We start from the raw sequence: 61,021 nt of genomic DNA, 5'->3' as shown, positions 1-61,021 counted from the left end.
TGGAGAAGTGTCTGTTCATATCTTCTACCTTCACACTTTTTAACAACTGCTTCCAGACAAGCCGTTGTCTCACAACTCCTTAGTGTTCCACCTTGGAACTTTGGAATCATCAGAATAATTGTCCCTCTGGGTTTCTGTTTCTCTCCAAATGCTGCAGAAATAAGCGGAATCCAAATGGGGTTACTGAGAAGACAGAGGTAATGGTTTCAAAGATCTCAGAAGGGTTAGACTGAAATCAGCTTTAGTATTATCATCTTAAGAGATCCTCATCATTATTCTAAACCAGGTGCAGAGCAGAATCATGCAAGATCTTTCAATTCCCCTTGTCTTCATATTGCATTTCTCAGGCAAACTTTTCCAGGTCTGAGTGGACTTATCAGGTAGGTAGAGCTCTCAGGCAGGGCAAGGATCCCGTCTCCTTCCAGAGAGGGTGAACAGCTGGAGTCCTGGTCGCCAGTCTCTTGTGAGCTGGTTGGTGTGACTCCTCTCATCTCTCCTCAGAGCCGAGTACATGTGGATTGAACGAAAGGAAAATGAGGTGGCTCCTCTTGTAGAGCTGAGGGCCTCATGGGGACTCAGGAGTTGGTCTTGTGGGATCCTCTAGCCGAGGCAGCCACATTCCTGACTTGCAATAACTCAGTACAGTCTTCATTTCCCTCGTCTGCCGGAGCTGCTCGTCCCCAGTGTTGCTGCGTCAAATTTGGCTGACGTGCACTCTGCCATTTTCTCAGCAGACAGGACACTCTTTCATTTTTGTCACGTTAGACTTAACAGTTGTCTTCCCCCCTCCCCCACACAGCTGCCATGTTTTGCTTTCGAGGAGAGTTAACATGAGAAACAGAAAAACTGATGTCTTAAAAATGAAAGAGAAACCCGGGGCAGCCCCTTGGCCCTCCTCTTCCTTCCCTCTGTGTGATCCTCATGATGACCTAGAAACTGATCAGGACCAGCAAGTCAGAGTATGTCTAGTAAAGCATGTGGAAATATTAAGTTTTTCAAATTCTCTTTGTTGTTGTTACTTAATTTGAAGATGCAACACCGTGAATGAGGAAAGGCAACAAGGAAGTGTGTCCCTGACATCATAGCCTGGGCCTCACCCCCCTGCATTCTGAGCACCAGACAGGTGGCCAGATGAAGCTGCCTACTGTCAACACACAGTCTGAATGAGCTAGTGAAAGTCATCAGTTTCTGTGCTGGAAGTTTCCCAGAGACCCAGTCAGTGAATTCCCTGTGCTCCACTCAGAAATTTTGGACGTAACATGTGTTCCCTAGTTTCAGGAAAATTTGAACCATGGGGAACACTGGGTGGCTCAACTTGTTGAGGATCTGATTCTTACTCTACCTTCAGATCTTGATGTCAGACTGTGAGTTCAAGACCCAAGTTAGGGTCCACCCTGTGTGAGGAGCTTACTTAAATAAATGAAAAACCGGAAAATTAAGCACTGTGGTGGTACAATAAATGTATTCCCTTATTCAAGGTGAAAGGATTATAACTGGTTTTTCCTCTACTTGGAGAATAGAATCATTCACCTCAGCATCTGAGGGATGTTGACACCTTTGTTACCTGGTCAGGTGAGGAGGAGGTCAGCAAGAGAGAGGGTCCCCAACACAAACACGCCAGGGGCAAGGGCAAGGATCTAGGGGCAGAAACTGCTTTGCTAACAAGGAAACCAGCCCCTGCACAGTAGGGGAATCTAGAGTCCTCCGGACATGGTGAGCCTGTCCTCAGGAGTGAGCCCAGGAGAACCTGGGTGGAGGACACTCAGTCACTCTAGAAGAAATATGTTAGTAGAGGTGATAACTACCTTGTCAGTGAGGTGCTGCTGGGAAAATCCAGTCATGTGGAAATAGAACCTCGACACCTCCTCTTCCCAGACAAGAACCAGGCTTCCTGCTGGGGGCACTTGCAATGACTTGGAGCGTTCTAACAAAACCTTGGTATTTATTGTCGTTCATTGGGTATTCTTGGATATTACATAAGAAACAATGGCACAGAATTCTTGGAGGACACAAACTGTCAGCAAGGTCAGTGTGACAAATCCAGGAATAACAGGAATCCCTAAGGATTGGAGGAGTTTCTCTCCATCATTTCCTGGATCTCAGAGTCTAACTGGACAGGTGATCTTTCTTACTGGTGAGCTGCCAGTGGTGTCTTGTGGCCATTGCTGATGTTTGAGGCCTGTTGTGATGCAGGCTTTGGAAATGAAAACACAAACACATTAAATTTTATGATTTAGCTCTACAAAATTCATTCAACACCTCAGTAATTATCTAGTGTAAGCAGAATAAATATTTTGATAATACCTTCCAGAGTACAGTAGTAGCAGGGGAAGTTAAAGATGATGTTGTCGTGGTGCCTGGGTGGTTCAGTCAGTTGGGTGGCTGCTTTCAGCTCAGGTCATGATCCCAGGGTCCTGGCATGGAGCCTTGCATCAGGCTCCCTGCTCCGTGGGAGCCTGCTTCTCCCTCACTGTCTGCCTGCTGCTCTGTCTACTTGTACTCTCTCTGCATCTATCTCTCTGCCAAATAAATGAATAAAAATCTTCAAAAAATGATTTTGTCCTATGAGGCAACATTCAATTTCAGGACACTAAAAACACATGTTAAGTAAGTAATTCCATTTTTCACTTGCATTTAGCAATCTGGATTGATTTGAAATGTCCAGGTACACTGAAATCATTATGTCCTCTTAGAAATCGTTATTTGCATATGTACTCCCTATACTACACTGTATACATGTAAAGAAAAGTTACTCATCAAATTTACTTATATACATAGGCATCAATAGCTTTAAAATATAACTATTAGCTTAAAATTTTTAGTCATTCTGGACCATGAACTGGTTAAACCTTACACTTTTTTTTATCTTAAAGCACAGACAAAAATACAATATGTAACAATATATACTGTGTCTCCTGTTATTAAGTATTCTTGAAAGTTTGAATTAAAAAACATCCAAAAAGATTCTGGAGGCAAGGATAATACTTAAAGAAAATAATACATGGTTGAGAAACCCATGCTCCAAACCCAAGTAGAAAGTGTAGAAAGGAAAGCAAAAAGAGAAGTAGAAAGTAAGGGAAACGTTCAGAAATCGAAAACTCCTGTGTCCCCTACTTAAGCCTCACGCACAAGAGAAGATGTTCAGAGAAGCTAGAGCCACGGGCCCCAGACGTGCCCACCCCACCCAGGCCAAAAGCATCTGCAGGATAACCTATGGCTCTGCCCTGCTCCTTCTTGGTGGCCCTGGTGGTGCTCAGCTGCCACTCCCTCAGCTCTCTGGCATGTGACCTGCCTCAGGACCATGGCCTGCTGCACTGGAGGGCCTTGATGCTTCTGAGACAAATGAAGAGACTGTCTGCTAGCTCCTGTGACAACTATACAAAGGACTTTGGCTTCCCCCAGGAGGTGTTTGATGGCAAGCAGCTGCAGAAGGCTCAAGCCCTCCCTTTCGTCCATGTGACGAACCAGAAGACCTTCAACCTCTTCTGCACAGAGGCCTCACCTCCTCCTTGGAACACGAACCTCCTGGGGGAATTGTGCTCAGGACTCTCTGAGCTGCTGGGCCACCTGGAAGCCTGTCCCCTGCAGGAGGCAGGTGTGGGAGAGAAGCCCCTTGTGAATGGGGACTCCATCCTGAGGAACTACTTCCAGAGGATCTCCCTCTATCTGCAAGAGAAGCAATACAGCCCTTGTGCCTGGGAGATGGTCCGAGCAGAGATCATGAAACCCTTGTATGCATCAACCGTCTTGCAAGAAAGATTCAGGAGAAAGAAGCGACACCCCTTTCAACATGGAAATGATTCCCTCTGACTGATAACATCACACATTCCGGAGTTCTGCCGTGCCAGAGACTCTCACTTCTCTGTCCCAAAGCCATGAACACAGTCAATTTGTCAAGTGTTTTCAGAACGTGTCAACTCTACAAGCAGTAGTCGCTTACAGATGACCTTGCTTGTGTCTATTTATATATTTAAATATTTATGGAAATATTGATAAGATTCAGTTTTCATATAATATGATTTGCACCTTTACATAACAGAATATAATAAAATATATTTTTAATATGTAATCAGTTTATCATTTTTTCCTTTATGGAACTTTAAGTACAAAAGTGTTTTCAAAGAGACACACCAGGTCTGATTGTGTAACTCCGTTGGAAATCGGACAGCAGAATGCATTGACCATCATTCTGCACTAACATTGGAAATGACAACTGACTTTCTCTAGGACAACTTGCACGTTGACCTCAGGCTATAGGACATAATAAATACAGATCCTGATGTCTACATCTTTGGTTGTAGGGATATATAAATACGGTTGCTATAGGGATGGGAATCTAAAAATAATCCTCCTACCTAGTGTTCTAATGAAGAAGGAAAGGAAGTGACTTCTCTCACCTGCTGCTAGAACGAACAGGTGAAGCACACAGGCAGTGCACACAGAAAAGCTGTGGTCCCCTCGACAGGTCGCTGGCAGACATGGAGGCACGTATGTCCAGTCGGGGGGAGGTGAAAGGGCATTTGACAAGAAATGCCATGACTGAGGTCCACATCTACGAGGCAAAGCCAGAAACAGAGGTGGTCATGCAGGGAGACCGTGTCATGTGAGAAACAGACATACACTTGATTCTGAGGCTCTTCAACCATTGAAGGGAGGGGAGAGAAGAGCCACAGAGGAGACGGTGGACTCTTGGCCATACAGCACAGGGTAAGAGAGGATGCTGGTGAGTGTCTTTAAGGAAGTAAATGTGCTTCGAAGAGCATCAACGGATTCCTGGAAGATGTGGACTGAAACTGCCTGCGATGTCAGAAACACAGATGCCTTTGCTGACCTTCCTGAGAGTCGGTTTTGTGGCATGCATAAGCAGAGACCACCCTGGAATGGATGGAAGCATGAATAAGAGAAGTCAGTGCATCTGACTTGGAGAAAATATTGCATGGGAGGGGTGCCTGGGTGGTTCAGTGGGTTAAAGCCTCTGCTTTCTGCTCAGGTCATGATCCCAGCATCCTGGGGTCGAGCCCCGCATAGGACTCTCTGCTCAGCAGGGATTCTGCTTCCCTTCCTTTCTCTCTGCTTGCCTCTCTGCCTACTTGTGATCTCTCTCTCTCTCTCTCTCTGTCAAATAAATAAATAAATAAATCTTTAAAAAAATGAATTTTGCATGGGATTTAGAAATAATGGAGTTCATTATTCTGGGCATAGTTTGCCCTTTTATGTCATTTCTTTTCCCCTGAGTGATTTCATGGATTCGATGTTCTGCAAATCATATTAATATGTTTAATGTTGTATTTATTTTTCATCATGACTAAATTTCTGACAGTGGTTTATCCTATCTTGGTTCTTATTACCTTGCACATCAGTGTGCTGCTCGGCTTTAAGTATTCACTTGGCAGGAATGGATAACTCATTCAATCCTTCATCAAATTATCATTACTATGGAAAAAATAATGTTTCCCAGAATTATCGGCTTCATTAATTAGGTTCCCTACGTCCTCCTTGTGATACTGTCTCCTATAGCGGCATAATACCCCATTGCTTTTTCTAGAGAGTTTGATGTGGTAAGAATTCTTCTCTTTGCTCACTGCTAGTATTTCCTCATGTTCTGAATACCACAATGTTTGGTGGATATCCACATCACAAGATTCTCATGCACATAAACACTGACAGACTTTCTTCAAAAATAAAGGTGGGAAGCTGAGTCAGGCATTCTCTCTCCTCATATTTACAACAATGAGAACTCATTGGTCAAATCAGCTGAAAATACATGAATCATGGAAATCCATAGAGCAATAGTGAGTTGTGCATAATTCAGGAGTACCAACAGATTTAACAATTAGAACAGCGTGAATATTCACTGAACTATGAAATATGCACTGAAAGGCACCTAGCAGTGCATCTTCCATAGGGAAAGGCATAAATATGGTAGCAGTCGTCTTATCTTAATTCTGACAGCTATATATGAGAATATTGTTTGTCTCCTCCTACACAATTCTTGGGAACAGTGTGTCCTACACGTCAGTACCTGACTTGCAAAGGAGGCAGTCTCCCAAACTGGAATTCTGTTGTGAATTCTAGAAAGGGCTGGCCCATTCATCCCCTATTGCCAAGAAGGGTTTTTATTTTTCACCAGTGATGAGACGGTGGCTTCTACGAACATCTGAGAGTCGAGAATAAATATCTAGGTGGAAGTGCAGAAGAACATGCTATTTCCTTATCCTTCTGCACCCACCCTGCCCTCTACCCTCCCCCAACCCTCACTGCAGAACACATTCCCCTGTCCTAACAGTTACCTTCCTCGCCAAGGCAGAAGTCCCCACAGCACACTTGGCATTCACTCTCTGGACCTCTCAGCCTGTTCACACAACAGCTTTCTGTTCTGCTGTCATCTCAGCTTAAAGGTTTCCGTGAGGAGCAGCACAAGAAAGCAAGTAGAAGACAAAAATGCAATGAAATCTCTAGGTTTTGCAGAACCACCTGCTAGAGAGGCTTTGCTCTCTCTATGTGATGGAAGAGCAGCTGTGGCTGAACGGAAACAGAAAGCAGGATCAGGTTGAAGGATATCCTAGTGAAGCTCCTCTGCAGGAAGACCGCCCCCTGGTGGCCACGTGGGACAAGGGAGGTGACCAAAATGGGACCTCTTCCTGAGGATGTCCCTTCCAGTTACAAAAAGCCACTTGTGGACATCCAGAGATTCTAATGCTGTCATAAACCCCTTTCCTTACTCTGTCTATAACAAAGAGTAAGTCTTGACCTGAAATCACTTTGGCCACAGTCTGTTTCAATCCCAGTGTTATTGATTATTAAATACTGGAAAGTGTTGGAGAACCAAGCAGCAAAGGACAGATGCAGGGGTGAGGGGAGTGAACACCTCTGCCAACTTTTTTTTTTAAGATTTTTGATTATTTATTTGAGAGAGACAGAGCATGAGGGGAGGGAAGGTCAGAAGGAGCAGCTGACTCCCCGCTGAGTAGGTAGACCAAGGAGGGGGGCTCCATCCTAGGACTGTGAGATCATGAACCTAACCCAAGGAAGAAGCTTGAATAACTGAGCCACCCAGGCACCCTGACCCCCACCAAATTTCCGTCCCAGGCATTTCTGGTCAACCTGCTAGGGGACGTAGAGGAGGCAGGGCTCAGGGTCAGGTGCCCATGGTCGGGCTGGGAGACATTACCCTGCACTACTGGCCACAAGCAGCAAAAGTTTGGCAGCTTCAGAAGCCAGAGTGTCCACTTGCCCTCCCTCCACTTCCCCTGTCAGCTGATTGCTGTGCTGTGGAACTCAAGGCCCCCAGACATCCAGTCCCACACAGAAACACGCTAATTCCAGGAACCCTGCTCACATGTCTACAGACAAAGAATCCAAGAGCTCAACTGTGCCTGTGTTGGAACGCTGCTTAAGTTCTCATTACAGCAGGAGTAGGACACTTCTTTGCTCAGAATACCATAGCTTACGTCTGGAAACATGAAAGTGTTGAAAGTCAGCAGCAGTGTGGGAACCTGAAAGGAGAACAGAAATGGGAAAGTGTCCACTGGATTAGTGACTTATCCTTGGCAGGTGGAACAGTAGGACAGTAAGGCATCATCGAGTCAATGTCTCTCTGTGTCCTTCCCCAGACTGAGAAGGTTCAAGTGGATGCTGGGAGCACAGAGTTCTTCTAGGAAGATGTGGCCCATGGTAGTATCCCCACCATGGGACCCTGACAGGACAGCAGCCTGCAATATGTTGGAAGGAGGAGGGTCAGTCTAGTGCCAGCCGCAACATCTATCTCATTGGCAGAAAAATCTAATGTCTCATGAGTCTTTAAAGGGATCTTGCCAACTTGTCCTTGGTTCTTCAAGTTAGTCATGCAGTTGACTCCTCCCACACCCCCTATTGCCATACACAGCTACAGGCAACAAGACTTTGGCATCTACAGTGCGATCTAGAATCCTTGATTCCTCACTCTCTCCACCTGACTGACTTCATGCCATGGCCTCTCCTGGTTCTTGAATTCTCTATTTCTAACCTTCACACCTTTTTTAAAAAATTAATTTATTTATTTTCAGTGTAACAGTACTCATTGTTTTTGTACCACACCCAGTGCTCCATGCAATACGTGCCCTCTCTATTACCCTCCACCTGGTTCCCCAACCTCCCATCCCCCTCCCCTTCAAAACCCTCAGGTTGTTTTTCAGAGTCCATAGTCTCTCATGGTTCATCTCCCCTTCCAATTTCCTACAACTCCCTTCTCCTCTCCATCTCCCCATGTCCTCCATGTTCTTTGTTATGCTCCACAAATAAGTGAGACCATATGATACTTGACTCTCTCTGCTTGACTTATTTCGCTCAGCATAATCTCTTCCAGTCCCGTCCATGTTGCTACAAAAGTTGGGTATTCATCCTTTCTGATGGAGGCATAATACTCCATCATGTATATGGACCACATCTTCCTTATCCATTCGTCCGTTGAAGGGCATCTTGGTTCTTTCCACAGTTTGGCGACTGTGGCCATTGCTGCTATAAACATGGGGGTACAGATGGCTCTTCTTTTCACTACATCTGTATCTTTGGGGTAAATACCCAGCAGTGCAATTGCAGGGTCATAGGGAAGCTCTATTTTTAATTTCTTGAGGAATCTCCACACTGTTCTCCAGAGTGGCTGCACTAACTTGCATTCCCACCAACAGTGTAAGAGGGTTCCCCTTTCTCCACAACCTCTCCAACACACGTTGTTTCCTGTCTTGCTAATTTTGGCCATTCTAACTGGTGTAAGGTGATATCTCAACGTGGTTTTAATTTGAATCTCCCTGACGGCTAGTGATGATGAGCATTTTTTCATGTGTCTGATAGCCATTTGTATGTCCTCATTGGAGAAGTGTCTGTTCATATCTTCTACCTTCACACTTTTTAACAACTGCTTCCAGACAAGCCGTTGTCTCACAACTCCTTAGTGTTCCACCTTGGAACTTTGGAATCATCAGAATAATTGTCCCTCTGGGTTTCTGTTTCTCTCCAAATGCTGCAGAAATAAGCGGAATCCAAATGGGGTTACTGAGAAGACAGAGGTAATGGTTTCAAAGATCTCAGAAGGGTTAGACTGAAATCAGCTTTAGTATTATCATCTTAAGAGATCCTCATCATTATTCTAAACCAGGTGCAGAGCAGAATCATGCAAGATCTTTCAATTCCCCTTGTCTTCATATTGCATTTCTCAGGCAAACTTTTCCAGGTCTGAGTGGACTTATCAGGTAGGTAGAGCTCTCAGGCAGGGCAAGGATCCCGTCTCCTTCCAGAGAGGGTGAACAGCTGGAGTCCTGGTCGCCAGTCTCTTGTGAGCTGGTTGGTGTGACTCCTCTCATCTCTCCTCAGAGCCGAGTACATGTGGATTGAACGAAAGGAAAATGAGGTGGCTCCTCTTGTAGAGCTGAGGGCCTCATGGGGACTCAGGAGTTGGTCTTGTGGGATCCTCTAGCCGAGGCAGCCACATTCCTGACTTGCAATAACTCAGTACAGTCTTCATTTCCCTCGTCTGCCGGAGCTGCTCGTCCCCAGTGTTGCTGCGTCAAATTTGGCTGACGTGCACTCTGCCATTTTCTCAGCAGACAGGACACTCTTTCATTTTTGTCACGTTAGACTTAACAGTTGTCTTCCCCCCTCCCCCACACAGCTGCCATGTTTTGCTTTCGAGGAGAGTTAACATGAGAAACAGAAAAACTGATGTCTTAAAAATGAAAGAGAAACCCGGGGCAGCCCCTTGGCCCTCCTCTTCCTTCCCTCTGTGTGATCCTCATGATGACCTAGAAACTGATCAGGACCAGCAAGTCAGAGTATGTCTAGTAAAGCATGTGGAAATATTAAGTTTTTCAAATTCTCTTTGTTGTTGTTACTTAATTTGAAGATGCAACACCGTGAATGAGGAAAGGCAACAAGGAAGTGTGTCCCTGACATCATAGCCTGGGCCTCACCCCCCTGCATTCTGAGCACCAGACAGGTGGCCAGATGAAGCTGCCTACTGTCAACACACAGTCTGAATGAGCTAGTGAAAGTCATCAGTTTCTGTGCTGGAAGTTTCCCAGAGACCCAGTCAGTGAATTCCCTGTGCTCCACTCAGAAATTTTGGACGTAACATGTGTTCCCTAGTTTCAGGAAAATTTGAACCATGGGGAACACTGGGTGGCTCAACTTGTTGAGGATCTGATTCTTACTCTACCTTCAGATCTTGATGTCAGACTGTGAGTTCAAGACCCAAGTTAGGGTCCACCCTGTGTGAGGAGCTTACTTAAATAAATGAAAAACCGGAAAATTAAGCACTGTGGTGGTACAATAAATGTATTCCCTTATTCAAGGTGAAAGGATTATAACTGGTTTTTCCTCTACTTGGAGAATAGAATCATTCACCTCAGCATCTGAGGGATGTTGACACCTTTGTTACCTGGTCAGGTGAGGAGGAGGTCAGCAAGAGAGAGGGTCCCCAACACAAACACGCCAGGGGCAAGGGCAAGGATCTAGGGGCAGAAACTGCTTTGCTAACAAGGAAACCAGCCCCTGCACAGTAGGGGAATCTAGAGTCCTCCGGACATGGTGAGCCTGTCCTCAGGAGTGAGCCCAGGAGAACCTGGGTGGAGGACACTCAGTCACTCTAGAAGAAATATGTTAGTAGAGGTGATAACTACCTTGTCAGTGAGGTGCTGCTGGGAAAATCCAGTCATGTGGAAATAGAACCTCGACACCTCCTCTTCCCAGACAAGAACCAGGCTTCCTGCTGGGGGCACTTGCAATGACTTGGAGCGTTCTAACAAAACCTTGGTATTTATTGTCGTTCATTGGGTATTCTTGGATATTACATAAGAAACAATGGCACAGAATTCTTGGAGGACACAAACTGTCAGCAAGGTCAGTGTGACAAATCCAGGAATAACAGGAATCCCTAAGGATTGGAGGAGTTTCTCTCCATCATTTCCTGGATCTCAGAGTCTAACTGGACAGGTGATCTTTCTTACTGGTGAGCTGCCAGTGGTGTCTTGTGGCCATTGCTGATGTTTGAGGCCTGTTGTGATGCAGGCTTTGGAAATGAAAACACAAACACATTAAATTTTATGATTTAGCTCTACAAAATTCATTCAACACCTCAGTAATTATCTAGTGTAAGCAGAATAAATATTTTGATAATACCTTCCAGAGTACAGTAGTAGCAGGGGAAGTTAAAGATGATGTTGTCGTGGTGCCTGGGTGGTTCAGTCAGTTGGGTGGCTGCTTTCAGCTCAGGTCATGATCCCAGGGTCCTGGCATGGAGCCTTGCATCAGGCTCCCTGCTCCGTGGGAGCCTGCTTCTCCCTCACTGTCTGCCTGCTGCTCTGTCTACTTGTACTCTCTCTGCATCTATCTCTCTGCCAAATAAATGAATAAAAATCTTCAAAAAATGATTTTGTCCTATGAGGCAACATTCAATTTCAGGACACTAAAAACACATGTTAAGTAAGTAATTCCATTTTTCACTTGCATTTAGCAATCTGGATTGATTTGAAATGTCCAGGTACACTGAAATCATTATGTCCTCTTAGAAATCGTTATTTGCATATGTACTCCCTATACTACACTGTATACATGTAAAGAAAAGTTACTCATCAAATTTACTTATATACATAGGCATCAATAGCTTTAAAATATAACTATTAGCTTAAAATTTTTAGTCATTCTGGACCATGAACTGGTTAAACCTTACACTTTTTTTTATCTTAAAGCACAGACAAAAATACAATATGTAACAATATATACTGTGTCTCCTGTTATTAAGTATTCTTGAAAGTTTGAATTAAAAAACATCCAAAAAGATTCTGGAGGCAAGGATAATACTTAAAGAAAATAATACATGGTTGAGAAACCCATGCTCCAAACCCAAGTAGAAAGTGTAGAAAGGAAAGCAAAAAGAGAAGTAGAAAGTAAGGGAAACGTTCAGAAATCGAAAACTCCTGTGTCCCCTACTTAAGCCTCACGCACAAGAGAAGATGTTCAGAGAAGCTAGAGCCACGGGCCCCAGACGTGCCCACCCCACCCAGGCCAAAAGCATCTGCAGGATAACCTATGGCTCTGCCCTGCTCCTTCTTGGTGGCCCTGGTGGTGCTCAGCTGCCACTCCCTCAGCTCTCTGGCATGTGACCTGCCTCAGGACCATGGCCTGCTGCACTGGAGGGCCTTGATGCTTCTGAGACAAATGAAGAGACTGTCTGCTAGCTCCTGTGACAACTATACAAAGGACTTTGGCTTCCCCCAGGAGGTGTTTGATGGCAAGCAGCTGCAGAAGGCTCAAGCCCTCCCTTTCGTCCATGTGACGAACCAGAAGACCTTCAACCTCTTCTGCACAGAGGCCTCACCTCCTCCTTGGAACACGAACCTCCTGGGGGAATTGTGCTCAGGACTCTCTGAGCTGCTGGGCCACCTGGAAGCCTGTCCCCTGCAGGAGGCAGGTGTGGGAGAGAAGCCCCTTGTGAATGGGGACTCCATCCTGAGGAACTACTTCCAGAGGATCTCCCTCTATCTGCAAGAGAAGCAATACAGCCCTTGTGCCTGGGAGATGGTCCGAGCAGAGATCATGAAACCCTTGTATGCATCAACCGTCTTGCAAGAAAGATTCAGGAGAAAGAAGCGACACCCCTTTCAACATGGAAATGATTCCCTCTGACTGATAACATCACACATTCCGGAGTTCTGCCGTGCCAGAGACTCTCACTTCTCTGTCCCAAAGCCATGAACACAGTCAATTTGTCAAGTGTTTTCAGAACGTGTCAACTCTACAAGCAGTAGTCGCTTACAGATGACCTTGCTTGTGTCTATTTATATATTTAAATATTTATGGAAATATTGATAAGATTCAGTTTTCATATAATATGATTTGCACCTTTATATAACAGAATATAATAAAATATATTTTTAATATGTAATCAGTTTATCATTTTTTCCTTTATGGAACTTTAAGTACAAAAGTGTTTTCAAAGAGACACACCAGGTCTGATTGTGTAACTCCGTTGGAAATCGGACAGCAGAATGCATTGACCATCATTCTGCACTAACATTGGAAATGACAACTGACTTTCTCTAGGACAACTTGCACGTTGACCTCAGGCTATAGGACATAATAAATACAGATCCTGATGTCTACATCTTTGGTTGTAGGGATATATAAATACGGTTGCTATAGGGATGGGAATCTAAAAATAATCCTCCTTCCTAGTGTTCTAATGAAGAAGGAAAGGAAGTGACTTCTCTCACCTGCTGCGTGAACGAACAGGTGAAGCACACAGGCAGTGCACACAGAAAAGCTGTGGTCCCCTCGACAGGTCGCTGGCAGACATGGAGGCACGTATGTCCAGTAGGGGGGAGGTGAATGGGCATTTGACAAGAAACGCCACGACTGAGGTCCACATCTAGCAGGCCAAGCCAGAAAGAGAGGTGGTCATCCAGGGAGACCGTGTCATGTGAGAAACAGACATACACTTGATTCTGAGGCTCTTCAACCATTGAAGGGAGGGGAGAGAAGAGCCACAAAGGAGACAGTGGACTCTTGGCCATACAGCACAGGGATAAGAGAGGATGCTGGTGAGTGTCTTTAAGGAAGTAAATGTGCTTCGAAGAGCATCAGCGGATCCCTGGAAGATGTGGATTGAAGCTGCCTGCGATGTCAGAAACACAGATGCCTTTGCTGACCTTCCTGAGAGTCGGTTTTGTGGAGTGCATAAGCAGAGACCACCCTGGAGCGGGTGGGAGCATGAATAAGAGAAGTCAGTGCATCTGACTTGGAGAAGAATATTGCATGGGATCTGGGAATAATGTGGGTTAGTTTTTCTGCGCATAGTTGACCCTTTTATGCCATATGTTTTTTTCTCAGTGATTTCATGGACAGTGGATCAGCAACTCTTGATCTCAGGGTTGTGAGCTCTGTCCCCACAGTGGGAGTAGAGATTACTTAAAAATAAAATATTAAAAAGAAACCAAAAAAAGGGGCACCTGAGTGGCTTAGTGGGTGTACGTCAGACTCTTCATTTTGGCTGAGGTCATAATCTCAGGGTTGTGAGATCAATCCCCAGGTCAGGCTCCACGCTCAGCAGAGAGTCTGCTTGAAATTCTCTCCCTCCCTGTGCATTCCATTCAAATAAATAAATAAATAAATAAATAAATAAATATCTTTTAAAAAATAAGAAGAAGAAAAGCCTATAGGTAAATAAAGCATATGTATTTCCTAATGTATTGAGACTTAGTCTCAGAGGAACAGAGACCTAAAAATGGTACTAAAGTTTATTTTATTTATTTTTTTAAGATTTTATATAATTTATAATAATATTTATATATTTATATATTATTATAAACTATAGTATTATTTATAATAATATAATATAATAATAATTATATAATAATATTATATATTTCAATATTTTATGTATTTTTTAAGATTTTAAGATTTCATATATTTATCTGTCAGAGAGAGAGAGAGCACAAGCAGGGGCAGTAGCAGGCAGAGCTGTTGACTGGCCTTTGGCTGAATTAAGTCAAAGAATAATAATCCCTCATTTTTATTGTAACAGTTTGGGAACATGAACATGTAAAGAGCTGGTCATGCTTTTATAGACAAGAGCTAGAAAAGGAGACTGTGCGTAATAAAACTGTATAGCTTGAGTCATAGATCTGGGGAGTTCTCAACTGATACATATCGATCTCATTGTGATACTGCTTTTTATTTAAACTATTCCTTCCATCATATCAACAAAAGAAAGATGGAAATATGTCCAGGCAAGCCGAGGCTTAGGAAGCACCCTTAAATAGCACACATGTTTACAGGCACATCCATCCTAGGTGAGGCAATGCTTAGTATAGGAGAACATAATGTCAATAGAATGGGCTGGAGAATGGGGGACGTAGTCAATGTCACTTGGCTATGTAGAAGGTCAATAAATAACCTTGGTTGAAACATGTGTGAGCACTGGGATAATCTGGCTTAGCTGGTCTAGAAGCCATTCTGTGTCATCCATACACGTGTGCCTGTGTGTGTGCACGTGTGTGTGTGTGTGTGTGTGTTTGCCAGAACTGGATGAAAGCTATTGAAGTAAAGCAGCAAAGATCCTAGTGCCTTCAAGGAAATAGTGTATAAAAAAGAACTTAGAATACTAAAACTTGGTCAGCTTTATCTATGTTTGGATATGTTGTGTGGTCCCTTTTTTTCTGCCTTCGAAAAACCTTGTTCTCTTAAGGCTTGAAGCAATGGCACGCTGTTCAGAAAATGGCCTGGGGAAGCCTCTGTAGAACTCCACTGTTGGTTGTGAATGCTTAAAATCAAGTTAAAATACTGTAATTTAAAAAAACTTTTAATGACGTAATGGGCAAAACAATGCAAATATGAAGTACGTTGAGATCAAAATATTTCTGCTCCGATTATTTGATAAAGTATATACATCAAATTTTCCATGCTGTTTTTCATTTTTGGTTTGTTGTCCTTTTAAAGGGAAAATTTCATAAAGATCCTGCCTCAAAGCTATTTTCCTGGAATGTAGTCAAACAGGAATTTTTAATCTGAACCACTAGAGGGCAGAATAACATCAGTCACTACAATGGTTTGCTCAGTGTTTTAGCATTGTGAAATAAAGTAACTCTAGGTATTCATATGCCTTAGTGCATCTAGTTAATTAACATAGCACCATGTTCTGTTTATCCTTAATGAAGACAGCTAAAACTTTTTCTTTCTTTCTTACTTACTTACTTTCTTTCTTTCTTTTTTTCAACCAGCACTAAGCCATTCTGATATGCTTCCTAGCAAAGAGACACCAGAGAACAAAGTTGTTAAAATCGGGATGGAAAAAATCCCCAAATTCCCTTAAAAACCAATTATATTGGATGGTGTGATGTAGTCAGATTAGATAGTAAATAACAACACAGAACTGGTATTAGCCTGACATCAAGTCATGATCCCAGGGTTCTGGGATCGAGCCCCGCATTTGTCTCCTTGCTCAGCAGAAAGTCTGCTTCTCCCTCTCTCACTCCCCCTGCCTGTGTTCCCTCTATCGCTGTGTCTCTCTCTGTCAAATAAATAAATAAAATCTTAAAAAAAATTTTTTGGTCAATTTTACCAAAATAACCACCTATGTTAAAAAATTTAACACTTCTATGTATAGATGCGTGCTCTTAACCCAGCTATCTCCAAACCATCTTGCTGTTTATCAGATTTTACATTTATATAAATGATCACTAGGAAGGCTATATATGTATATTATCTACTTGTAGCTATGTCTGCTTTTGTAAATTGCTTGTATTTCTTTGTTTTTTAAGATTTTATTTATTTATTTGACAGAGACATACAGACAGAGAGAGAACACAAGGAGGCAAAGCAGCAAGCAGAGGGAGAAGGAGAAGCAGGCTCTCCGCTGAGCTGGGAGCCTGATGTGGGACTTGATCCCAGGACCCTGGGATCATGAGCTGAGCCGAAGGCAGAGGCTTTAACCCACTGAGCCAGCCAGGCGTCCCGGCTTCTGTATTTCTTGCTGATATTGCTATTGTATTGTTAAACTTTTTTGAGTTTTTTATATTAAAAATATTAATATCAATTATATATTTTGAGTTTTTTTCTATATGTCATAGATTTATATATGACATACATTTTTATATGTCTTTTTATTCTCTTGATAGTTCTTTACTGGACAGACTTTTTAAAAAATTTACATATTGGGCACATTGATGGTGTAGTGGGTTAAGCAACCAGCTCTTGGTTTCAGCTCAGGTCAGATCTCAGAGTGCTGAGCATAGTTGGTGTTTTTTTTTTGTTTTTGTTTTGCTTATTTTTAATATGTTAGGCATTCGTTGCACACAACAATCTGAGAGAGATGCTTTAGGAAAGAAATCTTTCCTCTGGAACCTTGCGCTCTACCCCACGTATATATAATGCCACATGTGGTTTCTGATGTCTAACCCCTCAGATATGGGCCCAAGTGTTCCAGGAAACTTTTTGTCCAGACCTTAGAGATGGATTGTTGGTGAAATTTCTAACATCCTTTCTACATAGGACCCTCCTTTGTGTGTCTTCTGGTACAGTTTCCCTGTAGAGGGCTACAGCTGAAACCCTGAAATGTCCAAACACCTCTCTTTGCTCCTCTAATGTCAACCCATAGTAGAAATCTACTTAGCCAGAGGTGCTTTGAGGACATTTTTGTTTTGACTCCTGAGCCATATCCCACCCACAGAGAGCGCATCCTCTTTTTCTTGCCCCTCTAGTGGGCACAATTAGGTCCTTCAAGGTATTTCTCATGTAACCCCATAATGTGCCCTGGAAATATGCTTATTTCTTTCCCAGTTTCATTGAGTCTCTTTCTCTTCCACTCAAACCTTCCTCCCAAGGACTGACTATAGATTAGGAGCTGTTACTAAAATAAGTCCGCTCTACTGAATAATATACCAGCTAAAAATTCCACTTTTAATGCTCTCAAATTAATTCCATTTTGATCATAAATATTTTTATAATTTTTAATTAACATATAATGCATTATTAGCCCCAGGGGGACAGGTCTGTGAGTTGCCAGGTTTACACACTTCACAGCACTCACCATAGCACATACCTTCCCCAATGTCCATAACCCCACCATCCTCTCCCTACCCCCCTGTCCCTGGCAACCCTCAGTTTGTTTTGTGAGATTAAGAGTCTGTTATGGTTTGCCTGATCATAAATATTTTTATCCATATTGATAACTACCTTGTTCATCTGACAAGAACCCACATGAATTACTGTTATTTGGAATAATTAAATTTTCTCCTAGAGAAGGAAATACCTTACTAGTGATAAGGCTTATGTTGAAACTTGGAATAAGTTTCACTAAAACAATGTGCACTTAGCTGTCTTAGGTAGAAAAAGTCACATGATTTATAGGTCAAGGGCAACACTGTTCTTTGTTCTCCTTGAACCTTGCTTCACCCTTCCCAAGAGGTACACATCTTCACCTTCAATGACTAAAACTTGTCTGAACAGGTTTCTAAGAAGATGGATTCTTCTTACATTGAAGGTAAAACCATGGGACCATTTTTGTGTTATGATCACTTTCCTGCATCCTTGTAATGTGACTCTGGCCTCTAGTCTCCAGATACTACATGCTGGCTATCTTCTGCTTACTCATAATGTTTTAAGTATACAAGCCAAAGAAATAAAGAAATTTGCCATAAAATCTCTATTGATAGCAGGTGCAAAAACTAATTCAACACCCACCCAGTTTTGGACAATAACAAGACAAGTGGTCTTTCCAACAGAACAACGGGAGGCGTGTTACACTTTATACAACTGTAAAAGTGAGCCATTTACACTATTTACATGAATTGTTTTATATTTTTCTATTACTTCTTTTTTTAACTGAACCCAAATAGGAAACATTCAAGTTGTTGTCAGTGGTTTCTATATTAATTGGCAGTTGAAAGCGTGACTAACCATCAACAGCAGACAGGGACCAAAGGCCCATGAAGAGTGGGTTCAGGAAAGGGTTTTCTCAGATGAGTAGAACAATTAGTTAGAAGAAGAGCTCCTACCAGCACTTCTGATCTACATATTATGTCATTGTCTTATTGTACCTTTACCATACAAGGATAAAAACCAACGTTTCATTAGAGAATGAAAGACACTTTACTTTTTAGTGCAAAACATAGCTTATCCAAACTGTCCATCCAGGAAAAGTAGAGAAACTGAAAAACAAAAATAAGAATTAACCTCTTAGCAGGCTCATAAACAAGACTTCCTCATCTCTAGGTAGAGTGTCTTCCTACACATATAACTGACTATGATGATATGGTATTTGTATATCTCTTTTTTCTTTTTTTAAAGATTTTATTTATTTGACAGAGAGAGAGAGTAAGAGAGCACAAGCAGAGGGAGCAGCAGAGTGAGAAGGAGAAGCAGATTCCCTGCTGAGCAGGGAGCCCGACCCGGATCTTAATCCCAGGACCCCAGGATAATGGTCTGAACCGAAGGCAGATGCTTAACCAACTAAGCCACCTCGGCACCCTATATCTCTCTTCTTTCTGTTAACACTGCATTTTAAATGTCTTTATTCATTCAGTGTTTAGATTGTCCCCTTATGTGTTCAAGAATGTGCTAAGCAAAGAGTTAAAAAGCCATTTCTCCACCCTGAAGTAGTCATACTTTTGTTGAAAGAGAAGTGATCCAGCATAGTATAGTGTGCTTTGTGATGTGATTGCTGTTGTGCTCTGGAAGGGTGGTAAACAGATTTAGACAAATCAGAATCTAAGGGTTTTCTGAGAAATGAAAACTTTTAAGGAGTCGTAAATAGCAAGAATGAGATAGTAACACATATTAGGATGCTAATATGTACTTGACCAAGGCAATATGTGAGTTTGGGTTTCCTACGGCCCCAAATGTTGGGTTTGCTTTTGGAAGTTAGGTGCTGAGAAAGCAGCCTCTGAGACAAAATTACCATGCAAGGAGTTTATTAGGGAGGGCTATAGGCGCAACGCATGTGAGAAGAGAAGGCCGCAGATGGAGGAGAGGAAAAGCTGAGGGGCCAGCCAGTCACAACGTGGCTTCAGTCAAAACCTGGGTGGGGGAGGCGGCTCTGAAGTGGCAATGACCTTTCAGAGGCAGAGTGAAGGGTCTGAGCCTTCATCCCCCCACATCCAGTCATTGGAAACAGGAGAGAAAATGGGCTACATGACTCATTTCGGCCAAAGGCAATTCCAAGAATGCCCCCCAAATCTCTGTATTTACCCAACATCTATACTTCTCAATTACTGAACCAGTTTGCTGTCTCTTACCTTGGAATCCTCTATCTTTCAGAGGTTTGATTTCCTTTGTGTTCACATTATATTCCTCATCTCGTCAGGTTATGGTTGCAGGTTTGATTTTATACAATCACAGGCATGAGGAACAGAACGTTCCAGACAAAAACTTAGGTCGGATCATTTCCCTGAGAAGACAGTTTCTGTCATGGGATGTACCTGGAGTATCACAGTCTCTATATCCTGCTTCTTTAAGAAGGAGAAGGACCACTGAATCTGCTGCTATGAAAAGGTAGTGATAGAAAAAGAAAAAAAACTTTCCTCATCAGCTATCTCCCACCTGGGGTGGGATTATGGGAAAATATGAGATCCGTAACCTCAAGGAGAACAGGCCTTTATCTGTTAAAATTCTACCAAGGCTATCAAGAAATAGAAGCATGGTTTATAATGTGGAGTCTTAGGGCCAACAGCATCGGCATCATCTAGAAATCGCTAGAAATGCAAACACTTAGGCCCCATTACAGACCTATTGCATCAGAAACATTGAGTGAAGCCATGCCATCTCTGTTTTAACAAGCCCCCCAGATGATTCTGATATATACTGGAGGTGGGGCTTAATTTATTGCAGGTGATAAGTATCCTAAGCCAACTCTCTACAAGGAGCCATATTTATTGTTCTTTTTTAAAATTTCACAAATACTATCATTTTCCCTGATTCTAAAATGAATTTATACTCATGGAGAAATATTTAAAATTCAAAAAGGATAAGAGAATGAAAATTCTATCACCTAGATAACACTATTGCAAACATTTTAGTGCATTTCTTTTCAGACATTTTACGCGTATTTTTATTTGTAGAAAATATGATGATACTAGTTATTTTGTAAACCGCTTTTTCATTTAGTAAACTATTTAGCTCAGTCCATATAGGTGTGAGTAGGATAACTCAGATGACCCAGCCTGTGAGTACAAATGATCTTACCTTTACTCTGAGCCCATCTATGCACTGATGGCCGGGCATGTAGTCTCTTTATTTTTCAAAACTTTTAATTTTTTTCATCTAGTCTCTATAAAGTACTTATCTTCCCCAATATCTCCAAGTTTAGAACTCTGATTTTAAAGTTTTAAGATGACACATATATTTAAAAGCAAGCAATTTTTTATTTGTATTAGGCAGTGAAGACAGTTACAGAAGCAGGATGTCAACTAATAAAGCTAAATATTTGGGGAAACATAGCAGACACAGTGTCGGTTTTAGCTTCTAAATATGAGTATATATTATCTGCTCTGAATTTCTACTTGGCACTTCCTCCATTCTGTTTCCCTCAATTCTCAGGAAAGAAATGTCCAGGGAGAGAAATTGTTCTTTTTTCAATTCAAGGCTGTAGACAGTGTGTGAACTTGAATAAGGAAAGCCGGAGCAAATTATCATCATTCTTGTTATTGTTATTTTGCAGAGATATTGCATAGTGCCTGATGTTTGGGTTTGTGGGGTCTGGAACACAAGGCAGCCTTCTGAGTCAGGCAGATCTGGTTAAGAATCTTTGTTGTGGCATTGGCTGGCGCCATGGCTTATTACGTTACTTTGAACAAATCACGTCACCTTGAAAGTCTGGTCATTCTCACCTGAGAAAAGACTACAGCAACAGAAACTACTTTGCTAGGTTAATTTGAGAGTTGAATAATGTGTTAAATGAAGGATTTTGTTCTGAAAACTTCCTGCTTTCTACTGATCATGTGAAGCAAATGACCTGTATTGGCTTGTGTCTTTCCTCTCTCCACTTCCCTACCTCCAGGTGAACCTGAAAGTAAACAGGTCAACACCAGGGCTGAGGTGTGACAAAGACATCCTCCTGACTGCCCAGCCTCTGCCTCCTGTCCCTTTCCTCTAGGGCAGCGGACCCTGCTTCAGACTCAGGAGCCTGTTCAGTTCATCCTCCTCTCTTTGAAGCCAAATCAAAGGACATGAAGAGACATTTCACCGAAGAGGTTATGAAGATGACAAATAAGCACATGAAAAAATATCCAACAGCAGGAGCCATTAGGGAAATGGGAACTCAAACCACAATCAGATATCACTACACACCTATCAGAATGGCCAAAATCGAAACAGCTAACACACTTACATTAATTAAACTGGGATGAAATATGTTTTGTTCTTCAGAAAGTTTTCACAATCAGTGATCAATTTCATCTCAAATTATGCAATGACTCTAAAGCAGAACCTGATGTCAAGTAGTAGAACTAGCCCCAGACATCTGGGCCATGGCTCTGGTTCTTACATTGGGCAAAAGTCACTGTGACTGGGGGAAAGCCACCAAGTCTCACTGAACGTCAGTTTCTCTGGTCCCACATTTGATCCGCAATGATTTCTGAGAGCTCCTGGCTGGAAGAGCTGGAATTCCTTCATCAACGGCAGCTGTGATGAGAGTGGAAACCCTCTCCCTCGGTTGGCATGGGTGCCCTTCTGTCCAGCTTTCTTCCTCCAGGCCACTCCCCTCCCCACCAAGGGAAGTCTGGTGCAGTCCTGTTTCTTCTAATCTTCATCTAACACTTCCTTTTGCTAGCAAGACTCCTTCATGCATATTTCCTCTTTTTTAAAGATTTTATTTATTTATTTGAGAGAGAGAGAGAGAGAACGAGCATGAGCAGGGGGAGGGACAGAGGGAGAAGCAAACTCCCCACTGAGCAGGGAGTCTCATGCAGGGCCCATCCCAGGGCCCCAAGATTACAATCTGAGCTGAAGGCAGATGCTTAATGGACTGAGCCACTCGGGAATCTCTCCTTCATGCATGTTTCTAATAACTGGCTCTTGTTGGATACACTTTAATTTATTATTTTAATTTGTAATGTTTGTGTGACTAAAAATTGAAATATAAAAATAAGCTATACAAGCACCTCTGCCCTGTCCTCTTCCCTTAGTCTCTCTTCCCCAAAATACAGGTTATCATTGGAATTTATTTCTTATATATTCCTTATTTGTTCATATACAAGTTAGGCCAAACGTAAAATTTGTTATACATCTTAATGTCAAATACAGCATTTTAGACACACTGTTCTGCCTCTTGCCTATTTTTTTTACCTTTTTTTTCAGTATAGGAAGAGTATCCTCATCCTTTTCTCCAGCTAAGTAGTGTTCCTTTGTGTGAACATAATTTAACTGTCTCTAATTAAAAGAGTCTGTGTAATTTCCTGTTTGGGGATATTATAAATAATGCTGTGATGAATAATATTGCACATGGGTCATTATACACATGTGCAACGCTTTTCATAAGATAAATTTCAAACCCAGAGTTTATGGATCAAAAACTATAATTTTAATAGGTATCACAAATTGCCTCTATTGTGATCTTACCAATTTCCAGTGCTCTGGCAAATTATAAGAGCATCCTTCCCCCAAATCTCCATAGAGTGTGGGCCTTCACCCATCTGTTACAAATGGCATGTTACTCACTTTTAATCTGTATTTCTTATTATTATGAGTGAGGTTGAATCTCTTCTCATGCATTTGTTTTCCCTCTGCAGTCTGCTTGTTCACGTCCTTTGGCCCTATTTCTATTGTGTTACCTGAAACAAATATTTGGTGTGTATTGATATTTTTGAATCTTACAGTGCACATTATCCCTAGTTATTTCTCATTGTGTCTACCAAGTTCTGGCAAAGAAAACATTGGAATGGATTTTCTATGTCAAGAAAAGTATTATTACACTGGGGACACATTTCGTTTTATTTACCTAGTCAGCTTGCATGAAAATATACCCATTTGAAGAAGCAGTTGTGAAACATTAATGAATCTACTGTAACTCATAAAACTTAAGACAAATCAAAGGTACAAAGATACAAATCAAAGATACAAAGTGACATTACAAGTTACAGACTATAGTAGTCAATATGCATGATCTTAAAGGACAGATAAAAAATATATATATAGTATATATGTATATATACACATATATATGTACGTATATATATGTACATATATGTACATATATGTGTGTGTGTATATATACATATATATATACACACACATATCTCCACATAAAACCAAACAATACTACCAGTTTATGACAAAAAGAAGTAATAGAGTCTGGAAAAGCCCTCCCAATCCTCTATCTACCCTATGCTTTTAAAGCCTGGAGATGGCTCTTGCTCCACTTTCAAGGAATCCGTCTCTTATTTGCTTAGCTTTCTCACCAGCTGGAATGCAAAGAACAGACACCAGTTGATTTCTACTTGAACAATGGTCCAGGCACAGCTGCTGTACTCCTGGTTTTCCAGGTAATCGTGGATCCTCCGGAAGTACTTTTTAACCTGCAACCTAGGGTTCCCACCACTCAAGACACTGCTGTTCTGCTCTGCTCCCAGGCCTCTAAGGGCCCCTAGGTATTCCAGCTGTTGATGAAGTTCAGTGAGGAAATTCTCCACGTGGCTTTCCTCCCAACCATCCAGAGAAACACCTGCCCTGAAGAAGTTGAAGGTCTGCAGAAGCATCTCATGAAGAATGGCCAGGGCCTGTCCACTCTGGGACCGGCAACGATTCACAGACTGCTGGGGAAGGAGGAAGTTTGTCCTGTGTGGCAGACACAGCTGAACTGACGATTTTTGGAATTTATTTAACAGTTTTAAACTCTCTCTGTTTACTCTTTGTTGGAAGAGAGCCAGTTTCAGTTCAAGGGAGAAGAGAGTAGAAGAGACCAAGAGCGCCAACACAATTTCAAAGAAATGCTTCTTAATCATGGTGAAGGTCGAATGTGCCACTTATCTCTGTACAGACTTAGTACAGCTCCAGCTCTAGTGAATGTTTGCTTTTCATGCATCTCAGATTGTTCTGGGAAGTGTCCTCCTTTGTGGGTTTTGTTTTTAATGCTGTCCTAACTCCAAGATTAGACGTTAGGTTTTCTGGTTACCTTTTCATAGTGTTTATGGAACACTTCCTCCACTTTCCCCATTGTGTTGGCTGTTTGACGAAGTAACCAAAAGAACTTGTTTCATTGTATGTGTTCCTTGAGATAATTATAGACTAGTCATTTAATATGATTTTCTGTTACCCTCATTATTCCATACAAAGTTTCACTCAACACAATTTGCCTTCTCAATATTTAGTAAAGCTTATTAAAGTTCTTTTATTTAGAGTATTTTTAAAGGATTACTCTTTTAATATTTATATTAAATATATATCAGAGGTTTAGCAGCACCTATAGGGCACTCAGGGGGGATAATTAAAATCTATACAGACTACTAAATTTAAAACCTCAAGTAGAACTGTAAATTTGCACAAATGTTTGAGCAAATTAACTTTAAAATACATATGAGCAATCTTAAATTGGTTTATATCTTATTGAGGCAGTTGAATATCTAAGTTTCTGGCCTATAAAAGGTAATATGAAAGAGAAAAAATAGCAAAAGAAGGTCGTTATAAAATTATTGCATTTGCAGAATACTAGAAATGGCCTATAGGTCCAACAATAAGGAAATGGTTAAATAAATGTTGGTAAATCCATTTAATTAAATGCTATGTAGGGGCAGCTGGGTGGCTCAGTCAGGTATGAGGCTGCCTTCAGCTCTCAGGTCACGATCACAGAGTCCTGGGATTAAGCCCCACATTGGGCTCTCTGCTCAGTGGGAGTCTACTCTTCCCTCTGTCTCCCCGCACTTGTGCTCATGCTCGCCATCTCTCTCTCAAATAAATAAATAAAATATTAAAAAAAATTCTATGTAACCATTTTTAAAAAGATATTTCAAATTTTTTGAGAGAAAGAGAAGGAAAGAGAGAGAGCATGCACGTGCACAGTGGGGAGAGGGAGAGAGAAGCCCAAGCAGATTCTGTGCTGAACACAGAGCCCTACTCGGGGCTCAATCTCACAACCCTGAGATTGGACCTGAGCTGAAACCAAGAATCCAATGCTTAACTGACTGGATCACCCAGGTGCCCCTCTATGAAACCATTATAAATGATAAAATTATATGTGAAGAGATTGGGGGCAGTTGACTGGTATGTATTCCTTCGGGTACCTGTAACTATGGTAAACTTTTACATCAATATCTTTAAATCAGTAATGCCTCTCGAATTACAAATAACCAGCTCCACATTCTAAATCCTCCTGACTATGCCTCCAGTCTGCATTCCCAATCTTATCTCCCACTGTTGCTCCAAATGTCCTGTGAGGGAAAATGAACGCCAGATAAGGTTAATAATTCACTATTGCCTTCATATAGCTAGCAGCGTGTGTGTGTGTGTGGGGGCATTTATTGGATGCTTTCTCTCAGAAACATCACCCATGCCTCCTTCACCCCCTGTACCTGTCTGTGCAAGGACCAAGGATTACTTCTTCTTTATGGCCTAGATTTTATTTTAAAGAAGCTATAATCTCTCTTTTGGATCCTCACAGTACCGTATATCTTTTGTTTTGTTTTGTTTGGTTTGGTTTTTGTTTTGTTTTTTAAAGATTTTATTTATTTATTTGACAGAGATCACAAGTAGGCAGAGAGGCAGGCAGAGAGAGAGAGGAAGAGAAGCAGGCCTCTTGCCGAGCAGAAAGTCTGATGCAGGGCTCAATCCCAGAACCCCAGGATCATGACCTAAGCTGAAAGCAGAGGCTTTAACCCACTGAGCCACCCAGGCGCCCCCCCCCATATATTGTTTTAAAAATGCCTTTCTTGTTCTGGGTCTCACATACGGCTATTTTTTTGGTCACATTTACATTTAATGTGATTATGCACATAAGTAAATATAATTAATATACTACTGCAGTATTTACCTCTACCATGTTACTATTTACTTTTTAATTGTTCATGTTTTCCACTTTTTGGGATTGATTACAAAAAATGATTCCATTTTATCTCCACTACTGGTTTATCAGCTATACCACTACTTTTTCCCAAAGATTTTATTTATTTATTAGAGAGAGAAAGAGCACAAGCAGTGGGGAGGGACAGAGGGAGAGTGAGAAGCAGACTGCCACAAAGTTGGGAGTCCAATGTGGGACTCCATCCCAAGACCCTGGGATCATGACCTGAGCTGAAGGCAGATGCCAACTGACTGAGCCACCCAGGTGCCCCTACCTATGCCATTTTATTCTTTTTTTTTTAATTTTTTATAAAGATATAATGTATTTTTATCCTCAGGGGTATAGGTCTGTGAATCGCCAGGTTTACACACTCAGGTTTACAGCACTCATCATAGCACATACCCTCCCCAATGTCCATAACCCCACCCCCCTCTCCCAACCCCCCTTCCCACAGCAACCCTCAGTTTGTTTTGTGAGATTAAGAGTCACTTGTGGTTTGTCTCCCTCCCAATCCCATCTTGTTTCATTTATTCTTCTCCTACCCCCTTAACCCCCCCCCCCCCATGTTGCATCTCCATTTCCTTATGATCAGGGAGATCATAATCATATGAGGTAGGTCAAAGGGTAGCTCTATTTTCAACATTTTGAGGAACCTCCATGCTGTTTTCCAGAGTGGTTGCACCACCTTGCATTCCCACCAACAGTGTAGGAGGGTTCCCCTTTCTCTGCATCCTCGCCAGCATCTGTCATTTCCTGACTTATTAATTTTAGCCATTCTGACTGGTGTGAGGTGGTATCTCATTGTGGTTTTCATTTGTATTTCCCTGATGCCGAGTGATGTAGAGCACTTTTTCATGTGTCTGTTGGCCATCTGGATGTCTTCTTTGTAGAAATATCTGTTCATGTCTTCTGCCCATTTCTTGATTGGATTATTTGTTCTTTGGGTGTTGAGTTTGCTAAGTTCTTTATAGATTTTGGACACTAGCCCTTTATCTGATATGTCGTTTGCAAATATCTTCTCCCCTTCTGTCAGCTGTCTTTTGGTTTTGTTAACTGTTTCTTTTGCTGTGCAAAAGCTTTTGATCTCGATGAAATCCCAGTAGTTCATTTTTGCCCTTGCTTCCCTTGCCTTTGGCGATGTTCCTAGGAAGACGTTGCTGCAGCTGAGGTCGAAGAGGTTGCTACCTGTGTTCTCCTAAAAGATTTTGATGGATTCCTTTCTCACATTGAGGTCCTTCATCCATTTGGAGTCTACTTCATGTGTGGTGTAAGGAAATGGTCCAATTTCATTTTTCTGCTTGTGGCTGTCCGATTTTCCCAACACCATTTGTTGAAGAGGCTGTCTTTTTTTCCATTGGACATTCTTTGCTGCTTTCTTGAAGATTAGTTGACCATAGAGTTGAGGGTCTATTTCTGGGCTCTCTATTCTGTTCCACTGATCTATGTGTCTGTTGTGGGCCCAGTACCATGCTGTCTTAATGATGACAGCTTTGTAATAGAGCTTGAAGTCCAGAATTGTGATGCCACCAACTTTGGCTTTCTTGTTCCATATTCCTTTGGCTATTCGAGGTCTTTTCTGGTTCCATATAAATTTTAGGATTATTTGTTCCATTTCTTTGAAAAAATGGATGGTATTTTGATGGGGATTGCATTAAATGTGTAGATTGCTTTAGGCAGCATAGACATTTTCACAATATTTGTTCCTCTTATCCATTTCTTTGTGTCTTCCTCAATTTCTTTCATGAGTACTTTATAGTTTTCTGCGTGTAGATTCTTAGCATCTTTGGTTAGGTTTATTCCTAGGTATCTTATAGTTTTGGGTGCAATTATAAATGGGATTGACTCCTTAATTTCTCTTTCTTCTGTCTTGTTGTTGGTGTAGAGAAATGCAACTGATTTCTGTGCATTGATTTTATATCCTGACACTTTACTGAATTCCTATACAAGTTCTAGCAGTTTTGGAGTGGAATCTTTTGCGTTTTTCACATATAGTATCATATCATCTGTGAAGAGTGATAGTTTGACTACTTCTTTGCTGATTTGGATGCCTTTAATTTCCTTTTGTTGTCTGATTGCTGAGGCTAGGACTTCTAGTACTATGTTGAATAGCAGTGGTAATAATGGACATCCCTGCTATGTTCCTGACCTTACCAGAAAAACTTTCAGTTTTTCTCCATTGAGAATGATATTTGCGGTGGGTTTTTCATAGATGGCTTTGATAATATTGAGGTATCTGCCCTCTATCCCTACACGTTGAAGAGTTTTGATCAGGAAGGGATGCTGTACTTTGTCAAATGCTTTTTCAGCATCTTTTGAGAGTATCATATGGTTCTTGTTCTTTCTTTTATTAATGTGTTGTATCACATTGATTGATTTGCGGATGTTGAACCAACCTTGCAGTCCTGGAATAAGTCCCACTTGGTCATGGTGAATATCCTTTTAATGTGCTGTTGAATCCTATTGGCTAATATTTTGGTGAGAATTTTCGCATCTGTGTTCATCAAGGATATTGGTCTGTAATTCTCTTTTTTGATGGGATCCTTGTCTGGTTTTGGGATCAAGGTGATGCTGGCCTCATAAAATGAGTTTGGAAGTTTTCCTTCCATTTCTATTTTTTGGAACAGTTTCAGGAGAATTGGAATTAGTTCTTCTTTAAATGTTTGGTAGAATTCCCCTCGGAAGCCATCTGGCCCTGGGCTTTTGTTTGTTTGGAGATTTTTGATGACTGTTTCAATCTCCTTACTGGTTATAGGTCTGTTCAGGTTTTCTATTTCTTCCTGGTTCAGTTGTGGTGGTTTATATGTCTCTAGGAATGAATACATTTCTTCCAGATTGTCAAATTTGTTGGCGTAGAGTTCTTCATAGTATGATCTTATAATTGTCTGTATTTCTTTGGTGTTAGTTGTGATCTCTCCTCTTTCATTCATGATTTTATTTATTTGGGTCCTTTCTCTTTTCTTTTTGATAAGTCTGGCCAGGGGTTTATCAATCTTATTGATTCTTTCAAAGAACCAGCTCCTAGTTTCATTGATTTTTTCTATTGTTTTTTTGGTTTCTATTTCATTGATTTCTGCTCTGATCTTTATGATTTCTCTTCTCCTGCTGGGTTTAGGGTTTCTTTCTTGTTCTTTCTCCAGCTCCTTTAGGTGTAGGGTTAGGTGGTGTACTTGAGACCTTTCTTGTTTTTTGAGAAAGGCTTGTACCACTATATATTTTCCTCTCGGGACTGCCTTTGCTGTGTCCCACAGATTTTGAACCATTGTGTTTTCATTATCATTTGTTTCCATGAATTTATTCAATTCTTCTTTACTTTCCTGGTTGACCCATTCATGCTTTAGAAGGATGCTCTTTAGTCTCCAGGTATTTGGGTTCTTTCCAAATTTCATCTTGTGATGGAGTTCTAGCTTCAGAGCATTGTGGTGTGAAAGGATGCAGGGAATGATCCCAATCTTTTGATACCAGTTGAGACCTGATTTAGGACCCAGGATGTGATCTATTCTGGAGAATGTACCATGTGCACTAGAGAAGAATGTGTATTCTGTTACTTTGGGATGAAATGTTCTGAATATATCTGTGATGTCCATCTGGTCCAGTGTGTCATTTAAGACCTTTATTTCCTTGTGGATCTTTTGTTTGGATGATCTGTCCATTTCAGTGAGGGGAGTGTTAAAGTACCCTACTATTATTGTGTTATTGCTTATGTGTTTCTTTGATTTTGGTGTTAATTGGTTTATATAGTTGGCTGCTCCCACATTAGGGGTATAGATATTTAAAATGGTTAGATCTTCTTGTTGGACAGACCCTTTGAGTATGATATAGTGTCCTTCCTCATCTCTTATAATAGTCTTTGGCTTAACATCTAATTGATCTGATATAAGGATTGCCACTCCAGCTTTCTTCTGATGTCCATTAGCATGGTAAATTGTTTTCCACCCCTCACTTTAAATCTGGAGGTGTCTTTGGGTCTAAAATGAGTTTCTTGTAGGCAACATATAGATGGGTTTTGTTTTTTTATCCATTTTGATACCCTGTGTCTTTTGATTGGGGCATTCAGCCCATTAACATTCAGGGTAACTATTGAGAGATATGAATTTAGTGCCATTGTATTGCCTGTAAGGTCACTGTTACTGTATATTGTCTCTGTTCCTTTCTGATCTACTACTTTTAGGCTCTCTCTTTGCTTAGAGGACCCCTTTCAATATTTCCTGTAGAGCTGGTTTGGTGTTTGCAAATTCTTTCAGTTTTTGTTTGTCCTGGAAGCTTTTTATTTCTCCATTTTCTTTTTTTTCTTTTTTTAAAAATATTTTATTTATTTGACAGAGAGAAATCACAAGCAGGCAGGGAGGCAGGCAGAGAGAGAGGAGGAAGCAGGCTCCCTGTGGAGCAGAGAGCCCGATGTGGGGCTCGATCCCAGGACCCTGAGATCATGACCTGAGCCGAAGGCAGAGGCTTTAACCCGCTGAGCCACCCAGGCGCCCCTCTCCTTCTATTTTCAATGATAGCCTAGCTGGATATAGTATTCCTGGCTGCATGTTTTTCTTGTTTAGTGCTCTGAATATATCATGCCAGCTCTTTCTGGCCTGTGGATAGGTCTCTGTGGATAAGTCCGCTGCCAATCTAATATTTTTACCATTGTATGTTACAGACTTCTTTTCTTGGGCTGCTTTCAGGATTTTCTCTTTGTCACTAAGACTTGTAAATTTTACTATTAGGTGATGGGGTGTGGACCTATTCTTGTTGATTTTGAGGGGGGTTCTCTGCACCTCCTGGATTTTGATGTCTGTTCCCTTTGCCATATTAGGGAAATTCTCTCCAATATTTCTCTCCAATATACCTTCTGCTCCCCTCTCTTTTTCTTCTTCTTCTGGAATCCCAATTATTTTAATGTTGTTTTGTCTTATAGTGTCACTTATCTCTCGAATTCTCCCCTCATGGTCCAGTAGCTGTTTGTCTCTTTTGCTCAACTTCTTTATTCTCTGTCATTTGGTCTTCTATACCACTAATTATTTCTTCTGCCTCCTTCATCCTAGCAGTGAGAGCCTCCATTTTTGATTGCACCTCATTAATAGCTTTTTTTATTTCAACTTGGTTAGATTTTAGTTCTTTTATTTCTCCAGAAAGGGCTTTTATATCTCCAGAGAGGGTTTCTCTAATATCTTCCATGCCTTTTTTGAGCCCGACTAGAACCTTGAGAATCGTGATTCTGAACTCTAGATCTGACATATTACCAATGTCTGTATTGATTAGATCCCTAGCCTTTGGTACTGCCTCTTGTTCTTTTTTTTTGTGGTGAATTTTTCCTCCTTGTCATTTTGTCCAGATAAGAGCATATGAAGGAGCAAGTAAAATACTAAAAGGGTGGCAAAGACCCCAGGAGAATGCGCTTTAACCAAATCAGAAGAGTCCCCAAATCGTGGTGGGGGGGATAAAAAGAGGTTCAGGAAAAAAAAAGAAAAAATTTAAAAAAGCAAACAAATAAAGAAAAAATATAACAAAGAAAAAGATATATATATATATATTAGATAAACTAGTTAAAAAACGTTAAAAAAGAAAAGGGTAAAAGTTTAAAAAAATTTAGCAGAAGGAGAAAAAAAAATTAACCGCAAGACTAAAGAGTCATGGGGAGAAAGCCATGAGTTCCGTGCTTTGCTTTCTCCACCTCTGGAATTCCGCAGCCCTCCTTGGTATTGACCCTGTTCTCTTTGGTAGGTGAACTTCGTCCTGGCTGGATTTTTTGTTGATCTTCTGGGGAGGGGGCCTGTTGTAGTGATTCTCAAGTGTCTTTGCCAGAGGCGGAATTGCACTGCCCTTACCAGGGGCCAGGCTAAGTAATCTGTTCGGGTTCGCTTTCAGGAGCTTTTGCTCCCTGAACGCTTCCCGTAGTGTTCCAGAGGACGGGAATGAAAATGGTGGCCTCCCAGTCTCCGGCCCGGAGGAGCCGAGAGCTTGGGACCCCACTCCTCAGTGCACCCTCAGAGAAAAGAGCCCAATCACTCCTATCCCCCTGGCCTCCAGCTGCGCTCCGAGCTCACCCAGCCTGCGACCGGTTCAAGATAATCCCAAGTTGAGAGCTCACTCCTCGGCTCTGTCTCTGTAGCCGGCTTCCCCCCCCCCCGTTCTAACACCTGCAAGCTCTGCGACACTCAGACACCCCCGATCCTTCTGTGACCCTGCAGGACCTGGGGCCATGCTGAACCCGCGTGGGCTTCACCCCGGTTTAGCCTCTGGAGCGATGTCCCTCAGCGGAACAGACTTTTAAAAGTCCTTATTTAGTGCTCCATTGCTCTGCCACTTGCCGGGAGCCGGCTCCTCCCCTCGCGGTCTATCTTCCCATCGCTTTGGATTCACTTCTCCGCCAGTCCTACCTTTCAGAAAGTGGTTGATTTTCTGTTTCTAGAATTGCTGTTCTTCTTCTCTTCGATCTCCCATTGGATTTGTAGGTGTTTGCAATGTTTAGATAAGCTATCTAGCTGATCTCCTATTACCTAATGTAGTCTCAGCCTGCTACTTCCTGCCATTTTATTCTTATGGTAGTTTCTCTAGGGCTTAAACTATATATATCCTTATTTAACATATTACAATTTACTTTCAAATTTATACATGGCTTAAAGTTCAGTATGGAGGATATTACAACAATGTATTTCTTTTTCCTTCTTCTCATTCTTTGTTGTCATACATGTTTGCATGTTTTAAACCTGACAAATATTTATACTACATTTATTTTAGTCAAATACATTTCAAAGAGCTCTTTAAGATGAGAAAGTATTTCATTTATATTGACTCATTATCATGTATTTAACCACATAGTTACCCTTTCTGGTCTTGTTCAATCTTTTTGGTATATCTAAATTTCTATTTGGTATCATTCTTCTTGAATAACTTCTTCTTCTCGACTAACTTCCTTTAATTATTCTTATATCACAGGTCTCCTGGCAAGGAATTCTCTTGGCTTTCTGTTTGTCTGAAAAATTATTTTGTCCTCAGTTTGGGATTATATTGTTGCTGAGTACAGAATTCCAGGTGGAGATAGTTTTTCTTTCAGTACTGTAAAGATACTGTCCCACTGTCTTTTGGCTTTCATGATTTCCAAAGAGAAGACTGCTGTCATCTTAATTTTATTTTTCTGTACATCATCAGTCTTCTTTTTTAAGGTATTCTTTCTGTCATTATATTTCAGCTATTTGATGATAATGTGCCTTGGTGTGATTTTCTTCTTGTACCTTCTATTAGGAGTTTCTTAAGCTTCTTGAATCTGTGGTTTTATCATTTTAATTAAATTTAGAAAAGTTTCAGACCTTGTTTTTTCAACATTTTTTAATTTCCTGCTGGGACTCTGACTACAGAAATACCAGACCCATTTATTATGATAATACAGGCAACTGATGTTCAGTTAGTCTTTATCTCTTTTATTTTTTATAGTTTCTATAGTGATGTCTTCGAGCTCACTGATACTGTTTTCTGTAGTATCTTACCTGAATGTTAATCCATCTAGTATATTTATCACTTTAGGTAGTATGTTTCTCATCCCTAGAAGTCCACTTTGCTCCTTTCTGATATCTTTCATTTTCTTCCTCATCACATTCATCTTTTCTCCTATCTTGTTGAGCTTATGAGATATGTATAAGAGGTATTCCAGCCTCCTTGTCTGCTACTTCGGTTATTTGTGTCATTTCTAGTCCTTGTTTCTTGATTATCTTTTCTACTGTTTTGGGGTCCTATTGTCCTACTTCTTTGTATGTCTGATAGCTTTTGATTGGAGTCAGAACATTGTAATTTTGACATTACTGGATCCGTGGAGTGCTTTGTATACGGTTGGGCTTTGTTTTAGGACATCATTGAGTTACTCTCTTCGATTCATTTGGGGCTTGCTTTTACACTTTGCTAGCATGGATGGAGCAGACTTCATAGTCTAGGGCAATGTCATCTCACTACCAAGGGACTATCCTTATAAGGACTCTACTTGCTGGTCCCTATTCTATGAAATCTTTGCACTTTGGGTGGTAGAAACATGAACTATTCCCACCCTGTGTCCATCCTGGGGATAGTTGGCCCATTCCTTTCTGGGAATTCTTTCTCTGGTCTCCAGACTCTAAGTGACATGGGCACTGGGTATTCTTTAAAAAAAAGTTATATGTGTGCATGTGTGTGTGTACATGGAATTAAGTGTGTGCCTGTACACATGTCTGTGTGGAGGGTCATGTGGAGGGTCATGAATAACATTCAGAGCCCATGAGACAGTAAAGCTTGGTTCATGGGTCCCTTTTGTTTGTGGATGTTATTAAGACAATCCACTGCAAACTTATACTACTTTAGAGAAAAACAATGGGGAAATATCATGACAGTGGGAAAAAACTGCTAAGTCTTAAGCATCACTGATTAAGACAAAGTCTTTGGGGGTGCCTGAGTGGCTCAGTGGTTAAGCATCTGCCTTCAGCCCAGGTCATGATCTCAGAGTCCTGGGTTTGAGTTCCATTTTGGGCTCCCTGCTCAGTGGGGAGCCTGCTTTTCCCTCTGCCTGCTCTTCCCCTGCATGTGCTCCCTCTCTCTCTGACAAATAAATAAATACAATCTTAAAAAAAAAAAGACAATCTTTGAAGAAAATGGAATAAACTAATAGTGGCAATCTATCTGACTAGAATGGACTTGTAAGTGACTTTTAAAATTATACGCAAGCAATGAATCATGGAACACTACAAAAACTAATGATGTAGTTTTGTATTATGTACTAACATAATAATAGAAAAAAATAAAATAAAATAATTGCACAAGCTTATATTTTTATTCACCTTTTCCCCCCACAAATTTAATATTGTCAATCCAAAAGTATAATGCTATAATTAAAATTCTGATCACTTCTGTATGTTAAAAACATACCAAGAGTTCATTAGTAAGGAAGACTCTTTAAATTTGGCCAAAGGATGGCAGCATGACATCAATTACTTAGAGCCTGGGATCAATTTTGCACTGTTGGCAAGGGAAATCAAAACGTTCATGGCATCTAGTGGTCTAATGACATGTGGTGAGCAACGCATTATCATTTTGACAAAATGACTTGTTCCGATAATGCATAAGATTACTAATCACTCTAACTCATATTAAGATACTTGATGGTTAGTATTGTTAAGTGTTTTCCTTTTCCTGTCTTGATTGCTTTAGTGGACATTTGTTGTTTTCTGGCTATTCACTGTCATCACCTCTCCCTTTTCGAGGGTTACTAGTATGTGTAGCCTGACTTCTCTGTCTCCTCTTAGATCCTGTGCTTCTGGCCTGACTCCCCATCTGACACATCTAGCCCTTTCCAGGCTACTCAGTGTCTCACTTTCCCTAACCTCAGTGATTACTTCAGGCAGGGTCCTTTGTCCCAGCGGCTTCAACACACTTCTACCCCCATTTTCTGAGCACACACTTGCAAATACTTAACCATATTAATTTATCTGTCCTAGAATGCTGTAGTTAGAAATGATCTTAAATCACATATAATTTCTGCTTCCTGTTCCCTTCCTGAAAAATTCAGTTCTAAAGCCAACAAAGAGAAAAAAAAAGGAAGCACTGTGCTAAAAGGTGCAGAATGTATGGTAGTGTGGAACGGGATGCCACGGTTCAAAGAGGATGAGGCAAATGTCCATATGGAGAGCGAACCTGGCATGTGGTGTTGGAGCCTGAGAAGAGTGAGCAGAGTATTTGTGGGGGTACAGTTTCTGTGAAGAGTCACAGCCAAAGTGGGGTGAGGAAAGAAAAGTTCTTGTGGACAAAGTTTCAAAGTACTGCCCTAGAAATTACTCAAATATTTAAAAGTAAATATGTATTTATTTTTTAGATATTTTATTATTTATATTTATTTGTATTTATATAACATTATAAATATATTATAATAACTTATATTTATATAATTATTTATACTTTTATTTATTAATTATAATTATTTTATAATCTATAATTATTTTTATAATTTATAATTATTTTATGATCTTATGATTAATCATAATTTAATTAAATTTATATTATAATAATATATTATAAAATTATAATATATTTATTTATATTATTTATTTTTATTTTATTTTATTATTTATTTATTTATGTTCTATATATTTAAGGTATACAACATGATGTTTTGATATACATGTACATTGTGAAATGATTATTATAGTCAAGCTAAGTAATATATCCATTACCTCACGTAGTCACCTAAATACTTACTAGTTTTAATGAGTTAAATAGTGGAAAAGCCCGGCAGTCACATCAAAATGCCTAGATGCCATCCTTATTCAAAGGATCAAAGTGAACCTCATCAACCTCATCAAATCATGCACTTGGTATTATGGAGGGCACACATATGGCATGGAGCACTGGGTGTGGTACATAAACAATGAATTCTGTTACGCTGAAAAGAAATTAATAAAAAGAATTTAAAAAATCATGCACCACCTTGTAAGATGCAACTCAAAATAACACAACATGCCTTCTGGGCTATTTCCATCAATGTAAAGAACTTGAATGTAACCATGAGGAAACATCACTTAAACCAAAATTAAGGAACATTCTACAGAATAATTGCCCTGTAAGTTTCAGGTTGTAAAAGTCAAAGAAAGACAGTAATGGTTCCAGATTAAAGGAGACCAAAGGGACTGCTGGTTTCCAGTTCTGCATACAAGGAGGTTAGAAGTCATTACTCAGGCTTATGAAGTAAAAAGCTGAACAGACTGAAAAATCAATCACTCTTTTTGGATCCGCAAGACAGAGGAAGATACAGGGCAAAACAATGCCCCCTAAATTGGAGAGAGAGGAAGGGAATCCAGGAACTAACAGTTTTACAAAGCAGAGACTTGTAAATGGAAACCACCGCAGGAACCCGTGTTGGGGTAGGAAACCTGAACTGTAATTGGTGGGTTGCTGGAGGCTCCGTGAGACTAAGGAATATGTCACCTGAATACACAGTGTAATTTTTAACAGTTTCCATTTACTATTAAGGATATTATTGGTTCAACTGGACAAAGCTAAACATGAAGGCTGAGTATTACATGGTTCAAATGTAATGATGTTAATTTCCCTTTTTAATAATTTTTTTTTTTTTTTAGAGAGAGAGTGCGAATGTGGGGGAGGGGAAGACAGAGAAGGAGAGAAAGAATCTTAAGTAGATTCCTCACTCAGCACGGAGCCTGACTTGGGGCTCAATCTCATGACCCAGGATCATGACCCAAGCCAAAATCAAGAGTTGGACGCCTAACAAAAGTCAGACGCTTAGCTGACTGAGTCACCCAGGTACCCCAGGATGTTAATTTCTTAGTTTTGAGGATGACATTGTGGTTATGCAGGAGAAATGTTCCTCTTTATAGGAAATACACATTAAAGTGTGTGAGAATATTGGGGCATAAGACCAGCAGCTTACCCTGAACTGGTTTTAAAACCAAGATTCTCTCTCCTATATTGGCAATTTTTGTGACTATTTCAAAAAGGAAAAAATAGTGTGTGTGTGTGTGCATGTATTTTTTTTAATGAAATAATTCATTTTTGAGATGTGATAGCTAGACCTCCTAGGGCAGAGGAACCTTCTTTCTCCATACTAACATCACCTATACTGTTCTTCTATCCCCTCTTCATAGTTTAGTTTAGGCAAAGAATGGCAAAAATATACAGAAAGAAAAGGCCACCACTCCAGGTTATGAGTATAGGGTGATGCTTAAACCCATCAGTGTGACAGACTACAGACTACAGACTAAAGTGTGACAGACTACACTTAAATCTCAACTTTGCCATTTGTTTGCTGTGTGGTCTTGGGCAAGCTATTAACATCTTTCTATCTCAGTTATATCAATGCAAAGACAAGGATAATAACAATATCTCATGTAGCTGTTGTGACCTCTAATTGGAATAATGTGCTTATCAGTGTTTGGCACATGGTCCATGCTCAATAAATGATATTATTATGTTATTTGTATGAGGCACAACTGTATTAATAGATTGCATTACCTTTTTCCACTGACCCCTGGACAAATACGTTCAGCATAGCTTTCCAAGCACAGTCCCATGTTAATCAATCACAGATGGAAATAAGATGAAGCCCATCTTCCATCAATTTTTTTTTCAGTAAAGTTTAATTAATCCAAAGAAAGAAGGATCAAGTGAGTGCATGTTCTAAAAGCACTTACACAACATGTACTGGCCCTCATGACATTAATTCATTCAACACATTTTTATTGATTGCCTGTTATCTTCCTATCACTGTTTAGCCCTATTCTCTGAGCCAGTGATAAAGATCCCTAGAATGGAGCTTAGTTGGATTAGGTAGGGTGAGAAGGGAAAACAGTAATGTATAAACAAAGTATATAGCATAACATAACATAAAAGTGGATCAGAATAAGGTCAGTTGGGAACACCTTTTCTTTCCATTTATAGACCACCTGGTTGCAGAACTTCCATATACAGAGTGAAAAGAGCAAGTAGCCTAAGATCAACCCCTGAGGAACACCAGTATTTAAGGAACGAGAAGAGGCTACACCAAAGGGAAATAGAGCATCTAGATCAGTAGAAGGTAAACCAGTTTTCAAGAAAGAAGGATAGTCTAACAGTGTCCAATGCTGTTGAGTGGATAAGCGAAGAAACTACTTGAAAATATACATAGGAACTAACGACATGAAAGTCATTAGCGACTTTTGTAAATAATAGAATTTTCAACAGAGTAGTCTGAGTGGGAGACAGATTTCAATGCTTTTAAGATGAAATGGAAAAAACAATGTAGGTGATGCGAACAAAAATTTGATCACTCCATGGAGGAGAGAAATAAATTGAAAGCAAGAATGGGATATTCAATCTTCGAAGGGTTTGTTTTTTTTTTTTCATTTGATTTGTTTTTAAGGTAAGGAAGAAAACCTGTTGACTGGAAGAAGCCAGTAGAGAGAGGAGAAAGAGATGGAACTCATGGCAGGTTTGGTCTTTAGCAGGAAGAATGGACAAAAAAGTAGGCAACAAAATAATACATAATTATATTTCATATTTAATGTATAGTCTGTATTAGTTAACTGATATACATGGTTAGGTAGCTTGGTGACTCTAGTTAATAATAACATCAATTTACCTTGCTTTTAATAGAAGCAGAGAAGGTCTATAGTCCATCCAGGACTGGGACTTTGTCAGGGGGTGTTCTGAATGATAATGAAACAAGGGATTCTAAGATATTAGTAAGAGAGCAGTGGAAGTATTGAACCCTGGAATTGATAACAGATGAATCTGGATTATACCACAATGATCAAGTTCAAGGGCAATATAGTCCACCTAAATCCCATTGATCATATTTTACAATTGACTTCTTATTCTAGTCTTAATATTAATACTTGGTTAGGTAACAATGCCATTTATGTATCCACTCACATGACAATATCCAAGTAATAGCCACTACTTACTTAATATATACTACATATGCTATATGCATATTTTCTCAAAAAGCTTTGTGGATTTAGTATTTATTACCTCCTTCTTTTCTTTACCCTCCAACCCTCAGCAGGATTCTTTGGTAAAATACTATAAAGCAACCTCTGTTGCTTAGCACATCAAACACATCAAAGTTATAAGAAGTGGTCCAGATAACAAGAGAAGGATTTCTGCTATATATAATCCACTCTGACAAAATTTAAAAACATAAGCTTTTCTAAGATCAACAGTAAAAGGTACGCCGAAGCTCTTCAAAGATGCAGGCAAGTATGGTCATCCTAACATTTCATCATGCAGCCAGGAGTGAACAAGGTAATTGGGTAGGGACGGAAAAAGAGGTTAAGATTGAGGGAAAAGGAACAGGAGGAGAGAGATGGAACCCTGGACAACCACAAAAGATGGTCTCTCCCAACTGGATAGTATCTCAGTGGGAAAAGTTAAGAAATTTCTTGTATATCCTCTGAACTCCACATGTGTTTGCTGTTGGTTAGTGGTAGGATTGTTTTCTTTTTGATAGCAGACATTCCCATGATTATCTAAAATTATTTATTTTGCAAACACTTATAAGTCTTACTGTGTGCAAGACATTACTTTCAGCAAACTACAGATTAGTTATTTCATCCACATGATTACTCTACGATTTAAGTCTTATTACAATCTCCATTGCACAAAGAGGGAAATCAAGACACAGACATATTAAATCCAAATGTGCAGTACAAAAAGAATATAGTAATATTAAGTCTAATATTTATAATATGCTTTAGAGGTAAGAAAGAAACCACCTGTGATTTAAGAAGTTAAATAATATTTCTAACCATAGGAACTTACACTTCTGATCATGAAGGAGTATTAGGGCCAAGAATTACCCCCCTACAGTAAACAGAAAACTAGACAAAATATAGGCAACAACTATTTGTAGTCACTGAATGATAGGCAGTTTAAGACTGATTCCTGGGAGATGGGAAGCAAATGAAGCTTTCTGATCGGAGGCAATTTCTAGATTAGGCTGCAGGGAGGAGGAGCCTCCTGAGACAGTCTCTCTGAGTTGAAGAAACAGAAATCAGATTTTGGAAGATCAAATAGCCAGACCTTGCAGAGCAGAGTACCCAAAAGGAGGGAGCTAGCTATCCAGAGGAAGATTTCCAGAAATCTTCATAGGGATACTCTTGAGTCTTTGGTAAATCCTAGTCTGTGTGCAAATCAGGTGAAGCCCTACAAGTCCCAACAAGTATAACATCCAGAGGAAGAAAATAATTATGATGGAGCTTGAAGCCAAAGAGCACAATCAGGGTCAGAAATTATTCAAGTTCCCACTGGTCACCTAGAAGAAACCTTCTTAAACACATAGGGCATTCAATAAAGAATCCCAAAAGAGCCACTCTTAAATATGAAGCTAAATTAATCTTAAAACTAATCTAGACCTGTCTTTTGAAAGAATTTAAGAACAAGACTGGGGAAAAAACCAACTAATCTACAACCAGTGACTGCCTGCCAGTACAGAACCTAAAATTCTTTAAAGAAATACAACAAAATCCAGCACACTAAAGTATAAAATCACAATGTCTAGCATTCAGTATACAGCTACTATACTATGAGTTATAGGAAAATGTGACCCATATTCAGGAAAAAAATGGGTCAACAGAAACGACTGAAAGATGATGGAATCAGCAGACAAAGATATTAAAGCAGCTATTATAAATAAGATCCACAGAGAAAAATAACATAAATAGAATGAGAAGGGAAATGGAAAACAAAAACCTGAATGAAAGAGATATACAAAATTTCAAAAATAAAATATTTGCCCTTGCTTCCCTTGCCTTTGCCGTTGTTCCTAGGAAGATGTTGCTGCGGCTGAGGTCGAAGAGGTTGCTGCCTGCGTTCTCCTCAAGGATTTTGATGGATTCCTTTCTCACATTGAGGTCCTTCATCCATTTGGAGTCTATTTTCGTGTGTGGTGTAAGGAAGTGGTCCAATTTCATTTTTCTGCATGTGGCTGTCCAATTTTCCCAGCACCATTTATTGAAGAGGCTGTCTTTTTTCCATTGGACATTCTTTCCTGCTTTGTCGAAGATTAGTTGACCATAGAGTTGAGGGTCGATTTCTGGGCTCTCTATTCTGTTCCACTGGTCTATGTGTCTGTTTTTGTGCCAGTACCATGCTGTCTTGATGATGACAGCTTTGTAATAGAGCTTGAAGTCCGGAATTGTGATGCCACCAACTTTGGCTTTGTTCTTCAATATTCCTTTGGCTATTCGAGGTCTTTTCTGGTTCCATATAAATTTGAGGATTATTTGTTCCATTTCTTTGAAAAAAATGGATGGTATTTTGATAGGGATTGCATTAAATGTGTAGATTGCTTTAGGTAGCATAGACATTTTCACAATATTTATTCTTCCAATCCAGGAGCATGGAACATTTTTCCATTTTTTTGTGTCTTCCTCAATTTCTTTCATGAGTACTTTATAATTTTCTGTGTATAGATTCTTAGTCTCTTTGGTTAGGTTTATTCCTAGGTATCTTATAGTTTTGGGTACAATTGTGAATGGGATTGACTCCTTAATTTCTCTTTCTTCAGTCTTGTTGTTGGTGTACAGAAATGCAACTGATTTCTGTGCATTGATTTTATATCCTGACACTTTACTGAATTCCTGTACAAGTTCTAGCAGTTTTGGAGTGGAGTCTTTTGGGTTTTCCACATATAGTATCATATCATCTGCGAAGAGTGATAGTTTGACTTCTTCTTTACCAATTTGGATGCCTTTAATTTCTTTTTGTTGTCTGATTGCTGAGGCTAGGACTTCTAATACTATGTTGAATAGCAGTGGTGATAATGGACATCCCTGCCGTGTTCCTGACCTTAATGGAAAAGCTTTCAGTTTTTCTCCATTGAGAATGATATTTGCAATGAACTATTGGGATTTCATCAAGATCAAAAGCTTTTGCACAGCAAAGGAAACAGTTAACAAAACCAAAAGACAGCTGACAGAATGGGAGAAGATATTTGCAAATGACATATCAGATAAAGGGCTAGTATCCAAAATCTATAAGGAACTTAGCAAACTCAACACCCAAAGAACAAACAATCCAATCAAGAAATGGGCAGAGGACATGAACAGACATTTCTGCAAAGAAGACATCCAGATGGCCAACAGACACATGAAAAAGTGCTCCACGTCACTCGGCATCAGGGAAATACAAATCAAAACCACAATGAGATATCACCTCACACCAGTCAGAATGGCTAAAATTAACAAGTCAGGAAATGACAGATGCTGGAGAGGATGTGGAGAAAGGGGAACCCTCCTCCACTGTTGGTGGGAATGCAAGCTGGTCCAACCACTCTGGAAAACAGCATGGAGGTTCCTCAAAATGTTGAAAATAGAACTACCCTATGACCCAGCAATTGCACTACTGGGTATTTACCCTAAAGATACAAACATAGTGATCCGAAGGGGCACGTGTACCCGAATGTTTATAGCAGCAATGTCTACAATAGCCAGACTATGGAAAGAACCTAGATGTCCATCAACAGATGAATGGATCAAGAAGATGTGGTATATATACACAATGGAATACTATGCAGCCATCAAAAGAAATGAAATCTTGCCATTTGCGACGACGTGGATGGAACTAGAGCGTATCATGCTTAGTGAAATAAGTCAATCGGAGAAAGACAACTATCATATGATCTCCCTGATATGAGGACATGGAGAAGCAACATGGGGGGGGGAGGGGGATAGGAGAAGAATAAATGAAACAAGATGGGATTGGGAGGGAGACAAACCATAAATGACTCTTAATCTCACAAAACAAACTGGGGGTTGCTGGGGGGAGGTGGGATTGGGAGAGGGGGAGCGGGCTATGGACATTGGGGAGGGGAGGCGAACCATAAGAGACTATGGACTCTGAAAAACAACCTGAGGGTTTTGAAGGGTCAGGGGTGGGAGGTTGGGGGAACAGGTGGTGGGTGATGGGGAGGGCACGTTTTGCATGGAGCACTGGGTGTTGTGCAAAAAGAATGAATACTGTTACGCTGAAAAAATTAATAAAAGGGGGAAGTAAAAAAAAAAAAAAAAAATAAAATAAAATAAAATATTTGAAAATGTCACTAGATGGGATTAACAACTAAACAACAAAGACACAACAGAGATGGTTAGGTCATAAGTAGAATCAAAATCCAACTCCACGTGACTCTAAGGTATTCTCATTTTCCCTGGGTGCTTCTCATTTTACAGTGTCTTAGGAAAACCATAGCTAACAATTAAGGTAGAAATATCATCCAAGGAGAGGGACTGTGAGAAGAAGGGCAAATGTAAACATGGCACAAGGAAGAGAACAATTTTAGAATCAAGACAGACACAGCTCAAATACTAGCTCTGTAATTTTTTTTTTTTTTTTTTGCAGGTGCTGTTCTTTTTTTTTTTTTCCCCTTTTATTAATTTTTTCAGCGTAACAGTATTCATTCTTTTTGCACAACACCCAGTGCTCCATGCAAAGCTAGAACTTGCACATATCTCTAAAATTTTGAGCTCATTGCCCCATTTGTAAAATTGGGATCGAGAGATGGCCTGATATATAACAATACATAGCAACCACAAAGATAACAGGTGAGAAGTTATTTATCATATGCTTGGCACATAGGGCATATAACTGTTTTGTCAACAGCTGGTAGGTGAGAACGCTGAAATTCTTACTTAGGTTCAAGAAAGTAAATATGACTAATTGGAAGGCCTGAACCAGGCTCAGGAAAAGCTGTGGGGTGTGTGTGTGTGTGTGTGTGTGTGTGTGTTTAAGGGGGGTAGTCCTGGGTCTTTTTGCACCAAACTTTTGCCACATTTAAATCTAATGGGGCAGATAATGTGAGTGACTATACTTCTTCCAGAATACTATACGATGTCTTAATGGATACACTTCTCTTTTGACCTAAAAAAGCTAACAAGGATTCTAGATGGAAATCATTACAGAAAAAGATCTGCCAAAATGAACATTTTAGGAAATGTGCCAGTGAACTTCACATTGTTGTAATGCATGCTGTCTTGCTTCCTTGGAACAAAATGATGTATTTGAAAGAGTCCATGTTGTGCACTGAGGTGGTACTGGCTCTGAAGTAGCCCATGAGCTGCCCCAGTTCTTGGAGAAGTAGCCCATGAGCGCCCCAGTTCTTGGAGAGCCAGTTAATGGCAGGAAGCTACCATTTTTCTAAAATAGGTGTGTAATAATAACCTTGCAGAGTAGTTATAAGGATTAAATAAAGTAACAAATATAAATTGCCTCATCATGGAAAAATTTATTTCCTATCCTTCTGGAGTCCTTTTCCCCCCTCTAATTCATGAAGTCTTCATGATATGGGAACTGAACTAGGATTTCATACCACTGCTCCCTGATGTCAACTCTCTTAGTTTAGATTTGTCATTGCTTCCTTTCCTGAAGAGTCATGTGAAGGACCAAAAAAGACAAACCCCAGAGAAGTCACTGTAACCTCATGGGGCTCTTCACATTGGGGATTCTGAGTTTTGAGATGAACTCAGCAGGCTTCACTCTTTGGTGGAGCGAAGAGAAAAAGAAATCAGAGGACTATAAAATATTGAAGAGCTGTAAACTTTGTCCTTTGCCTTCTTAATCTAGCAGACATTTTTCAGGGCTCTAAGCAATTATCAAGTGTCAGAGTTGTTTAAAATCAATACTGCTACCTTGTGTAACCACCAGAAAGCAGATATGAAGACTGGTGCCTGAGCTGGTCTAGAGATTAATGAGTTTGCTAAGTAATTTAGTCTGACTACCTGGTCACACATTTCTCTTGACAGTCAACAACTAGGACTGGAAGGATCACTAGTGCGAAGGCTATGGCCTAAAGTGATTCCAGGAAATTCTCCTATTTTTATCAAAAGACCTGTGAGATGGGAGAATAGCAAATGATCTATGGACTGCCATGCCAGGAATCCAAGTTCATCTCAATTCCAGATAAAGATACTCTTGGACCTAGGATAAGAATTACTGTTTCAAAAAAACAAGATGTTCTTCTAAATAAATAAACTAAAAATGAAGTCAAGATATCATTGCTTTAAAAAAATCTTATTAAAGGTACAGCAGATTTGTAAAGTTCTTTATAAAGAATAAACATCTTTGTCTGGAACTCAAAGGCAGAGGAGTATTTAACAGATTTACTTAAATTCAATTTCAATTTTGGGGGGCATAATCACACTTACTAACATTCATTGGGTCAATGTATCTTCATGATTGACTTCCTGAGGGTGCCTTAGTTTGGCCCCATCTATTGGTGTCAAACTTTACTCTGGCTAACCTCAGAAGCCAGGAAACCCAATCTGTGTGTTATGTTCCTTGGGTCATATGTGAATGCAAGATGAGGAAGGTCATTCTAAAGATACAAAACTGGGAGATAGCTGCCCACAGTGTCCCCTCTTGAAACTCAAGAGAAGATGGGTTGGAAATAGTGACACACACCCAACAACAGGTAGCAACTGGGGCATGGGTGGAGTAAGCTGGAACTATGACAGTGTCTCTGATAACCATCCTGTGTGGTGACAGCTCTCTTTTTTGGGGCAGGAAAAAAGGTTTCTTAAAAGAAGTCTCTAGACACAGAAACAAATGTCCTCTTTGTCACTAGGACTGGGCAGCAGATACAGTCACTTCATATAATTAAACCATTCTTTAGCCTTGGGAATATAAACTGAGCCTCTTCCTATTCATCTCACCTTTCCTGAAGGTCAGAACAAGATTAAGATCACCCTGAAATGAATGAACTGCCTCACTGGAGGTATCCTGGCACTTTCAAGATGCTTTAGTTACATCAGTTTCTGAAGCTCTCAGAATTGCGTTTCTTTTGAACCATCAGCAGTCATGAGCTTCATGTACCAAGAAGAAAAGACCATTTTTAAAGAAAACACCTTATATCATCAAAAGAGGAAAATGGGCACTATGCAATGTTGCTGGTCAACTGTTAATCAGGATTGAGTGCTGAATACAAAGTACTATAGTACTACAAGACTTTGAGGTTATTTGTTGGAATTTCAGAGACCAAGGAGATCATTTTATATTCATCACATGGACTTTAAAAAGATAATTTGGAGTAGTAGCTCATGGCCACATCCTTTGTACTTTCACATTACCATCCCAGTCAGTTTAAGGACCGTGATTTCTTTTTAAAGAAAAGTATGAGCCTGAACACTATAGTGCTTAATTTTAGATTTTAGCAAAATTTAACTTTTCCATCTCTAATTCATGTCTATTCAGCCATAATTAGAAGATCACACACAGATGTGAAGAGAAAAAGTGCATATATGTATTATAGGGAAGGAGGATGGCAGGAAACTGAGGGCATTAAAAGATGAGCAATAAAAACAAAGCATTTTGTAATTTATTGAGCTATAAGTACAGACACAACCACTTTTAAAAAAATATTTATTTATTTTTAGAGAGAAAAAGAGAGCACATGAGTGGGAGAGGCAGAGGGAGAAGGAGAGAGGGAATCTCAAGTAGTTTCTGAGCTGAGCCTGAGAGGAGCTCAATCTCACAACCCTGAGATCACAACCTGAGCTGAAACCAAGACACAAAGGCTTAATCAGATGCACTACCCAAGCAACCCACAACCACTTTTCTTTTAAATAAGAAAAGCTTTATTAAATTCTCTGACTCTAAAAATTTTACATCAGACTTTACATTAGACTGACATATTATTTTTTAATTTATTAAGAGATTAATAATTAAGGCCACTGGTTCTGAGACTCAATGGAACAAAAGTTTTCCAAGTTGAAGCTAGATGATCTACTGCTAAAATCAAATTCTAGCAAGCATTTCCCAATTCAAAGACAAATAATGGAAGAACCTTCTACCTTGCAAGCATTGTCCTCATGAACTGGTCTTAAACCATTAACATGGCAATCATTTACCTTAACTTCTCAAGATGGTATCTGATTTGCTTATGACATACAATTGAAGCAATTAATGACAATAGCAATAATTCGTGGTGTTCTGTTAATAATACCATGAATGCCAGAGGTTTTTTCCCTTGAAAATGTTAGAAAACAATAGACTAAGACTATTGGTCTATGGGTAGGTAAGCAAATTTAAGCTTGAATAAATAAAGAGAAAGGAGTTCAGGTATGTTTATCAGCCCCAAATGGAACTGGAGACCCTGCATGTGGACTGTGAAAAAGGCGGTCACTGAATGTAAGGCAAGGGGTATACCTCTGTCAGTCTTTCCAAAGGATGAAGTTTCAGCAAGTGCTACACAGTTAATTTTGAGACTTTTCTGGAAGGCAGTACTGTCATTAGTTACTCTTTATGTTCCTCCAAAAGGAAACTTGATTTTTAAGTACTTGCTAATCTTTTAAAATCTAGATTATGAGGATTTTAAATGACCATAAACTTTTTAGATTTAAAAAGGAAGATTGTCGGTCATTTTCACAAACATTTACTGAGTACATACAAAAGCTAGCAGTGAAACATCGATACTTCTCATGGGATTCCTAAAGATTGGTTGGGAATGTTATGTTACACCTTTTTCTAATTATCACTTCTCTTGTCCTTTCCAAGAGAAAGAATATTGTTAGCTTTTAGATTCTCTTTTAATGTTTCTCGTAAGAAGAGCTGGGGAATAAACCTACATTCCAAAACATATTAACAAGGAATTACAAATATTAACTAAAGGCAAGAGCCCAGGGAAGAGTGCCTATTTAAAGTAGAAATAAAGTTGTGTTTATTTCTATATCTATTTATTTCTATTTCTTTATTTCTATTTTAAAAAACTTGTCCACTAATGTTTAAGAAAATTAAAGAAGGCTAAGGTGCCTGGGTGGCTCAGTCAGTTAAGCACCTGACTCTTGATTTCAGCTCAGGTCATGATCTCAGGGTTGTGAGATCAAGCCCCACGTTTGGATATGCACTGGGTGTGGAGCTGGTTGAGATTCTCTCTCTACCTCTGACCCCCACGCCCTGCTCCCTCACTCTCTTAAAAAAAATCATTATAATAAAATTAAAGAAGGCCAAAATAAAGAGATGCTTTAATCTGATTCTGCTATAGCCATAAAAGGATGTTTTGAAGAGCACATGAAGAAAACTGTAAATTAGAAATGTGGGCTATTTTAGGATGCCTGGGTGGCTCAGTCAGTTAAGCATCTGCCTTTGGCTCAGGTCATGATCTCAGGGTCCTGGGACTGAGGCAGATGGGAGCCTGCTTCTCCCTCTGCCTGCTGGTCTCCTTGCTTGTGTTCACTATGGGGCTTTCTCTCTTTCTGACAAGTAAATAAAATCTCAAAAAAAAAAAAAAAAAGATTCTCTTAAAAAAAGAAAGAAATGTGGGCTATTTATGCTATGGTCTTGTCTTTTACTGAGACTCACTGTATTACATTACATTTAAATGAAAGTTGAAAGATCTTGGAAACTTCACAAGATCTCAGACTTGATTCCTTTAATCTAGAAAGTGTTTCTTTTTTCTCAGGACTTATCTAACTCAGCAAATCACTGAACAGCGAATTCATTTGTGGGGTAAATGTCAAAAGAACCCGGCCTAAAGTAGAATGTGAAATGAAGAGACTGAGTCTCATATATTCTCCAACAGAATTTACCCAAAATTCTTGGAAGCAGGGCACCTGGGTGGCTCAGTTGGTGAAGCATCTGCTTTGGGCTCAGGTCATGATCCCAGGGTCCTGGGATTGAGCCTAGAGTCTGGCTCCCTCCTTTTTGGGGAACCTGCTTCTCTTTATCCTTTTGCCCCTCCTGTGTTTTCTCCCTCTGTCAAATAAATAAATAAAATCTTAAAAAAAAAAAAAGGAATCTCTAAGATTTAGTCTTTTCTGGAACATCAGCTTACTTAAATCTTATGTGTGTGTGAAAAAGTCCAATAAATAAATGGTTTGAAGAACAAAGCACATCACAAAAAAGAGGAGAAACCAAACAGAAAAACAAGAAGTGGGTTTTTTGTTTTTTTCTTCCTAATGAAATTATTTTAGTGTTTGTGGAAGTTTGGTTGGGATGTATGAGAGTAGGAAAATACTTCTACATTTGCTAAGTGTATGTGGATACTCATCAATGACATATGGTGAGCTTAGGTAAACACTGCTCACACTCTTTTCAAAGAGGGGCCCCTGATCACAATACCTCTGACCTAGATAACCCTGTTTTGTAGCAGGTCAAAGGTCACTGCGCCAGAGGTTGTTCATGACCCAGAGACTGCCTACGGTAGAACCCTAATATGTGGTCTGGCACAGGAGAGCTGGGCCCATCAGCTTCTCAGTATTGGTAACTGGAACTGGGATACATGGAGAATTTAATGGTGAGAGGTGAAGCGGACACAAGGACAGAGTCCGTAAAAGTGGGTGGTGGTACTTTTAAGAGCCCCTTCTAAGCCAAGGCTACAGGAAAGAGGAAAATGAGTCAAAATACAAAAGTGACCTGAAGGAGAAAATGAAGTTGCCTCTCACAGTGGAGTAGGGGAGCTGTGTAGGGAGTAACAGGTGGAGAGAAGAGCATTTCCTTAGAGCTGCTTTGGTTCTTGACATCTAGTTCCAGCTGTGAATTTTTACACTGGACCTTTCTCCCAGAGGTCACTTGGGCAAGACTCTGACCTTGAAATCAACAGAGTTTTACCACAGCAGCAGCAGCTTCTATAATTAAGCACTCCTGAAGAGCTTCAGCAAGGAACGAAGTCCTCACTTAGCAAAAAGGACCACAGTATTTCATACGTGTGTGTGCGTGCGCACGCATAAGAGTGTGTGTGTGTGTGTGTGAGAGAGAGAGAGAGAGAGAGAACTCAAGCCAATAAAGGCCAATCCCTTTAAAATACTTCGTACATCAAACATGTACACCCTGTTTGATGACGTGTTTGATAATCATGACAGATATTCATCAGATGTGTGTGCATGGTTTTGTCCTGGGTAGCATGAGGATATACAAAGAAGTAAGACATAAACTACCCCCACCCCCGCAACACTCTTAGGAGGACCTAACTAAACTTAAAATACCTCTTCCTTGGAATGGTTTTCCTTCATCACTTCCTGTCTAAATCATGTTGCCTTATTATGTTTACACACACACAAAAGTACTTCCCTGTCATAATCAAACTTGCAAAAGCTTATCTCTTTTCTTAGACACAAGCCATGGGAAGGTATGATGTTCCTGAAACATGGAATGTGCTTAATAAATACTCAATAATTAATAAATAAGTACAAAAAAACTAATCCATACATAGAAAGTTGGGTAAAGGACTTCTGTAATTCTCAAAAAACTGATAGTTTTTGTATACTGTAATGATACAGTCACATCATTCAAAATAATTATAAACACTATACAATTATTTTGAATGTATTAAATTTAGGAAAAGTATTCATTGAAAGACTCTAATTGGTTGCATTTTACAATGTGGGATTCCAATTATTTTTTAGTCTATGGCCTTGCCACTAGTTGTATTTGCTTCCTTTGTTTTTACCTTTTTTTCATTCTCAAGTGTTCACCTTTCTTTCAATATTAGACATTGGGGCATCTGGGTGGCACAGTTGGTTAAGATCCGATTCTTGATTGTGGCATAGGTTATGATTTCCTGGTTGAGAGATCGAACCCTGCATCAGGCTCCATGCTTAGCCTGGAATCTGCTTGAGACTCTCTCTTCCTCTGCCCCTCCCCACTACTCACCCTCCTTCTCTCTCTCAAAGAAATAAATCTCTTTTTTAAAATCTCTTTTTTTATTTATTTGACAGACAGATCACAAGTAGGCAGAGAGGCAGGCAGAGAGAGGAGAGGCAGGCTCCCCGCTGAGCAGAGAGCTTGATGCGAGGCTTGATCCCAAGACCCTGGGATCATGACCTGAGCCGAAGACAGAGGCTTTAACCCACTGAGCCATCCAGGCGCCCCAGAAATAAGTCTTTTTAAAAATATATTAGGGGCACCTGGGTGGCTCAGTGGGTTAAAGCCTCTGCCTTCGGCTCAGGTCATGATCCCAGGGTCCTGGGATCAAGCTCCACATGAGGCTCTCCGCTGGGCAGGGAGCCTGCTTCCTCCTCTCTCTCTGCCTGCCTCTCTGCCTACATGTGATCTCTGGGTGTCAAATAAATAAATAAAATCTTAAAAATATATATATATCTATACACACACACACATATATACACACACACACACACACATATGTATATATTAGACCTTAATCTTCCCAAGATGATCTCCTTTCTCTTTTTCTCTTCCTCCTCATCCATTCCCAGTCTCCACAATCCAGCAAAAGACTCAACCTAATTTTTTATGACGAGTCTTCACAGTCTGGTACGTGGGTCCCTCATACAGTTTTAGAAATCAGGAAAAGTTTGCAAGTGAAAAGGCAGATCTGCAAACATGAGCAGGTAATTTGGATCACACAAATTCCATGAGTGCGCTCCTATAAATTATGTCAATGACCAGATAATTAATTTGGAATCAGCAAGTCAAACTACTCCTTTTTCTGGAAAGTTAGGCATTTAGATAGAACATATTTCCAAAGTATGCAAACTATGAAGGGTGGCCTGCTTCCCAGTAACTACGTCACTTTCCTGTGATGTCATCCTGGTTTTGTTTCCTTGTGCATGCTTGATGGTTCTCCTCCATACAGATCCTTTAGGACTTCTAGATTTTGAATTTCAAATTTAGCAAATATTTTTGTTGACATTTTTCTAATTTTCATTTCTCATGGCATTGTGTAGGCACTATAAGGCAAATCTCCCACTGTTATTTTCTTATATAAGATAAGGTTTTGAAAGTTCTCTAGACTATTCAAAAAAGAGTATCTGCTTTTCTTGTATATATACAGATTCTGTGCCTGCTCTGTCAATGGAAACTGCCACAGTTCGTCACTGAGGACCCTCTTATCAAGGTCACACATCTACCCTCAAATACTTGCTCAGATTGGCTAATCATTTATGAATAGGCTTTCTTATTTACAAACTGGGCTTGGCTTTCAAACACAGAAGATGCAAGACCTTTACATCAGGGAAATATTAGTAACTCTCAAAAGCAATTAAATATATGACCATATATGCAATGTACAAGTGAAGTCCATTCATTCTCACTTAAACCAAAAATTTTCTTCATCCAAGAATAAATCAGCTTCTCAATTTGAACTGTACATTGTACATTAAGAAACAACTATCCCAGGGGCACCTGGGTGGCTCAGTTGTTAAGTGTCTGCCTTCAGCTCAGGTTATGATCCCAGGGTCCTGGGATCGAGCCCCGCATCAGGCTCCTTGTTCAGCAGGAAACATGCCTCTCCCTCTCCCACTCCCCCTGTGGCCCTCTCGCGCTGTCTCTCTCTGTCAAATAAATAAATAAAATCTAAAAAAAAAAAAAAAAAAAAAGGAAACAACTATCCCATTCTATAAAGTTTTCCCGGCTTCTCCACAGCAGGATCTTGCTCACCCAAATTCCTATTTCCCAAAGTTTGGCTATGTGGGCTCACTTTCATATTTTTCTTGTTTTTGTTTCCAGTAAGTTTATGAACATTTTATTTAAATTAACTTTTACAATATTAAAACAAATGTACTCTCTTTTTTAAAATTACTATTTTAGTATTTTTTCAAGGGGGAGGAGCCACAGGAGAGAAAGAGAGAGAATCTCAAGCAGACTCTGAGCTGAGGGTAGAGCCCAGTGAAGGCCTTGATCTCACGACCTGAGCTGAAATAAAGAGTCAGCTGCTCAACCGACTGAGCCATCCAGGTGCCCCCAAATAAATTTACTTTCAAAAGTATACTCTAATGTATATTTTTCTAATATACGTTAAACAAATACATAAAATATTTATATGGGAATAAAAACATCTTAGTTTCAGTGAAACTACATGTGGTACTTTTGTTTGAATGTGGTTTCGAGCTACATGTAGATGGAGTAGGCAACATCTGGTACTGGAGGGTCCAGGCCTCCCATTCTTTTGCTTCTGCATTCCCAGATGAGCAGAACTAAAAGAAGATGGGCCCACGGTTCCTGTCAGTTTAGCTGCTACAAGTATAATGGTAAATGACTAGAATCTCATGAATTAAAACTTTATAGCCAGCTTGGAATAAAATACTTCAATTTCAATCACTTCAAAAGTCAACATTTGTAGGGGTGAAGGAAAAGAGGGAGGGTCAGAAGGATTTACAGTATCTTAGGACTTCATAAAACTTCTAACCATTTTCTTTTCTTTTAAAGATTTTATTTGCCAGAGAGAGAGGGCGGGCTCACAAGCCAGGAGAGCAACAGGCAGAGGGAGAAGCAGGATCCCTGATGAGGGAGGAGCCTGATGCAGAACTTGGTCCTAGGACCCTGGGATTATGACCTGAGCTGAAGGCAGACACTTAACCAACTGAGCCACCCAGGCATCCCTACTTCTAATCATTTTCAAAGCAGCTTCATATACCTTAAATAATTTGAATCTCACAATAAGCCAATGACATAGAAAAAAGGTATATGAGTCACAGAGTCATTATCATTATTATTTGAAGGCCAATAAGCTATTTCTATCTAGGTTTTCAACAGCATAAGAAAAGCCAGACCTTTCCTCAAGATGCAACTAAAATATCACATTTCTTCTCTTTTGACTGGGATTAGTTAGCAAATAAAAGGTTCAGGCTGGATGAGAATAAAGTTCTGCCTTGTAACCAAAACTCATTATTTTTTACTCATATTTAAATTGGACAATAACAACACAAAGCAGTAAAACACCGCAAAAACTTTGAAATAAAATGACCACTAAAAATCTCTAACTACTTCTTCTTGTAGATTCCCTCCCAGCTTGCCTACATGCTGTTTTCACAGCTGTATTTTGCTTTCCCTTTTTTTCTTTCTAATGTATCATATAGTTTCTCGTGCTATTACTTCCAAATAAGATGACAGATTAAAAGCCCTACCCAAATTCATGTAGAGAGTTAGAAAATGACAGGTCTGGGACTACAGCCTAGATGTTTTGCATTTCATTCTAAAGCTGTTTCTACTATACACACTGTCTCACAACAGAAAAGATGTTCCAATTTTTAAAAATCCACAAAAATCTAAACTTAAGAAACAGATCAGTTAAGATGTGATCCTTCCATTTATAGAAAGGTTTGTCACTGTAGGAAGTCCAATAATGTTGAAAATTCCTCTTCTGCATAATTAAACCTAGTCTCTAGCCTCAAGGAACTCATATATCATTTACAATGTGACAAATTCTAAAGAATATTTAGAGGTAAATGATTTGGGTCAATATCAAGTCAGTCAGAAAGAACATAAAACATCTCAGAAATTGTAATGTAAACCAGTGGAGGAGAAAAGATGACTGAGTTAAAAACAAGGCTGAGGAAGCACAGCAGAGGCCATGGTGCTTCTGTGAGCAGTGATGTGGGCTGTTCATACAATCAAGCCCAGAGCATAAGGAGAACACGATCACAAAATATTGTTCTGGGTTTTCACAAGCACTTAGATGGAGCAGGAGAGCAGGCTGCTTGCAAGACCATGCCCAAGTTCCATACTGGGAACTCTGTGAGATTTTTAAAAACTTGTCCTCCCATTTCGGACTGAAGACCAGGGTCCTCCAAGTGTAGTACATTGTCAAACTATCAAGCAAGGTGCCTGGTTAGTGAAGATTCCTGAGTCTCAGTTAAGACCCAGTACATCAGAATGTCTGGGGTATGGTCTGGGATCTGGATTTCTTCACAAGCTCTCCAGGTGACTGATAATGAATGCTGAAGGTTGAAAACCACAGACTTAAAGAAATTACAGGATATGGGAGAAAAGCAATTTCTTAGTCCTCCACTTTGTTCTTCCTAAGTCCTAAGTTGTCTAAGTCATCCCTCTGCTGCCCCACCCCACCCACCCAATGCCCCCATGACTACTTGGAATCAAAAAAGAAGGTTCAGATGTTTGGCAAGTTACAGAAAACACACGAAGATGTGGAGGATTAATCCAAGCAAGCTCCATGTTCAATTCCACACTTGTGTCCAGCTCACCTTATACAAGGGGCAGTGGACGTCTCTGTCAACTGATGTAGATGAGGGTAAATGGAATGCTGAAAAAGGTGAAATAAGCCCAAACAAGCTCATGAAACAAAGTTTTAGAAGTTTTTTAGCACAAAGTTATAGGTTAAAAAAATAATAATAATAAAATAAAATAAATTTAAAAAGAAGTATTAAATAACAACTGTTCTTTAAATAAGCAGTATATCAGGATGTCCTGGTTTACTGATTGTGCACCAATGTTTTTACCAGCAAGACAGTGAATGAATGAGGCAATGCAGATGTCAATTTTCAGCTATAGCTACTGTGTGGGTTCTTCATGGGCAACATTAGCTTATACAGTGACCCCCCAGGGCTAGTGTTCTGTGTATTGACTTCTTCAAGAATTAAAAGAACAAATCAAGGCAATGAACACACAGACCATTGAGATGGAAATCATTAATCTGTTAGATACTTCATACCAGAAAAGTGGCATAATACTGCTTTTTAGCATAAGCTCCTTAATTATCGTATTGAGTTTTAAATGTCTCTAAACTAATCATTGTCAGCTATAAAAAGAATGCTTATAAAACTTGTGGACTAAAATTGCCATACTTTCATGTGACATGTTTTTATTAAATTAATAGCTCCGTTTAATATACTCTCAGAGGTATGACATAATGCACATTTTCTGTACGTCAGTGTTATAATACCATGAGTAGCAATAAATAATGAGAGTCAAGAGTATTAACGGTTATTTTATTTCTCGGAAAAGCATCAAAATTAAAATAGAATTTAGTTTACTAAAAGCAAGTCACTTTACTAAAGCTTCAATGCTTAAAAACATGAACAAATAAGTATTTATTAAATATTCTTGCTCTATAAATTGAATCTCTGAAAGTTGCTTTTAAAAGAGATCCGAAGAGGAGAGGAGAGGGAGTTGAGGGAAACTGGAAGGGGAGATGAACCATGAGAGACTATGGACTCTGAAAAACAACCAGAGGGTTTTGAAGGGGCGGGGGGGGGGGGGGGGAGGTTGAGGAACCAGGTGGTGGGTAATAGGGAGGGTACATACTGCATGGAGCACTGGGTGTGATGCCAAAACAATGAACACTGTTATGCTGTAAATAAACAAATAAAAATAAATTAATTAATTAAAAAAAATTAAAAAAAAAAAAGATTAAATTGACAGCCTGATGACCTGTCTCCCTCTCTTAGTATGTATTTCCTACAAACAAAGACATTTTCCTCCATAACTACAATAAAACCATTAAAATATAAAAAAAAATAAAATAAAATAAAAGAGATCCGAAGGGGGTAGGGAGGGAGAAGAAAAAAGAAATGAAGGAAAGAAAAGAGATCCAAAGGCCAGTAACTCCAGGAATAAAGGAAGATAGAGGAAGGAGAACTAACCAGGAGAGAAGAATTCGAGATACTTGGACAATTAAGTCCTTGGCCTCTCAAGAGCTCTTGAGTCTTAACACAGAATTCCACCTGGGTTATGGTTCTGCCATAGCATTTCCACTCATTTCATGTCAGATTACCTGTGTCTAACTAAAGAAAAATTTACTTTTTTTCTTGATAGTAAGATAATTAAAATTTGTTGGTTGCCTACTCTAACACGTATATCAGGAATTTCAGACACTACCTTTTCAGACATGAAGTAAGAATCATTGGGCTAAAATATCTTATCTCTTTGACTCAAGAATCCTTTGGGATTAGTACCACTATCCTCATTTTACAACTAAGAAAACCATGACTCAAGGGTTAAATGACTTGCCCAAGAACACAGAGATTGGTAACGCCAGTGTGAGAGTCTCACAGAGGCTCTCCTGCTTTTCTCATTATGATATACTGATAAAATCTGGAGCCAGTGATGTCATATTGACTACTTTAAGGAGTGAGGGTTGCAGGTCCAGAACCCAACAACAGTGTAGTTCTTTATATTGTTATTGTGAGTCAGAGTTTCACCAAAGCCACGTGTAATGGGGAAAATATAATTATTTGACATCTTTCTTGTACCATGAAAGTCAGGATGGAGTTTCAAAAGTACTGAGGGCCTCCTGTGTGTCAGGCTCTGGGGATTCAGTGGCTGAAAGAGAAAAACAAGGTCCCTAACCCTCAAGGGGCTTACATTCTAATGCGAGAGAGAAAGATACTTAAAGAGTTTGTTCCAGGGAGTGACCAATATTTTGAAAAAATAAAACAGGACACAGGGGTGAAGGGCAACTGGGGTATGGGGTAGCTATTTGAGACAGCATGGCCAAGGAAGCCTTCTCTCAGGAGCTGATGCCCTCACTGAGACCCAAATGATAAGAAAGAGGCAGGAACGTCCAGAGAGGCCAGTCGGGGCTAAAATGGAGTGACACACAGCACGGTAGAAGAGAGGTCAGAGAGCTGAGCAGGGCCAGGTCATGGAAACCCACATCCCAGGAAGGGCACACATCCGTAGCAACACATGAGGGATGGCAGGCAGTGGCCATGGCTGCTGTCAGACAAGAAAGATGGCAATATGTTGGCATAGCAGGTTCTCAGTTCAACAGCTATGCCAGCATCTTGCCTCCTCTCCAGTTCTAAGTTACAGGAGCAATACCATGTCTCTTCAGTGGTTTACTTTTCCAAAATCTTCCCTTCCACCTGAGGGAGGGAAAACATACTCATTAATTAGAAATGCAAGCTTTTTTCTGAACATTACAAAGGTCTACTTAGAGTGGTTGGGAAGGCTGTGGCGTCTTTTTTTCGTGGCCTTTGATCTAAAATGAAACTTGAGAATGTGTACTGACTGCTTTGTCAAATGACACGGGGACAATTCTGACATAAAGTTTAAATCAGTAAAGTCTAAAGCTGATGAAAGTTAATTATGGGTTATTACCACCATATTTACAGCCTATTGTACATCCCAGTGATGACTTAGCACAGTTTCATTTTTCCTCTAATAACTTCATTGGTCAATTTCTGCCACTCATCAGAGTACTTGAAGAATAACAACAAACCATCACCGTGCAGTGTGCAGTTCACCGCTTTATGGGCCCTTAAAAATAGCGCTCTTTTGCACCGACAATTCCCAGCAAGGAATTTATTCCACAAGTACATTTGCAAGAGCACCACTAGGTTGTATGTCCAAGGATGTTCCCTGTGACCTTGTTTTTAAACAGCCAAAGAACTGGAAACAACCTGAGTGTCCATCAGTATGATTGATACTGGCTAAATTATGACTATGAATTATGATATAATCTCACATTAGGGTCTTTTATCATCCTTACCAATGCTTAAGGCATCAGAATAATGATGCTGTGTAAGAGCACGTCTGTGTACAGCTGACTCACATACAACATGGTTTTGAGTTGCGCGTGTCCACTTGTACGTAGATTTTTTCTGATAGATACAGCATTGTCAATGTAGCTTCTCTTCCTTATGACTTTCTTTTAAACAAATTTTAAATTGAAGTACATTAGTATTAGTTTCAACATATTGATTCAATGATGCTGTTACTCAATGCTCATTATGGGAAGTGTAGTCACCATCAGTCCGTATTACTGACTCTATTCCCTATTTGTTACTTTTCATCCCCATGCCTTATGTATTTTATAACTGGAAGTTTGTACCTCTTAATCCCTTTTATCTATCTATCTATTTATCTATCTATCTAATCTATCACCTTTGCCCAGCACAAGTTTGTTGTCTGTATTGAAGAGTCTGGTTTTTGTTTTATTTGGTCCTTGGTTTTTTAGATATCACATATAAGTGAAATTATATGGTATCTGTCTTTCTCTGAATTATTTCACTCGGCATAATACCCTCTAGGTCCATTTTTGTGATCACGAATGGCAAGATATCATTCTTTTTATGGTTGAACAATATTCTATCACATGTATTTCCACATCTTTTTTATCCATTCTTCTATTGATGGACACCGCTTCCATATCTTGGTTATTGTAAATAATGCTGCAATAAACATAGGGGTGCATATATATTTCTCAATTAGTGTTCTTGTTTTCTGCAGGTAAATACCCAGTAGTAGAATTACTGAATCATACGGTATTTCTATTTTTAATTTTTTGAGGAACCTCCATAGTGTTTTCCACAATAGCAGCACCAATTTACATTCCCACCAATAGGCACTAGGATTCCCTTTTGTCCACATCCTCAACAATAGTCATTATTTCTTTTCTTTTTGATACTAGCCAATCTGGCTGGTATGAGGTGATATCCCACTGCAGTTTTTACTTGCATTTATCCGATAGTTAGTGATGTTCAGCATCTGTTCATGTATCTGCATGTCCTCTCTGGAAAAATGTCTACTCAGGTCCTCTGCCTGTTCTTTAATCAGATATTTTCAAGTGCTTCATATTTTTTCGGTGTTGAGTTATATAAGTTCTTCATATATTTTGGATATTAACTCCTTACTGGATATATCTTTGGAAAACATCTCTCATTCTGTAAGTTGCCTTCTGTTTTGTTGATCATTTCCTTTGCTGCACAAAAGCTTTTCATTTTGGTGTAGTCCCAATAGTTTCTTTTTGCTTTTGTTTCCTTTGCCTGAAGAGACAGATCCATAATTATGCTGCCAAGGTCAAGGTCTATTCCTTATGATTTTTTCTTGACAATATTTCCTCTTTGCTAGCATATTTTATTATAATTGAATATATAATACACACACAAAATGGGTTTTTAAAAAATACTTTATTTTTAAGTTATCTCTACACCCAATGTGGAGCTCAAACTCATAACCCCGATCAAGAGTCATAGGATCCACCCACTGAGCCAGCCAGGCGCCACGACCATATATAAAAGATGTCCTAATTGACTGTTTATGTTATTGGTAATGCTTCCAGTCAACAGTAGGCTATCAGTAGTTAAGTTTCTGGGGAGTCAAAGTTATATGTGCATTGTTGACTGCATGGGGGGATCAGCACCTCCAGACCACATTGTTTAAGGGTCAGCTGTAAGCACAAAAGTATGTGTAGGGGCGCCTGGGTGGCTCAGTGGGTTGAAGCCTCTGCCTTTGACTCAGGTCATGATCCTGGGGTCCTTGGATCAAGCCCCGCATCGGGCTCTCTGCTTGGTGGGGAGCTTGCTTCCTCCTCTCTCTGCCTGCTGCTCTGGCTACTTGTGATCTCTGTCAAATAAATAAATAAAATCTTAAGAAAAAAAAAAA

At 39.9% G+C, this 61,021-nt stretch overlaps 3 protein-coding genes across 3 annotated transcripts; 2 read left to right on the top strand and 1 right to left on the bottom strand.

The window, feature by feature from the left end:
- Window positions 1-1,581: 1,581 nt before the first annotated feature.
- LOC123952830 (interferon alpha-1/2-like) lies at window positions 1,582-3,810 on the top strand. The gene has a single exon (XM_046022417.1). It carries the CDS (start codon window positions 3,214-3,216, stop codon window positions 3,808-3,810), a length of 597 nt encoding a protein of 198 aa, XP_045878373.1. The 5' UTR covers window positions 1,582-3,213.
- Window positions 3,811-10,428: 6,618 nt separating this feature from the next.
- LOC123952831 (interferon alpha-1/2-like) lies at window positions 10,429-12,657 on the top strand. Its single transcript, XM_046022418.1, has one exon. It carries the CDS (start codon window positions 12,061-12,063, stop codon window positions 12,655-12,657), a length of 597 nt encoding a protein of 198 aa, XP_045878374.1. The 5' UTR covers window positions 10,429-12,060.
- An 11,146-nt stretch (window positions 12,658-23,803) lies between these two features.
- IFNE (interferon epsilon) lies at window positions 23,804-24,760 on the bottom strand. The gene has a single exon (XM_046022421.1). The coding sequence runs from the start codon at window positions 24,462-24,464 to the stop codon at window positions 23,901-23,903; it is 564 nt and encodes a 187-aa protein (XP_045878377.1). The 5' UTR covers window positions 24,465-24,760; the 3' UTR covers window positions 23,804-23,900.
- Window positions 24,761-61,021: the final 36,261 nt, after the last annotated feature.

The sequence above is a fragment of the Meles meles genome, chromosome 11, assembly GCF_922984935.1.
Source record: "Meles meles chromosome 11, mMelMel3.1 paternal haplotype, whole genome shotgun sequence".
Taxonomy (NCBI): Eukaryota; Metazoa; Chordata; class Mammalia; order Carnivora; family Mustelidae; genus Meles; species Meles meles.
Note: the sequence above shows the minus strand (reverse complement) of the source record. Positions and strands in the feature narration are given on the sequence as shown.

Coding starts and splice junctions, on each gene's coding strand:
- LOC123952830 (XM_046022417.1), top strand. CDS start 3,214: ATGGCTCTGCCCTGCTCCTTCTTGGTGGCCCTGGTGGTGCTCAGCTGC.
- LOC123952831 (XM_046022418.1), top strand. CDS start 12,061: ATGGCTCTGCCCTGCTCCTTCTTGGTGGCCCTGGTGGTGCTCAGCTGC.
- IFNE (XM_046022421.1), bottom strand. CDS start 24,464: ATGATTAAGAAGCATTTCTTTGAAATTGTGTTGGCGCTCTTGGTCTCT.